This window comes from Bos javanicus, chromosome 5 (genome assembly GCF_032452875.1).
Source record: "Bos javanicus breed banteng chromosome 5, ARS-OSU_banteng_1.0, whole genome shotgun sequence".
In the NCBI taxonomy this organism is placed as follows: Eukaryota; Metazoa; Chordata; class Mammalia; order Artiodactyla; family Bovidae; genus Bos; species Bos javanicus.
The window spans coordinates 66,898,976-66,971,064 of NC_083872.1; the positions used below are offsets into that span (position 1 = coordinate 66,898,976).

The 72,089-nt window shown below is 41.4% G+C and overlaps 1 long non-coding RNA gene across 1 annotated transcript; it reads left to right on the forward strand.

Moving 5' to 3' along the window:
* Positions 1-6,376: 6,376 nt before the first annotated feature.
* On the forward strand, positions 6,377-53,872 carry LOC133247813 (uncharacterized). The gene is made up of 3 exons (XR_009736513.1): positions 6,377-6,638; positions 23,157-23,218; positions 53,597-53,872. It is a non-coding gene; the product is annotated as an uncharacterized LOC133247813 (long non-coding RNA).
* Positions 53,873-72,089: the final 18,217 nt, after the last annotated feature.

Here is a 72,089-nt window from a genome sequence, read left to right on the forward strand (position 1 = left end):
TTTAGTGAGCACTTATTTTTCTAAGCTAGGGCAGAGTTAGGTATGAAGGTAGAAGCAGACTAGGGAAAGGAGAGAGGTCTGGAACCAGACAGAGTGATACCCACAGCCTGAAAGGTATTTGTGGAAGGGAGAGTACAGGAAAATCAGTATTGCCCTCATGAGCAGGACAGCAAGAGGCACAGCAAGGGGAATTAGGAAGCAATTGTAAAGAACAAGGCTGTGGTTCTTATTCTGTCAGATTTTTAATTTTAACTCCTTTGCCCTGCCAGGAGAGCAAGTTCTTGTTACTTTTAAAAGCTCTGCATCCTTGGACTTCCCTGACAGTTCAGTGGTTAAGACTCAGTGCTTCCAATGCAGGGGGCATGGGTCCTAGTCGGGGAACTAAGATCCTGTGTGCTGTGTGGTGTGACCAAAAAAACACTCCATCCTTAGCATGCGATAACTGATAGTCATCAGAATGTGTCAATTACGAAGAGTTCAGGAATGGTACAGGTAAGAAAACTATGACCAACAAATGGAAGATTCTCTGCTTCTCCCCCCACCTGCCCTGCCCCAGTGGACTGTTCTCTGTGGCACAGATCTTATGCGCCATGCCTCCCAGAAGTGACTGAAGCCAGGTTGGTGTCTATGTGTCTGCGCCCTCTTCTCTCCCATCCCCCAGAAGGTGGGAGAAGGGAAATCACTCAAGATGGTGCTTGTCCACCTGCAATCAGAGCAACACTGAGGGATACAAGAGAATTTTTGTTTCCTTCATTTCAAGGATAACCTTGAACAAAATGATTTCACCAGTTGTAAGGAAAAACATCATCTTGTCATTGGTAAATCGGAAGTATGTTCATGAGAACAGAATTATCTCAAGTTCAGATTTTTGAAACTCAAGACCCTAGATTTTGAGGATCCTAAAAGAAATCCACGGGTATCTCTGTTTTCTCACCAGTGAAATGGAGGCAATAAAGTGTGTGCTTGATAATAAATATTGTTCAGTTGCTAAGCTGTGTCTAACTCTTTGAGACAGCAAGGACTGTAGCACAGCAGGCTTCCCTATCTGTCACCACCTCCCAGAGTTTTGCTCAAATTCATGTCCATTGAGTCGAGTCGGTGATGCCATCCAACCATCTCTTCCTCTGTGGCCCTCTTCTCCTCCTGCCCTCAATCTTTCCCAGCATCAGGGTCTTTTCCAGTGAGTTGGCTCTTCACATCAGGTGGCCAAAGGATTGGAGCTTCAGCTTCACCATCAGTCCTTCCATTGAGTACTCAGGAATGATTTCCTTTAGGATTGACTGGTTTGATCTCCTTGCTTTCCAAGGGACTTCCAGGAGTCTTCTCTAGCACCACAATTTGAAAGCATCAGTTCTTCCATACTCAGCCTTCTTTATGGTCCAACTCTCACATCCATACATGACTACTGGGAAGACCATAGCTTTGACTATATGGGCCATGATTACTCACCTCATCAAGTTTGGATATTTGGGGATCTATTCTTGGACACAGGAGTTCCAGTTGTCTCTACAGCCTCTTTCTAAGCTTGAAATAGAGCAACCCTGTGCTTTACAAATCCATTGCCTTATTGCAAGATTAATAATTTTTCCTATGCCTGGCACATAAAAAGGACTCAAACATTGTAAATCACAGGTTTATCTGTTACTGTTATTACCTCCAAGACCTGCTTCTCTTTTGTACAGTAATCCCTCACTGTCTAAACTCTCATTACTCAAATATTTACTGCCCTCCTCCACAAAACATCCATATATACATGGAAGCAAAATGGCTTAAGTCACATGTGATTGTAGGTGAGAGAACACCCACAAGTGTGTTACAGCTGCATCTCGACTGGTCGAATGTAACTGCATCTCATTATTTCACCATGTTATGTGTTTCATTGTCATGTTCACCACATTGTGATGATGTTGCCTAAGAAAATGGAAAAGCTTATAAGAAGAGTCGATGGACCTGACATGCTTCAGAAAGTTCATTCATTGGGAGAAAGATCAGATCGGAAGATAAGAAGGATATTGAAAGAGGTGACTGTGTAAAAAACATATGTGTCTCACAGTTTTGTCCTTGTCTACGGCTCACTCAGTGCTTCCCTGGTGGCTCAGATGGTAAAGAATCTGCCTGCAGTGCCGCAGACCAGGTTTGATCCCTGGGTTGGGAAGATCTGGAGAAGGGAATGGCTATCCACTCCAGTATTCTTGCTTGGAGAGGTCAATGGACAGAGCAGCCTGGCAGGCTACAGTCCATGGAATCCAAAGAGTCAGACATGACTGAGTGACTAACACCAACATGAGAAAATTAGAAAACTTATTAAAATACTGTTGGTTTATTTGTGCCAAAATCCTTAACAGATTGCAACATTGCTACATAATGATGTTTGGGGAAACTCTTTGGGGTTTAAAGAAGGATACAAATTATTGTCTTTCAAAATAAGGGATTAGAGGCTCCTATGATCTGAATGTCTGTTATGCGGTAGGTTTTGAGGAATGGGCTGAAATCAGGTAAAGGAGTAGCTTCTCCTGACCTCTTGGGAATCGGAGTCCCAACTTGTTGCTGTGGGTGAGTCTCTCCCTTGTTAACCCAGCCAAGCTGCAGACCTCGCGTTGTTTCCAGTCGCCTTCCAAGAACTATGGTCCTTGTCTCTGGTGGGTGGGCCTCTGCTCCCCACAGGCCAGCTGCCTCTTGCCTGTCTGCTGGGTTTCCTGGCATGGCCTGCTCTTGTATTCTGCTAATTCTTTTCGCTTCCTGTTCCAAATGTGTTTCCGTTGAAGCTGAGCGTGCCTAGGCAGAAGTCCCATCCGTTAGTCAAGCAAGTTCAAGTATGCATGCTTGTCCTTTCCCAGCATCCCCTTTCAATACGTCCCTTCCCTGGGTCAGGACATGCTGTGTTTGCCCTTGGACTTTGCCGATGCCCACTGCTTCACTGACTCACCGCCTGTGCCTGCTGCCATTCCTTCCAGGTGTGGTTCTGCAGGTGGAACTGAATACCCTCACAGCTCCTGCATGTGGGCCTGTTCTCCCACCTGCCCTCCTCTCAGATGCCGGCTCTGATTCCAGGTCCCTGCATGCCCAACTGTCTGGACCACCAGCTGCAGTGAACAGAGCGCGGCCTAAGCAGGTTCAAACACACACAAGACTGCCCTTTTGGGATAGTGTTCATCTGCTGCCCTTTGTTGGAACATTTTAACCTGGTTTGTCAAATATACAACCTTGGATAGAGAAACGGGCAACCAGTGGGTAGCAATATGTGATGTGACTGTAATAAGCCACATGCAGTGAACTCCAGCATGACTAACTCCAGTCGTGGACCCCAAAGCATCTGTGATCTGAGGAGATGAGAGATCTCCTGTAGCCTTCCCTTTATACTTACTAGGTGTGTGATCTCTCTGAGCCTCAGTTTTCTCTTTTGTAAAGTGAGGAAGGTAACTCCCACTTTAGAGGTTGTTATGAAGATATAAAGAACCTAAAGTAGTATCTTGATTCGATGACAGCACAGTACCACATAACCAGGCCCATGCCTCTCACTGGCCCCAAGAATTGCCGTTGCAGCCCTTCCTTCCTACAACTGCAGTGGGCCCCAGGTTTGCAGAGGTGCCCTGTGGTTCTACCTTGAAGTTGCAGAAAGGAGACACAAATTGGAGCGCAAAGATGTGTCTGAACTAGAACTTATTCATAAGTAGGGAAAAGTTACCCCTGCCACCTCATCTAGATTTCTTTCCCCAAAAAGGACCTTTTCTTTCTCTTGTCTCCCTACTGGCCTCTCCCATATCCTGGTGTTATATGGTCAGTAAGCAAACTCTTGGTTTCAGCCTTAGCTTTTCCATATCTCTCTAATTAATTCCTGTTTGGCCATCTTACCTTGCCAACTAGAAAGGATTTTTCTTGCCTTTCTACATAGGAAAGAAAAAATGAAAATGGGCTTCTAGAAGGAATACAGATATCCCCTGCTTTTCAAAAGTTCGCTTTATACCACTTCACTTTTACCTACATTAGTACCTGTTTTCACCAATGGAAAAAAATCTGAAGAGGATTTGTGGTTTTACAAAAACAAGGAGAAAGAACAGCATTTAATGTTTGTGTTATGGGAGCCTGAATAGAGGGAGTTCACACCCCCAGTAGCGAGAGTGACACAGCCAAGCTCTTTGCGGGGGAACCACACTCAGCATCTTAGCACCAGGCTGCCATAACTGCATCTGAGCTTCATCTTGATTTATTTTGCGCATCTGTTAGCAAGATGTGTCCTAAGATAACCGCTTCTTCCCTTTATGCCATCTCTGCTTATGAAAGGTTTCATAGGAACGCTTGAATAGCTGGGGAAACCTACACCAGAATCAAGGTCAGAAAATCTGATCCAGTCCAGGATCTACACTTTCACTAGTCACGTGATTCTTGAAAGGAATTTTACTTCCCTGTGTGCCATTTTCCTCAACTCCCAGATTTTGAAGATTGAAGAATTCTATGTAATTCCTAATTACTCCAAGTTATTTCACTTAATTGGCATCAGAATCTTGGGCAACCCTAAAAAAACAAACTCAGTTTACTCGTTGATAGATGAATTGAAGAAAACCTATGATGTTCTAATCTACCTTAAGTAATTCAAGTTGAATTTTCCACATGAATGCGTGGACTGAAGAGGGGGCTAAAACATGAGTAACATGCCAGATTCAAGGAGTCCTGTCTGTTCATCTCAAAAAGTTTTCCTGGCTCTTTCCTTCCCTCTCCACGCACAGCTTCTTAAAAGTGGGTAGGACCTTTAGAAGCTTTGTTCTGTCTTTCTCATGATAGCTGTTCACCGCTTGATGTTTTTAGACCTCTGAAGTCTGGAAGGTGGGGCATGGTTTTCCAAGTGCCATGGACCAAGTGAGCCTTTTCAGTGACCTCTGTGGGTGAACATTTCAACTGCCTTTGGTCCTTGCCTGAGAAAGCCCCCAAGTGATCAATGTCTCCGAAAGGGCCACACCATTCTCCCTGAGCCCGTGTCCTTCCTCTAGCCCACAGCTCACTCTGCATCTACTCTGTCTCCTGCCTCTTCCATTCCCCCAGTCTTTTTCCACTTACCACGCCATTGGTGGTCTGGGGGTGTGCGGCCCAGATGTTTTCCCCAAGCGATTAGAAGATTACTTTTTCAAGTCTCTTCACAGAGCAGATGTTCCCCTCCAGCTCCCCCTCCCTCGCCCGGCAATTGCTGAAACCTTTCTCTGTCCCAGAGAGCATATGGTGTGGCTGCTGTGTGTTTGATCAGGAGAGCCTGAACAGAACAAGAGAATCCCACACTGATGACTGTTTGGCAGGCAAGCTTCTAGGTGTGTGTGTGTGTGTGTTCCTCCTCCCTTTGTTCCTACTTAAGTTGTGAGCAGATGTTCTCTACTGGCTGAGTGGCTGTCCTTTCTCTGGTCCCTGACACCAGTGCTTCATCCTGTTCCCCTGCTTCAGGCCATTCAGTGTGCCCGACTCTAGCATCTTTCTTGGCTTGCATACATCTGTCTTTACTTCATCCAGAGCTTTGCGCTCTTAGCCTGGGAAACCTGTTAGAAAAATAAGTTTGCTCCTATGCCTAAACTTGATTTATAGGTTGCTCCCTACCCTCTTCCTCCTTGAATCTATTATTTACCCATCCTCTGCTTCCCTTTTCATCCCACCCCAAATTCTGGGCCCACTCAACTATTGCAGACCAGTCATTCTCTCTCTCACCTCTTAGCCTTTAGGTATGGCTTCCCTTCTTTCTGAAGCATCCTCCCTTTTCTTCTTTTCCTTTTTTGCCTGGCAAATTTCTGTTCATCCTTTGTGTCTTTGTTTAAGCATGATATTCTCTTCGACCTCCACCTCCCAGTCATAAATTACCATTGCGCTCCTATGTTAATACCAACCCTTATTTCTCTGTACTACGGTTGTGCTTTTACTTGTCTCTTCATTTTGTCATTAATTTATTTTTATAAATCTGAGCAAGAATGTTTCCACACTGTCAAACAAGAGTTAGATTCCAGATTCTTCTCTCTTCCTCTTCTTCTGACAGTATTCAATGAGCATGTACTCTGTATGAAACCCTCTATTAGATCTTGGAGTCATAAAAATGAGGGAGAGATTGTTCTTTCCCTCAACTAGAAAGTCCCCTACGTAGACTTCAAAAGTGATGCTATTACAGTGGTGAGATAGCCAAGACCACATGGAAAGCAGATATTTAGATGATTATCCAGCCCTGAAAACAACCCAGAAGGGATATGGAAAAGCCAGGTTAGTGTTGAAAACAAACTGAAAGTAAGAAATAGTTAAGAGCAAGGCAAACTGCTGGCTACCAGCCAAATCCAACCTGCTGCCTGTTTCGCAAACAAAGTGCTAGTGGAATATAACCAAGTCTGTTCATTTACATAAAACAATTTGCATATTGTTTACAACTTCTTTTATGCTACATTGGTAAAGTGAAGTGAAGTGAAGTCGATCAGTTGTGTCCAACTGTTTGCGACCCTGTGGACTGTAGCTGACCAGGCCCCTCCATCCATGGGATTCTCCAGGCAAGAATGCTGGAGAGGTTTGCCATTTCCTTTTCCAGGGGATCTTCCTGAGCCAGGGATTGAACCCGGGTCTCCCGCATTGCAGGCAGATGCTTTAACCTCTGAGCCACCAGGGAAGCCCCAACTATGGTAAAGGTGAGTAGTAAAACTGTAAACTACATGCCCTCAAAGCCTAAAATATTGTCTGCCCTTTTATAGGGAATGTTGTGCTGACCCCTGGCTTAGAGAGTAAATAATAAAAGTGGATAAGATGATTTTAGAAAATAAAAAAGGGTGAAATTTCTCAAAACAGATTTTAAAATGTAGTACACAGCTACCGTAATCAAAATAGTATGATACTGGTTTACTAAAAGACAAATAGCTCATTGGGAAGACAGTAAGAAGTCCAACATGAACCATGTATATAAATTTGATATGTGCTGATATTTCAGTTCTATCAAGAACATAATATATTTAATAAACAGTATTAGGAAAATTAGCTATTTCTTTGGGAAAAAAAATTCCACTAGACTTTTTAACATTCTTCACCCACCTGCCTCTCCCTCCACAATAAGAAATATATCACTGTTTTTGATTAATACTTTTTTTTTGGCTTACCATTGTATTTGGTTTCCATTTCTTCCTCCTAGATTTTATTTCTGGTTGCTGCATTAGAGTCTTTAGTAAATCTTTCTACTATGATATGTGACTAGTAAATTATCTGTTTTTATGTGTAAAAAAAAAATCTTTATTTTACCCATACTCTTGAATGATAATTGAGATAAATATAGAGTTTTACTCTCGCCAATCATTTTCCTTGTCACTTCAAAGACATTTCACTGTATTCTGACAAATTTAGTGCTGGTGAAAAAATTTTCTCTAAATCTAATTATAGAGCTCATTCATCTATAGAAAATCTATCTTTTGGTTTTAGTATTTTTTAACATGTTTTCTCTGTCTTTGATGCTGTTGTTTTCCACAGTGTGTTGGGATGAGTTTCTTATGTCTTTCTTCAATTCTAGAAAAACTTTAGCTGCTATTACCTTGATGATCACATTTTGTCCATTTCCTCAGTTCTCTCCTTATTGAGGTCTTGTTAGACATTTGTTAGAGTTTCTCACTCTTTATTTCATGTATTTTAACAGCATTGACATGGTTTCCAACTTAAGGTGATTTGCTCAGGCCTGTCTTCCAGTCTACACTGTTCAGTTGTGTCTCTTGTGTCCATGCTGTAGGTTTAAGTTCAATGACATTTTCCACTTAAAATTTTTATATCTTTCAAGAGAGTGAGAAATCAAGTCAGAGACTGAGAGAAAATATGTGCAAAAGACATACCTGTTAAAAAACTGTTGTCAAAAATATGTAAGAAGTCTTAAACCTTAACAATAAGAAAACAAACAGCTTGATTTAAAAATGGGCAAATGACTTGAACAGGTATCTCACTAAAGAAGATGTAAAGATGGCAAATAAGTATATTAAAATGTTTCACATTACGTATCATTTGGTTTTCATGTAAATTAAAACAATGAGATACCACCGCACAACTGTTGGAGTGGCCAAAATGCAGAACACTGACAACATCAAATGTTGGTAAGGAAGGGGAACAATGTGAATTCTCACTGATTGGTGGGAATGCAAAATGGTACTACAACTTTGGGATATAGTTTGGCAATTTCTTACAAAAGTAAAAATACTTTGAGCATATGATCTGACCTTACTACTTACCCAAAGGAATTGACAGGTTATGTCCACACATAATTTGTAGCAGCTTTATTCATAATTGCCAAAACTTGGAAGTAACTAAGATGTCCTTCCGTAAGTGAATGGATACATAAACTGTGGTAAAGCCATAAAATGGAATATCATTCAGTGCTAAAAAGAAATAAGTTCCCAAACTAGGAAAAGACATGGAGGAAACGTAAAGATTAGGAGCAAAGGAGATGATTAGGTGGAGCACAGAGAATTTTCAGGGCCGTGAAACTATTCTGTCTGTGCATGCGTACTCAGTCGCTCAGTTCTGTCCAACTCTCTGCGACCCCATGAACTGTAGCCCACCAGACCCCTCTGTCCATGGGATTCTCCAGGCAAGTATACTGGAGTCGGTTGCCATGCTCTCCTCCAGGGGATCTTCCCAATCCAGGGATCAAACCTGAGTCTCTTAAGTCTCCTGCATTGGCAGTGGGTTCTTTACCACTAGTGCCACCTGGGAAGCCAGAAACTATTCTGTTTGATCCTATAATGATGGATACGTGTCATTGTATATTTTGCAAAACCCATAGAATGTGCAGCATCAAGAGTAAACTCTAATATAAACTGTGGATGATAATGATGTGTCATTGTGGGGTCGTTGATTGTAACAAATGTACCACTCTGGTGCGGGATGTTGATAATGTAGGAAGCTTGTGCGTTTGTATGTGTGAGCAGAAATTTTTATTCAACATGATAAGAGGTTTCAGGGTAAGAGGTGCAGGGCTGTGCTGCTACTCAAAAATGTTCCCAAATATCCAGGTCTATTAGGTCTTCTTGCTCCATAAATTTTTGTCCTCATTTCCCAAGATGGGTGTGTGCTTCGAAGCATCATGCAAGCATTCCAGACAAGAAAATGTGTGAAAGTCAAAAGGGCCTTCTGTCAGTGAGGTTTTCTTTTTACTCAGGGGAAAAATGTCTCCCCAGGAACTTCTGCTTTAGTCTCTTTGTCCAGGAGAGTGCCACATGGCCTCCTGTCGCTGTAAGAGAAGCTGGGAGAATATTTCTTTTTCTAGCTTCCTTAGTAGAAGAAGGAAAGTAAAAGGGAGGTTAAGGAAGTCAATCTACAGTATTTTCTACAGTGGTCTTGCACATCATTAGATTTCTTTAAGTATTTTGAAATACTGATATGTAGGTTCTTTTTGAGTGGATTGATTTTTTTTTTTTATTTTAGATTTTCATCTTGGGCCTTCATTGCTGAGTGCAGGCTTTCTCTAGTTGTGGTGTGTGGGCTTCTTGTGGCACAAAGCTTTCTCTTTGTGGCGCCCAGGTTTCCCTAGTTGCAGTGTGCTGGCTTCTCTGGTTGCCACACACAGGCTTAGTTGCCCCACAGAATGCAGCTCTTAGTTCCCTGATTAGGGATTGAACTCATGTCCCCTGCATTGGAAGGCAGATTTTAAACCACTGGACCACCAAGAAGTCCCAAGTTTGGGGGGAGGGTGGTGTTTTATCTCTCTCTCTCTCTCTGTGAAATCACTCCTCCCTGTCAATGGCCTCAATCTGTTCCCCAGCCTACAACTTAAAAGAAGTGGGTCTTCGAGTGTTGGGACAGGATTCTATGTTGCGGTATTACTGCAGTCTTCACTTATCCGTCACCAAGCTTGGATGGCTGTTTAAATGTTTGTACCAAAGTTATGTCTATGCCCTCTTTCTTCCCTTGAACCTAAACATCCTATAAGCCTAGCACAGTAGACAGCAGTAGCCAGCAAGTTTCTTTGGAATAACTATTATATTATGAGCTGGAGCCTAACTTTAGTTCCTCCTTTGACACAGTGCTTTTTTCTCAATCTTAGCCTGCAGGTGCCACACTTCTGATTACTGTTATCTGTTTCTAGACCCAGAACCAGTATATCTGTTTGTTATTCGGTGTTATTGTTCCATTTCAAGTTCTCTGAAATGATTTTCTTGTTTAAAAACATTTTTTTAAATTATTTTTTTGCCATACTGCATGGCATGAGGGATCTTCTTTCCCCAACCAGGGACTGAACCCTCACCCCCTGCAGAGGAAGTGCAGACTCTTAACCAGTAGACCACTAGGGAAGTCCTGCTTTCCTTTGTTAAATATACAGTTTAACCACATCTCTTTGGTTTTTCTCTTCTTGTATTTTGACCACCATGTCAATGTGTTTGAAATAATGTGTTAATGTGTGAACTAACCAAGCCAACTGTGACTTAAGTTCTTGATCACAAAACTCTTTTGTATGGTTTTCTGTTTGTTTGTGCAATTAAATCATCATAGTACATTTATGAGATATTTAAAGATGCAGACAGTGTACTTTTATATTCCTTAAAAGGCTTAATGGTACTCAGTGCTGAACTGTAAAGATAGATGCATAGAGGTGACAATCACTGAAATTATGGGTAATAGAATATTGGGTTCTTGTTAACTCTATTGAGAATTTTAGAGAATTTCCAAAATATCTCAATAATCACCTGACCTAGTGATTTAAAGAAGCAGCTGTGGAATCAAACAGACCTGAGTATAAAGTCTTGTTCTGCTATTATTAGCCAGTATGAATGTGGAAAAGTTTCTAAAATTCTCTAAACTTCTGATTCCTTACCTAAAAGAAAATGGATCTAATAATAGTACTGACCTCATAGAATTGTGACAGAAATAAATGAGACACAAGTAAAGCTCTTAGCACAGTGCCTGGCGTGTAGCAAATCAGTTACAGAGGCTACCTGTTACTAATTTACTAGAATTAATAAATTAATAGTAATGTATTTATAACAGGTGATCTCTATAGCTGTTATTTTTCTGGCCATTCACAAAAAGTTAAATTATATTCTTTTCTAAATTTCTTTTTTCATAATGTAGATCCAGTATAGCCAAGGTCAACATGGCTAACCCAAGATAACCAGCAAGTCAACTTTTAATTATAATCTGCGCCAACAGCACATGCCTTCTTTGTACTTTTGACTATTGACTATGACTTTATTGCAGGATTTTCTGAGAACTGCTACCCACCTAAGGTCAAATTCTTATCAGTGTTGTGCAATTAATAAGTCCCATGATCATCAAATTAGAAAGGCCAGTTTTAATTTCTTTTAACTTGTCAATCATTGTAGACTCTCTTCTCCCATCTCAGCTTTGCCAGTTCTCTGGTTTCTGGCACTTTCCATTCTGTGTCATCTGAAAATGTTGGATGCCTGGTCAAGAAAAACAAGTCTTCACTGAGTAAAAAAAAAATTAATTGTACTGAAGCTGAAGATTAATGTCTTTCTTCTCCACTGTACTCCCCCTCCAAAGTGTTCAAAACCTTAGTTAGTCACTTCATGCACAAGTCATGCATTCTGATCAGAGACATGCAGTGGGCTGCAGGACTTTGACCATGATGTCATCCCATAATTCTAAGCAACTTAAAGAAGCATTATTATGTAATTTGCCTCTTAGCTATCACAATAACACTTTACTAAGAAGCAGAAATAACCATTTGTTTCTTTTTTCCCCATCATAGTAGCTATCATCAAAAAATCACAGTAGTTATGAAATAATTGGCAAGTTATTTCTGTCAAGTGTGAAAACTGAGTAGGCAATGCAAAATGAATCTTTTGGGGGAATTTTTAATTTATTTTTCAGTTAAAATATATGAAATGGTTTTGAATTGATTTTGAGAATAGAAAAATCTAGCTAGGTACCTAATAAAGGGATAAAATAATTTCACTATTTTTTTTTTTGACAGGTTTCCCTACATCTGAGTTGAATTAATCCTTTTGATTATTTTAACCAGTTACATCAGAAAACTTGTCTTTGCCATTCTGCCTTTACTCATTCCCACCCCCACCCAACTCTGTGATGACTGTCCATGTACAGACTAGGCTTTTTTAAAATGGTGCTGTCATCTGCTGCATTCGTCTGTTCAGTGGGTTTTTCATATACATATTTAACTTTTTGAACCCAATCCCAGTAGAGGGACTGGGGGTATTTCCAGCACACCAAGCAATTCACCAAACACACCAACTGGATGTCCTATAGTTCAACAGAATTCTGACACAATCTACCTGGAGATGGCATCAGGCTCCACGAGTTCAGGGCTCAGTCCCACCAGACTGTCCTCCACTTCAGGTGCCAATTGCAAGTCCAGCCTTCTGACGTACAGGCTGTAAATCTGAATTTCCCACAAGGCCCTCCTGGGGGTTGATTAATTTGCTAGAATACCTCATAGAACTCAGATAAATATTTTACTTATTGCATTACCAGTTTATCATAAAAGTCATGTGTTAAAAATGGCTATTCTTATCCCAGCCTTGGAAGTTCTAGTTTAGTACACCTGGAAGCACCCCGAGTGAATTTGAGCCTAGAGTCTTCATGCAACCCTTTGAGAAACACTGTCATGGTGTCCATCAAGAGATTAGCAAAGGATAAGCCAAGGATAATTCCCAGGGAGAGATGACTTAGTGGACTGTCAGCAGAGATGCTCGTGGCCATTGTAAGACTACTGAAGGGGAGATCCGGGTACCTCAACAAAGCAATTCACCTCTTAAAATATCAGATCCTTTCACTTCTGCTAGTAAGTTCTCCTCCTATGGGAATAGCTCCTGTCAGGATTCTGTTTTGCCTTTTATTCTGGGAAAATTTACAAGAGGAACATCAGTGGGATGAAATTATAACCACCCTGCATCCTGCTTTAGCTAGTCTTGACACTGCATCCAAGTACCATCTCCCTCCTCTATCAGCCTTTCGAACTGAATTCCTCTCACTTTGCACTTTTGCAAGTCTAAGTAACTTACCTGGAATGGTGACTCAGACCATCTTCTTTGAGTGGTCTGATCCTCTGGCCATAATGTCCCTCTCAGGCTTTGCTTTCCCCATCTGTTTAATGACAAAATTGAATGAAGGAACCATGAGAGATGCCCTAGTGGATCAACTAGATTGCCAAATCTGTTCTTCCTGGTCTCACTATATAACTGTAGTTCTTCCTCTTTCTAATCAGGATAATTATTCCTGACAGTATGTTGATTCCTGTATTTGACTGCAGTTCTCTTGGTACAAGTGTGCTGAAGTGACTAGACAGCAGCCATAACTTAAAGTTTAGTGGGATTCAAGTCACATCCCCTGGTGGGAGCCTTCTGATTCTGGTAACAGACTCCTCTAGACACAAAGAACCTAAAATTGGAGTGTTAGAAAGCACAGAATTCTGGGGAGGGATCAGTGGGAATGACAGTAAGTGGGGCTGTTCCTTCTTCCATATCCTGGTTCTGAAATCTTGTATTCTATCTATTGGAAACATAGCGCCATACAATAATTGATATTTTTGATTTAGGTTAGACACTATGATAATCACATGCACCACCTGGAGTTCTGGCCCTTGAGGGGGGTTTCTTTTATCACCGTCTTTTAGGACTACTCCTGAGTGGAGCTGTTATGCAATCACAATCATTTTGGCTTGCACCCACATATAAAGTTGACCAAACCATGAACCTAGTTTGGCATTTTTTCCCCTCCATTACTTGGTCAAAATGAAAGCATCATTGTGAGCTGAGAGAGAGGCACTGGAACAGTTGATGCTGGCCATTCCTGGGAGACTATCAAGATGAGCCATCAGCAGCCACACTTCCCGCAACTGGGGAGTCTAGAATGATAAGCCATACATAGCATTCCCTCTGCCATCATTCTCACCAAATCTGTTCCTCCTTCATGCCTCTTCTTTTGGTGACACCATCATCCATCTAAGTAAAGTGGAAGTCATTCTTGACTCTTCCATAAATTTTGCCACTCCATCCTAAACGCATTCAACCACCAATTGCTTTTTTAAAATTATTTTATTATTATTTTTATTGGAGTATAGTTGCTTTACAATGTTGTGTTAGTTTCTGCTGTACAACGAAGTGACTCGGCTCTGTGTGTACATGTACCCCTCCCCCTTGGCCCTCCCTCACATGCCCCCCCCATCTAGGTCACCACAGATCATCCGAGCTGAGTTTCCTGCACTCTACAGGAGTTCCCACTAGCTGTCTGTTTCACACATGACAGTGCACATATTTCAGTCTCAGTCTCCCAGTTCATCCCACCCTCCTGCCCCGGCCTGTGTCCACACTTCCATTCCTTCCTTCTGCATCTCTATTCCTGTCCTGCAGATGGATTCATCTGCATCATTTTTCTAGATTCCACATACATGCATTGATAAGAGTCTATCATGCAGAGTAAAGTAAGTCAGAAAGAGAAAAGCAACCACCAATTATTGATTGCTATTTCTCTAGATGTTTATACACTCTGTCCCTTCTTCTCTGCCTCTGGCTGAAGCAGTTGGAATGTACAGATCTGAACTTAAAAAAAACACTACATCCTCATTTTAAAAAGCAGATTAATGCGGGGGGGGGGCGGGGCAAGACAGGCAGTAGAAAAAATTTAGAAAATTAATGCAATGAGAGAGATAGTAGAAGCTTGAAGGTTGTTACAAGTTGGAGTATAGGGAAGTGGCTAAAATACAGCAATATTAATAAGGCAGACTTGACAACCTGGGAGTGAGTGGTAGAGGAATGCAGAATGACTAACTTCTAGGTGTCAACTTGAACAAGGTGGAGAAGGAAAATAACACTTACTGAATTCTAGGCTCTGCGCTAATTATTTGCACATGTGATCACAGGTGATAGCTAGAGACTTGTATTTCTTGTATTTCACTCATTTTAGGAATTAACTGGCTTGGCTTTGGATTTCTGCATCTAGCTGTCTATCTGGAAAAGAGATGTTTAATTTGGCTGTGAATAAGTATCAGTCTTGCAGATAGCATTCTTTAGTCAACATACATTTTGATTTTTTCATTTATTCTGTATCTGTAGAATCTAATCAGTACCTGGCACACAATAGACACACAATAATTATTTGCTGCACTGAGTTAAACCATTTTAAAAAACCAGTGTTTTAATTGAACTATTAAATATTTACTAACTGATACCATGGACCATTTGCCTCTATGAACCATACATAGGCTGTTAGGAAGCTGAATAGGCAATGTGATCAGGGTACCATTTGGTTCATATCCATCTCCACTTTCCACCATGTTTTCTGGGTTGGAATAAACTCTGAATGTCCAAAGTGGAATCTTAATAACAGCAAAACAGTCACTTAGATTGCTTGGAAATTAGCTTGGATAATTCATCATTGTAGAAGACTTGGTCAGAACAGGCGAAGAGAAATGGAATTTGGCTCCAACAGTTCCTAATAATCTTCCTTAGTTTAATAACATTGCTTAAGTAGAGCCATGGAATGCTAGAATTGGAAAGGGCCTTAGAGACCATAAAATCCAATCTCTTCCTCTTACAATGAGGACACTGAGACCTGGTAAGGCTAAGAAAAGTTATCCAAGGTTTCATAGCTACACAGTGATAGTGTGGGACTCAGAAGCCAGTGCTCTATCTAGGTCAGGAAGCATAAATTGAATGACTAATGCATTTCAGACACTTCGCTACTTTCTGTTGCTACAGAAATCAATCCCCTGACCACTAGTCTCTTATCTGATGGGAGAAAGACACACAATCAGATTTTAACACAACAGATTAAATGGTAGAATATAGATGCAATCATATCTAATTGTTATCATTTGTTGAGCACCTACTAAAATCAGGAGTTGGCCAATTATTTTCTACAGCTTTGTTCATTTAATCTCCCCATGAACTGCTTTATCTATTAATTCCTTTCCACCTCCAGGCTCTGGACTGGAAATATACACTGAGAAGATTTCTTCAAACCAAAAATTCATGTTCAGAGTCCAGGCTGTTCCCTTTGACCCCAAATCTGAAGATATGTACTGCCCAGATTGTGGGAGATCACCAGACCTTTCTCCCATAAATAAGGCCATATGGGAATAATAAACAGCTCTGGGAACCTTCAGTAGGCCAGTATTAGGGGAAAGATCTGCGATCATCCTAGTAGGTGGAGGGACAGCTCACCATGTTTATGATTTCTTTGGGGATCATATAGAAGCATTGTAAGACCAAAAGTTCACATTTAAAGCTATTAAAAGGCCTTTTAAGGTTTACAAGGCACACATTGGTTGGGGTTTCTGACACCCAAGCCATGAACACTGCTTTTACTGCTTCATGGGGATTGACTGCTGAAAACCTATGACAACAGCAGTTTACATTTTGACAGTTCCCTAAATACATCATCATTCCCATGTCCTAAAATGCTTTACAGGAAGGCTGGGCAAATTGGCTGTTAAAATCAAGGAATGTCAATGAAAACAGAATCAAAAAGCCAAGATTTACTCTGTGATTTTTACTGATCCACATGGGGAAAATGTCTTCCTTGTATCCTCAGCCATTCCACTGAACTGATGTCATCTCAAACAAGAAGGTCTCAAGAGGTTGCTGTGTAATGGTTTGCATAATTTTAGTGCTTATCTCCCTAAAACTTTTGCTACCAACACAAGAAATTTATTATATAATTAGCTAAAATGAGTAGCATCTTTAAGAATTTTTATTGTAAGTTCTCCCCTTTTTCACTTGATCATTTATTGTTTCAGTTCAGTCTCCCAGTCATGTCTGACTCTTTGTGACCCCATGAACTGCAGCATGCCAGGCTTCCCTGTCCATCATCACCATTTATTGTTTACTAAGCACTATTTTGGGGCTCCTCAGGTGGCCCTAGTGGTAAAGAACCTGCCTGCAATGCAGGAGACATAAGAGACATGAGTTTAATCCCTCAGTTGGGAATATCCAACTGAGGGATATGGAGGAGAGCATGGCAACCCACTCCAGTTAGTCTTGCCTGGAGAATCCCGTGGATTGAGGAGCCTGACAGGCTACAGTTCATAGGGCTGCACAGAGTCAGACATGACTGAAGCAACTTAACACACTCGCACACAAGCACTATTCTAGGTCCTGAAGAGAAGAAGCAAAGAAGAAATAGTCATAGTTCCTAACTGCTGCTAAGTCACTTCAGTCGTGTCCAACTCTGTTCGACCCCATAGATGGCAGCCCACCAGGGCTCCCCCGTCCCTGGGATTCTCCAGGCAAGAACACTGGAGTGGGTTGCCATTTCCTTCTCCAGTGCATGAAAGTGAAAAGTTAAAGTGAAATCGCTCAGTCGTGTCTGACTCTTAGTGACCCCATGGACTGCAGCCTATCAGGGTCCTCCATCAATGGGATTTTCCAGGCAAGAGTACTGAAGTGGGGTGCCATTGCCTTCTCCAGTTCCTAACTAGACGGTACTTAAGATTCTACTTATGAAAATGAGTGGGTATGGAAAACAAACAGTGATTCTGGTAGTAAGTAAGGTAATGAAGAAGAGAGAAAGGAGGGTAATGGAGTAAAGAGAAGTGTGTGTGTGAATGTATGTGGGGCAAGTGGTGGTGGTGGCTTAGCTGAAGTGATTAAGGAACACCTCTCAGTGATGGAGATTCTAATTCAGAGGAGGGCACAGTTCTATGAGATCTGGGGCAGAACACTTCAATTAGAAGGAATAGCAAGTGCAAAGGCCCTGAGACTAGAAGCAGGAAAGCATTCTTTGACTTTTAATTTTAAGATTGTAGGTTCTTTTTCAACAATAAATATTTTGAAGTTCTAAAGATGTATTTTTGTATAAATCTGACATCTGGAAAGAAGTCATATATAAATAGAAACAAAACCAGAGTAGCTAAGATGTATTAATGGGTTGTAGGGGAGGTGGGGCTAGAGGGCAATTAAGAAAGAAGCAGCCAAAGCTGCATCATAAGGCTATCTAAGGAATCAAGATTTCACTCTCGTTTCACTCAAAAGACATTGGTGGACTTGAGCAAAGAAGACATTGACTTGTTTTATAAAAATCATATGGTTGCTATGTGGATGCTGTGGGGTGACAAGGGCAGGTCAGGGAGGCCATTGAAAAGGCAGGTGAAGGTCCTCAAGTAAGAGATAATGGGAGGTTGGGGTTAGTAGATGCAAACTATTACATATAGAATGGACAAGCAACAAGGTCCTACTGTGTAGCTCAGGGGACTATATTCAATATCCTGGAATTAAACCATAATGAAAAAGAATATAAAAATGAACGTATATATGTGTATAACTGAGTCACTTGGCTGTACATCAGAAGTTAACACAGTGTATAAGTCAATTGCATGCATGCTCAGTCACTAAGTCCTATCTCTTTGCTACCCTGTGGACTGTAGCCCACCAGGCTCCTTTGTCCATGGGATTTCCAAGGCAAGAATACTGGAGTGGGTTGCCATTTCCTTCTCCAGGGGATCTTCCCAACCCAGGGATTGAAACTTCATCTCCTGTGTCTCCTGCATTGGTAGGCAGATTCTTTATCACAGAGCCACCTGGGAAGCCCTATAAATCAACTATACTTCAATTAAGAAATGATATCTGGAAGTTAGTCATGAGTTGTAGAACAAATCATTTGGCTTTAATAATAATTCAAATATATTGAACTATATATACACTTTAAAAGGGTGAGTTGTATGGCATGTGACTATCTCAAACTATTAATAAAAATAAAAGTTCAAATGCTAAAAGTAAGGTTAATAATAACCCTTTAATAAATAAATAATGATTACTTCCTCAGTGCAGCTGTCCCTGACACTGCCTTTCCCTCCCCCTTCCCTACCAGCAGATAAAACCAATCCCTTCCCAGTGTTCGTGAAGCACTTTGCAGGTGCCTCTCTTGGGAACTTATCAGTTGAGTCATGATTAATGATAAGTTTACTTGCATGTCTCCATGTAATTTACAAGTTATTATAACACAAAGATGTGTCTTATCTGTCTGGGTCTCCTCAACACTTAGTTGTGGACCTGATTTATAACAGGTGCTCAATAAATATCTTAAAGTAATAAATGTGTGGATAAATGAATGAATAAATGTAGTGGCACTGTGTTCAGTATTCTACAAACATGATCCCATAGCTGATTTTAATCCACATACTGTGTAGACTGTCCCAGATTATTGTGGCAAGTCTTTTATTAATTTATTGATTTAATTAATGCAGAATGAGAAGGTGGCAATATAAAGCAGTTGGATATGTATGTTTCCTAAAGATATCATTTTGTCTGAGGGATAATTTTGTAAGCTGAATTTTAAATCTCTGATTTATGGGGTAATAAAAATGCTGTATATAAAGTTATGGATCACCAAAGCAGAACATACTCATCTAACTAGCTGCTATCCCATTGCCAGCAATCATTCTGGAATCCTAAAATGCATCCCTGTGTCACATCCTTGTGAAACCCAAGGTGGACTCTCAGGTGAATGGGTAGCCCAGTGTTGGAAGTGAGACTCAAACCCAGAATTCTCAAAATCTCCAACTGTCTTCAGTCATTTTTAGAAATGGGGATGCTGGCCAAATTCATGCCTTGTTGTAATTCTGATCATTCTTGACAGTATTTAAAAAATAAAACTTTTTATAGTGTAAAACTCCCTATCTCCACTTCTCAACAATAAAAGGGAAAAAAAATCTCATGGGTTGGATTTAAGCAATTCTAGATGAGAGTGGGGTTCCCCAGACATGTGTTCTTATGCAAACCACTTCACAGTGCTGAGATTCATTGCTTCACCTGCAAGGTGAGAATAGTAATGGCTACCTTATAAATTTCAGAGAGGGTTAAAAAAATATATAGAAAATACTTTGGCTATTGCCTGGCTCTTGAGAGAGAGCTAGTGAATGTCCATCTTCCTGCCCTGCTCTCAACACTGCACATCATGGAAATCTCTCCACACACCTCCAAGCGTAAGCATTCCCTGTGTCCTCAGTTGCATCTTACTCTTGAGCCTGAGAGACAGTGTGGGTTAATGAAAAGGCAATGGACTAGAAGTGGTAACGTTTGACTTGTAGTTCTAACTCTGCTGCTAACCAGTTCTGAAACATTGAATAATTCACTTTGTAAAAGTGAAAGTCGCTCAGATGTGTCCAACTCTTTGTGACCCCATGGACTATACAGTCCATGGAATTCTCCAGGCCAGAATACTGGAGTGGGTAGCCATTCCCTTCAGGGGATCTTCCCGAACCAAAGATCAAATTGGGGTTTCCTGCATTGCAGGTGGATTCTTTACTAGCTGACCCACCAGGGAAGCCCAAGAATACAGGAGTGGGTAGCCTATCCCTTCTCCAGTGGATCTTCCCAACCCAGGAATCGAACCGGGGTCTCCTGCATTGCAGGTGGATTCTTTACCAGCTGAGCTACCAGGGAAGCCCAATTCACTATAAATTTATTTCCTCATTTGTTAAAAAAAAAAAAAGTGTATTGGTGATGGATGGAAAGTAAATTTTTGATGCTGAGCTCCTTGTAGGGTCTATGGAAGTAGAAATGCAGTATTGTATATATGAAACTTATATGATGTTATAGCTCAGTGTTACCTCAATTTAAAAATTATTTTTAAAATAAGTTTATGGGGCTGAATTAATTCTAAGGCCTCCTCCTTGATCTTAATAAGTGTGCATTTATGACTACAGTGTCTAACAGAACTAGGCAGCAAAATTTCACTGGAAGTTGTTGGCCATTCCTTTGCTGATCTTCACTGAGAAAATTCCTTAAGAAACTAAACAAAGCAAAACAGAAACAACAGAAAATTATTTTTTTGCCTTATTGATCATTAAATTTTGTGGTTCAGCTAAGTAGGTTTCCCTTTGCCTAAGTATACCTACAGGCACAGACATATTTATTAACAATTTGAAGTCACACTAAGATTGGATTAGGACTGGCTTATTATTATGCTTGGTTTCACAGTTGCTGACACTAAGTAAGCAGGATTGATGACATCTAAGGGCAGGGTGAGTCCTTGAAATCCAGTTGTGATTCATTCAGATGCCATGTCAGTGTGCTGATAATGGCAGGGAGAAAATTAAAATCAGGAATTTATTCATACTTTAGTTACCCATGGAATTTTTTTTTTCTTTCTTAATATATTGTGGCTGTAAAACTTGTGGAGAAAATAAAATCCTGCTTTTATTTTTAATTTTTCTTCTTTTTTATTGAGGAGTAGTTGATTCATAAAATCCTGCTTTAAAAAATTACTAGAATTAGAATCAGTAAGTTGAATGCAGGAAGTTATTGAAAATAAGGTCAACACATAAGAATTAATTATATTTCTGTATTTCAGATACAAACCAACTGGAAAATGAAAAAATTCAAAAGATATTATTTGGATAACATGAAATCAGCAGTCCCCAACCTTTTTGTCATCAGGAACTGGTTTTGTGGAAGACAGGTTTTCACAGACAGGGCGGAAAATGTTTCAGTGGATTGGTACCAGTCTGTGGCCCAGGGGTTGGGGACCCTTACATTAAATGACATCGGATGTCTAGAAATAAATCTAGCAAAAGATGTACAAATATTTTTAAGGGATTTTAGAGAAGACCTAACAAAGTAGAGGGATACATTCACAGGCAGATAAGTAGGTAAAAGGAACACAAAGAGAAGCTCCAGACAAAGACCCACACATACATTACCATAACATATTACAAATGTAAATACTGTATATAGTGCAGAAATTTTCAATAACTGTCACTGAACCAAATGGCTATACATATGGAACAACTAAATTTTGACTTCTCCACCTCACCCAATACATAGATATCAGTTCCAGTTAAAATATGTATCTAATTGTTAAGGATAAAGTATGAAAAAAAATGAGAAAGACTAGAGATCTCTTCAAGAAAGTTGGAGATACCAAGGGAACATTTCATGCAAAGTTGAGCACAATAAAGGACAGAAGCGGCAAGGACCTAACAGAAGCAGAAGAGATGAAGAAGAGATGGCAAGAATACACAGAAGAACTTTACAAAAAGATCTTAATGACCCAGATAACCACGATGGTGTGATCACTCATCTAGAGCCAGACATCCTGGAGTGTAAAGTTAAGTGAGCCTTAGAAAGCATTACTACAAACAAAGCTAATAGAGGTAATGAAATTCCAACTGAGCTAGAAGATAACTGTTAAAATGGTGCACTCAATACGTCAGCAAATTTGGAAAACTTAACAGTGGCCACAGGACTGGAAAAGGTCAATTTTCATTCCAGTCCTAAAGTAAGGCAATGCCAAATAATGTTCAAACTACCATACAATTGCTCTCATGTCACATTCTAGCAAGGTAATGCTCAAAATCCTTCAAGCTAGGCTTCAGCAGTATGTGAACTGAGACCTTCCAGAGGTACAAGCTGGGTCTGGAAAATTGTGTCAGAGATCCAATTGTCAACATCTGTTGAATCATAGAGAAAGCAAGGGAATTCCAGAAAAACATCTACTTTTGCCTCATTGTGCTAAAGCCTTTGACTGTGTGGATCACAACAAACTGTGGAAATGTTTAAAATAGATGGGAATACTGGATAACCTTACCTGTCTCCTGAGAAATCTGTATGCAGATCAAGAAGCTGCAGTTAGAACGTTACATCGAACAGCGGACTGGTTCAAAATTGGGAAAGGAGTATGTCAAGGCTGATGTACAATCCAAATACATACAATAATATAAGAATGGATAAGTTACTTGTGTGATAATATTATAGTATATTATTCAATAATGAAAATAAACTACTGCTCTGTGCAACAGTATGGATGAATCTTATAAACATAAGTTAAATCCCAACACTTAGGAGTACATGAAGTTTAAGAGAGACTGAACTAATCCATGTAGTTAGACTAGTGCCTGCCTTTAGGAAGAAGAGATAGGTGATGACCTTGAGGAGAAAAGAAAGGAGCTTCTAGGGTGTTGATAGCATAATACTTCCTGATCTTGGTGGTAGTTGTCTGGATGCATTTGCTCTGTAGAAGTTAATCAAAATGTCCACATGTGATTTGCCTACTTTTCTTGATCTATGTTATGTTTCCACTAAAAGTATATTTAAACTACTGGAAAAAGACCGCTTTTTTCAGGGAAGCTCACATAATAACTTACCAAAGCAATTTATGGTTGAAAAGAATCTTGGAGATTATCTAGTCCAGGGATCAGAAAACTATAGCTCTGTTTCTATACAAAACATTTGCTAAGAATGGTTTTTTTTTATATTTTACAGATTGTAAAAGAAGAAAGAAGAGGAGGAGGAGGAGGAGGAATGAAATGTGCAACAGAGACCAAGTATGGCTTTCAGAGTCTAAAATATTTACTGTCTGTCCCTTTAGGGAAAAAAGTGACTGCACCACCTCTGGTTCAACACCTTTCTGTTGTACAGATGATGAAACTGAGGTCACACAAAAAAATGACATGTCCAAAATCATCCAGCAAGTTGGTAGGAAAATCAAGACTAGAAGTTATTATTATTTTATTATTATTATTGGATTACATGGTACTTACTAATGTGCTTAATCTTTATCTTCAACCCAGACCTCTCACTAGACCTAGCTACCCAACTTCACAAGCAACTTAAACTCAACTTAGCATCTTCCTTATCTATACTTCCCCTACCACCAGCCTTCTCTTCATCCTTTATTCCTATCTTCACATCCACCTCCCTATCCAGTCACCATCCAGGAACCAATGGGGTGTTTTAAACAACTCTTTCATGTTCCATAGCCCCAATTTAATTGATCGCTAAATTTAATTAATCACTGAATTGTCAGTCCTATGTGTTAATATACCTCAAAACCACCCTCTTCTCTATTCCAACCACTACTGCCTTTGATTAGAACTTTATCTTCTCTTTTCAGAACAATTGATTAGTCTTTACATTGGTTTTCCTGTCTTATTTTCTTTCAGTTTATCCACAACCAGGATAATCTTCTTAAAGAGGAGATTTGGTAACCTATTTGTCTGTTTAAGCAATGGATTTTAATGGTGGATTAATATCAAGATCTCCCTCCTATTTTTTGATTTAAGCCAGAATTAAGCTTCAAGATCATGAAGGATCATTTCAGTATATATAATGGCACCCAGCATTGTTCCTCTTGGTGGTTAAGTTTGAAGTATTTCACTCCTATCAGTTTCTGGAAGTATGTCCTTCCATACTCATTTATTCATTCATTCTATTCAAAAACATGTACTGAGCAAGGTATTATGATCCTTTCTGACCAGGGGCCAGAAAATGATGTGCATGAAAAGACTGTCCATGCCCACTCGTTTACATATGGTCCATGACTGCTTTCACTCCATCTCAGTGTGTGAAAATCAGTTCACTTTCCATCACTTAAAGGAATTCAGTACCATAGTGATTAGCCACATGTGGCTATTTAAATTAATGAAAATGAAAGAAAACTAAGAGTTCAGTGCCTTGGTTATAATAGCCACATTTCAAGTGTTCAGTCACCATGTTGGAGGGTGAGTATCATATTGGCTTTACAGCTGTAGAAATTTCCATCATCCCAGCAAGTTCTTTTGGATGGCACTGCTGGTAACTATGGAAGAAGAGTTGTGCTCCTTAACATGACACATAACTTCTTTTAGGGTCTGATCCTGCCTTGTTCTTCAGTCATCTCCTGTCACTCCCCTCTAGAGCTCTACATTTCAGTGATAGTGAAGTGTTTATAATTTCCAGAACATAATGCTGTTTATGTCACCCTACCTTTGATCATGTAATATTGTTATCCAGTCCAAGATGTCTCTCCTCACCACATGTCAGGCCAATAAATCAGAGATGAGGTGTTGAGTCAAAGAATAGGAGTTTATTTAGAAAACCAGCAGACAGAGAAGATGGCAGACTAATGTCTCAAAATGACCATCTTGTTGGGGTCTGGATGCCAGGTTCTTTTATAGAACAGAGAGGCGGGGAAGTGAGTAAGTAAAAAGCCATTAATCTTGCACATATCTCCTGGAATAACCAGCCTTGGGAAGGGATGTGTTAATTTCTTCTTCCTGGAGCAATCCACAGGTGGACATGGTCTAGAACAAAGGCATTTTGGTTTAACATTCAGACAGTGGAGTAGAGTTCCCTGAGGCAGGCCATTATGTCTGGACAGTATTGTTTTAGTGAACAAAAGCAATGGGAAGCAAAGTTAAAGTAAAAGAAACAGACCCAATATGGAGTTAGATTTTGTTCTTCCCTGTAACAATATCCTCTGCCCAGAAAGCCGTCACCTATGATAAACCTCTATTCTTTCAAAATGGAACTCCATGTTACCTCTTCTAGGAAACCTTTCTTACACCTTACCCTTCAGTCCTCTCTCAGTAGTTTCAACACCTTAGACATATTTTTGTTGGTGCATAATATTGCACTGAAATTTGTTTTTATCTTTTTTATCCTGTGGACTATGAAAAAATCCTTAAGAGTAAGGCCCATGTCTGGTTCAGGAGTCAGTAAACTTTTTCTGTAAAGGGCTAGATACCAAATATGTTTGACTTTGAAAGTCATGTTGCATCGAGTGTGATTATTTTACTCTGAAGTTATCATGTGGAAGCAGTTACTGACCAAATGTAAATGAGTGGCCATGGTCAGCTTTATCCAAAGCACATCATTTTCTGACCTCTGGTCAGGAATGATCATAATACCTTGCCAGTACACATTTTTTTAGTAGAATGACTGAACTAGTGAATGAATGAATATGAAAGAACAAATTATTACAGTGGTGGAATGCTTAAAACTCTACACCACAAGAAACAATGCTGGGTGCTGTTATGGTAATTATTGAGATTAATTTTTCTGATCTTGAAATTTAATCCTGGTTTAAGTAAAAATGGGGGTGGTGAGACCTTGTTGTTTAATTCACTGTTAAGCACGTATATGACCCCATGACAAATTTGATTTTTCAAATCTTTGATAACTATTTAAATATTACTGGCCTTCTTTGTAACCTTATGCAATTTATTTTAAGCATTTTTAAAAGGGGACAGAGAAGTGAAAGGCCTCTGCCTGTCTCTGGGTACCGCGTTCCTGGAGCGCACAGAGGGAGGGACTGTCTAGACTGGAAGGGATGGCGGTGCAGCTGTAGTTGGGGAGTCCCAACTCAGCCAGAGGAGCCCCCTGTGGTGCCGGAGCAATTACCAAACTAAGAAGCTGCCTGCTGGAATCCTCCCCACCAAAGAATGCTTGGCGGCTGTCTGGGTGTCTGTCTGGATCCAGATCCTCCAGGGATGGGAAAACCTGCCATCCCAAACACTTTCCCCTTCGTTTGCCACAGAGTGAGCTAATGGGACCAGGGCTCTACCTGAAGGCTCTTTTTAGCTCCATTGTGTGTCTGAGCCAGCGGGTGGGTGGAGAAGAGGGAGAAGCTGTGGAGCCTCAGGGTTGTGTACATTGGCCAGAGCTAAATGTGCATTGATGAATACCAGGGTAAGAAGTTGTGGCCTGAGACTCTATGCCTGAGTGGATGCTAATTATATTTTTTCTCACACCCTGCCTCGGGCCAGAGCTCAGCCTGCCAAACCTAAGTGTGGGCTGGAGAACCTTTTTCTTGTTATTGTTTTCAAAAGCCTTTGCATGTTCAAATCCTTTATGACACAATCGAATGCACATTGGGTGAATTAAATCAACAAGGGACTGGCCAGGGATGAATCTCCAGAAATTCAGTTACCCGATCCCCTTTGACCAAGAAGGCTTAAATTGCTGCTCAGAGAAGACAGACCCCCAAGCTCTCAAGTCTACATATGCCCAACCCATCAAGTTATCCAGGCCATGCTTGTGGATTGTGTTAAGAATCAGGCTGAACTGGGTTTAAATTCAAGCTCCGCCATTTGCCAGAGATGTGACCCTTAAAACGATGACCTAATCTCTGTGAACTAGTGTCCTCATGGGTAAAATGAGTGTTATAATACTTGCCTCATTTACCAAAGACACAGGAGAGCAGAGGTGACACATGCCAGGTGTAGTGTAGGTTCTTAAATGTTTTATGTTGGGATCTTCAGTTTTTGCTAATGGAGGCCCATGGCTTTCTGTTGGGCGGGTACAATGCAGGAACCTCTCATCCTTGTCCTCAGAGCATCAGACCTGCAGTGGGGCCATCTCATAGTAAACACACAGTAGCTACTTGATCAAGATTGCTTTCAGTTCAGTTCAGTCACTCAGTCGTGTCCAACTCTTTGTAACCCCCTGGATTGCAACACACCAGGCTTCCCTGTCCATCACCAACTCCCGGAGCTTGCTCAAACTCATGTCCATTGGGTTGGTGATGCCAACCATCTCATCCTCTGTCGTCCCCTTCTCCTCTTGGACCAAGAAAGGAGCCTTGTAACCAAACAGACCCTCCTTGTATCATTTGTCCTTACTTACCACATATTATTTATTCATATTCTGCTACTGGCCATTTTTATCATGTAGGTTATCTTCCTTGCCTCTCACCTCTCCTCACCAGTTCTGGAGACATGCAGGTCTCTTTCAAGCAGAGTGGCTTTGAGTGCATGTTAATATATTCACAGTTTGGTTAATTTCTTCACCAAGGTAACTGCTTCTTATCACATTCAGTGACATCATAAGATATCTGGACTCTTGATTAGGCCAGGAGACTTCCAAGTTAAAAACATTTTTAAGGATTCTGTGAGTTTTCTTCCTTGTGCTTGAAGGAGATTGAAATACTTAGGTGAATTACTGGGTTCCAGGAGCATCTCCCAAGGTTGGGTTTAAAGGTGAAATTGTAGAAGTGTTTAACCATTTATTCAGCAAAAAAGTTACTGAAATGTAAACCCACACAGCCCGCTAGAATGCAGGCACTCCAAGGACAAGATTTGTGTGGTTCATTCATTGCTGTGTCTCCACTGCTTTGAACAGTGACCAGCTCAAGGAATTTTTGGTGAACCAATAAATGAGATCCCTGGGGTTCTTATTTATTTATGTAGCCATGGGGCTACAGATGTACAAATAACTATGAAAAAAATGGAAGCATGGAAGAAGGAAGATATTAGACAGCATGAGGGGGTCACAAAAACCTCCATAAAGAAAGTGACTCTTGAGCTGAGGCTTGAAGAAAGCTCAAGAATTTTCAAATGGATAAATGATGGAATTTCAGAGAGAGAAGCTAGTGGGAACAAAGGAGACACAGAAGTAAGATAGCATGGTATATTCCAGGAATTATAAATAGTGGTGGCTAGGGAGTGTAGGAAATAATTGGGCAAAATGTCAGAAATCAGATCATGGATAATAACTCTCTGTGACCTGCTAAAGAGTCTAGACTTCATCCTTTGGGCAATAGGTGAGCCACTACAGAGATGTGAGTAGGAAAGTGGCAGGAGAGGTTTAGAGAGGTCTCTTTGGAGGACAGATTTGAGAGGGTAAGATCGAGGCAGGAAGACATAGGTCATTGTAGTGGCTTAGTGAGTGGGAAAGGAGAGGTGTGTAAGGCAGGGCAGTGCAGTGGAATGGTGAACAGGTGGTCTTGATATATTTTTAAGAAGTAAAATTTATATAACTTGGGTATAAAAGAGAGTGAAGGGCCAAGAGTTTCTCTTAGGTTATTGATTTGAGCATCTAGATCAATGGGAAGGAAGGGGTTTGCTGATGAGAAGATGAGGAGATTAATTTCCCATGTCTGCAGAACATCTAACTGTAGATGTTCAAGAAGCACTTGAGTACTCAAGTCCATAATTGGAGAGAGCTCGGGATGGAGGTGTGACTGGGAAGAGATCAGCATGGTAGTGACATTACATGGCTCACCATGGAGAATGGGAAGCAAAAGGGCCTGTGAACAGAACCCCAGGAAACACCAAGATTTAAGTGACAGGCACAGAGAAAAGAAGGACCAGGAAAGAGGAATACCATAAACCAAGGAGAGGAGGTTTTGAGAATGTGTAAGCCCTCATCAGTGCCAAGTGAATATAGAGATCATTGGATTAGGAACCAGTTGAAGGTAACAGGTGGTAAAACAAGGGACACCAGACAGGGTCCAGTGGGTCACAAAGGAAATGAATGGTTTTAAAATGAAGGCAGCAGGTATAGACTCTTTGTTGTAGATATTCAGTTGGCAACTGTGAAAGCAGAAGATAGAATGGGACTTAGAGAAATACATAACCTTGAGAATTTTTTGTTTGCTTTTTGTTGTTTTTCATTAAAGGTGGAGCATACCTGTGGGAAGGGAAAATAATTAGGAGAGATAGAGAGTAAAGATATAGGCAAGAGAATTTTTAAAAGTTCTTTTTAATGGAAACAAGTTATAGGATTTAGTTTAAAGAGAGAGGGATTAGTCTTGGAAAGAAGGAGGATCTGAGGGCATGATGAAGGCAAGATACGTAGCCTAATGGGATTTGAAGCAACTAGATTTGTTGCCTTAGAGTAGATGGCTTTTCTGACACTATTCAGAAAAAAAAAAGAGAAAATGTCTTAGGAACCACAGATTCATGAATGTCTCTTCATCCTCTTCCTTCTTCAGCCTAGAGATGCCAGCAGAAAGCATGGGCTTTGGAACTCGACCCCTTGGGTTTACAAGATGGTTATACTATTTACTGCCCATGCAACCTTGGGGAACTTTCTTCACTTCTGTGTACCACAGGTTGTTTCATCTGAAAAGGGGATATAATAAGCAACACTAATTACTGTATAGAGTTGAAGTGAAGTGTTAGTCACTCAGTCACGTCCAACTCTTTTCGACCCCATGGACTGTAGCCCACTAGGCTCCTCTGTCCATGGGATTCTCCAGGCAAGAATATGGGAGTGAGTTGCCATGCCCTCCTCCAGGGATCTTCCTGACCCAGGGACCAAACCCAGGTCTCCTGCATTGTAGGCAAATTCTTTACTGTCTGAGCCCTGGTGGCTAACATATAGAGTTGGGTGAGGGATAAATAATATACAGGTAAAACACTCAGATCAGTGCTTGGTAATTGTGGGCACAAAATAAATGCTAGCCCTTATGATCTGGGGAACGCTAGTAGGCTCGCCAGGCATGGAAAGCAAGCACAACTCAGGGAGGAAGACACCAAGATTTATAATATAGAAAGGAAACTTCTATAAAGCAAAGTCACTGTTAAGTGAACAGAAGTCTAACTTGAATCGTAAAAACAGAAAGTTGCAGCCTCTCAATCAATTCCAATTCTTGAGTCAGTTTACAGAGATCCTTGAATGGTGGGGGTGGGAGGGACACTGGGTCCCAATGAGGAAGAACCACAGGACACCACCCAAAATTTTGCTGTTAATCTTATCCCAGTTTTTCTTAAAGGGACCTACAGCTTTTTACCACGGTAACTACACCAGGGAAAATGAAATATTCAGAGGACTTAGGGACTATTGGATACTGATTGATTCCAAGCTGACACTAATTCCAAGAGACCCAAAAGGTTACTGTGGTCCACCACTCAGAGTAGGGGCTTATGGAGGCTAGGTGGTTAATGGAATCTTAGCTCATGTCTACAGCGCTTGGGTCCCTGAACGCAGCCTGTGGTTATTTCTTCAGTTCTGGATACATAATAGTAATAGACATGCTCAGCAGCTGGCAGAATCCCAACCCCTACCCTGGTTCCCTGGCCTGTGGAGTGAGGCTGTTATCATGAGAAAGGCTAGGTGAAAGCTGCTCATACTGATTCTATCAAGGATAGTCGTGGTTTAGTTGCCAAGTCTTGTCAACTCTTGCTACACCATGGACTGTAGCCCTGCCAAGCTCTTGTGTCCGTGGGCTTTCCCAGACCAGAATACTGGAGTGGGTTGTCTTTTCCTTCTCCACTACCAAGGATAACTGTAAACCAAAAGCAGTACGGTATTCTTGGAGGGTTTCCAGAGATGAGTGCCACCAACAAGGACCAGAAAGATGCAGAGGCTGTGAGCCTCAGCACATCCCCATTTGACTTGCCCATTTTGTCTCTGCAGAAGACAGATGGATCTTGGTGAATGTGGATAATAGTGCAAGCTTAACCAGGTGCTGACTCCAGTTATAGCTACTGAATCAAATGTGTTGTCATCACTTGAGCAAGTAACACACCTCCTGGCCCCTGGTGTGTGGCTGTCGACCTGCAGGTGCCTTTGTGTCTGCCCTCTCCACAGACATGCCAGAATCCCAGAATCAGTGTGCTTTCAGCTGATAAGCCCCACAGCACACCTTCACTGTCCTACGTCAGGGCTTCAGCGGCTCCCCAGCTCTGTGTTTTATGTAGTTTGCCTTTTCCTTCCACAAGGTATCATTACCTGGATGACATTATGCTGATTGGACTTGGCAGACAAGAAGTAGCAACTACTGCAGACTTATTAGTAAGAAATGTATATGTCAGAGGATGGTAAATAAATCAAACTAAAATTCAGGGGCTTTCTATCTCTGTGAAACTCCTAGGGATCCGGTTGTATGAAGCATGTCAAGGTGAAAGATAAGTTGCCATGTGGCCCCTCCCACAACCAAGAAAGACGCACAATGCCTAGAAGGCCTTTTTAGATTTTGGAGGCAACGTATTCCTCCAGCCCCATGGTTGAGTGAATTGAAAAGTTGCTTGTTTTGAGTGGGGCCCAAACAAGAGAAGGCTCAGCAATGGGTCCAGGTGGTTAGAAAGCTACTCTATCATTCAGACCATTTGAACCAACAGATCCAGTGGTGCTTGAAGTGTCAGTGCCAGACAGGGATGCTGTTTAGAGCCCTCTTCCTAGGTAGCACTAGTGGTAAAGAACTCACCTGCCAATGTGGGAGATGTAAGAGACACAGGTTCGATCCCTGAGTTCGAAAGATCCCCTGGAGGAGGGCATGGCAACCCACTCCAGTATCTTTGCCTGGAGAATCCCATGGACAAGAGGAGCCTGGCAGGCTACAGTCCATGGGGTTGCAAAGAGTTGAACACAACTTAAGTGTCTTAGACACACACATGCACGCAGGCCTCTACAAGTGCATCACAACACAACGTGGCTATTCTCTGTGGTCAGATAACTGCTTTCCTTCTGGGGAACAGCTCTTGACCTCCTACCTTAGTAGAGACTGAACAGTCAACCATGGCTCACCAAGTTACCATATGACATGAGCTGCCCACCATGAACTAAGTGTTATCTGACCCACTGAGGTATAGAGCTGAGTATGCTTGAAAGCACTTTATCATCAGATGGAAGTGGTACCTACATGATCAAGTCCAAGCGGTCCCTGATGGCACAACTAAGTTACATGAGGAAGTGGCATATGTTCCCGCAGTCCCCACTCCTGCTGTCCTGTCTCGTAGGAGTTCCCTACCATCAGCTGACAAGACTCAGGCCTGGTCCACAGAAGGTTCTGCACGGTATGCAGTTACCACCCCAAAGTGGACAGCTGCAGCACTCCAGTCCCTTCCTGAAATCTCTCTGAAGGACAATGGTAAAGAGGAATCTTACTGGTGGAGGAACTCTGAGCAGCGCACCTGGTTGGTCCCTCTGCTTGGAAGGAGAAATGGCCAGGCAGACAATTAAATACTGACATATAGGCTGTGGCCAGTGGTTTGACTGGATGGTAAAGGACTGGAAAGAATTCAATGGGGAAATTACTGATGAGGAAATTTGGGGATGAGGTCTGTGGAGAGACCTCTCTGAATGGGCAAAACACAAAACCTGAAGAAATTTGTTTCCTAGCCTAGGGTGAATGCTCACCAAAGGATGACCTCAGCAGAGGAGGATTTTAATCATCAGGTGGATAGAAATACTCATTCAATGGCTACTAGTCTGTTTTCCCAAATAGCCTGTCATCGCCCAATAAGCTCATGAACAAAGGGGCTCTGGTGGCACAGATGGAGGGTATGTGAGGGCTCAGCAACATGGATTCACCAAGGCCAGCCTGGCCACAGCTGCTACTGAGTGCCCATCTGCCAACACTGAGTCCTGGCTATGGCGCCATTCACCAGGGTGATCAGCCAGCTGTCTGGTCAGCTGCAGGTTGATTACATTGGACCTTTTCTGTTATGGAAGGGGCAGCATTTTGTACTTACTGGAATAGACATTTACTCTGGATACAAATTTGCCTTCCCTGTGTGCAGTGCTTCTCGTAAAACTACCATCTGTGGACTTACAGAATGCCTCCCCACCATCATGCTGTCCCACACAGCAGGGCTTCTGATCAAGGATCTCACTTCACAGCCAAAGAAGTGCAGCAGTGGGCCCCTGCTTACTGGTGTTACCATGTTCCCCGCTAGTCTGGAACAACTGGCTTGAATGTTGAAATGGTCTTTTGAAGACTCAGTTATGGTGTCGGCTGTGTGGCAATATGTGGCAGGGCCAGGGAAAGGCTATACATGCTGTGAATCAGCAGCCAATATATGCGCTGTTTGTCTGAGATCCAGGATCCACAGGTGGAATAAGTGGTGGGAATGGCAGTGGCAGCACCCCTAGTGATCCACTAGCTACATTTTTGCTTCCTATTCCTACATCCTTATGCTCTGCTGGTCTAGAGGTCTTAACTCCAAAAAGAGGAAGGCTTTCACTAAGAGATGCAACAAAGATTCACTGAACTGGAAGTTAAGACTGCTGCCCAATGCCTCCGAATCAACAGGCAAAGAAGAGAGTTGCTCAGCTGATTTGGGAAATAATCCTGACCACCAAGAGGACATTGGACTAGTATTCCACAATGCAGGTAAGGAAGAGTATGCTTGGAATTTCAGAGATCCCTCAGGCCATCTCTTAGTATTACCGTGCCCTATGAATAGGTCAGTGGAAAACCAGGACAACTCAATCCAAGTAGGACTAGTAATGGCTCAGACCCTCTAGCAATAAGTTTAGATCATCCCACCAGCTGAAATTGGTGCTGAAAGTAAAGGGAATATGATATGGGTACGGGATAAAGGTAGTTATAAATACCAGTTACAACCACATGACCAGTTAAAAAACTAAGGGCTGAAATTGTCATGCGTATTTACTCTTTATTTTGTTATAGTTATGTGTGAGTGAATTTGTTTTCTTCGCTCTCTTATCTCCTTATCATTAGTATAAGATGCATAGACTTTATATCATAGTGTTTTAAGTGTTGTTAACCTAAGTGATAGTATTTTAGTTATGAGCTATCAAGGGGAAGAATAAACATGACCCAAGGATTTTGATCTCCTCTTCGAGGGAGGGGATTAGTGCATTTTAGGTTGAATGCAGGATAGTTACATTGGGTGGAATTATGATTTTGTTACTGATTTCATTTGGAGATTGTATGGTTTAAGGAGATGCATGTGGATGCCGAGTTGACAAAGGGTGCAGCTGTGATGATTTCACTTGATCGGGCCACAGGATGCCCAGATATTCAGTCAAACATCCTTCTAGGTATTTCTTTGAGGGTGTTTTTGAATAGGACTAACATTTAAATTGGTAGACCGAGTAAAGCAGATTGCCCTCTCCAATGTGGGTGAAATTTGCAAATTATCTTTTATCTGAATTTGCTTTGCTTTTTCCTGTCTTGGATCTTACCTTGGGTAAGCTGTGTCTCTCTCTGTCATGTATCAGTGACTTCAGGCTAGCATTCATGGGAATGTAACCAATACATAAAACATTCAGGAGACTTCCCTGTCAGCATAAGATTGTCCAAATGCATGCAGGGGTCCCCCCAATAGGCACACTGTCCTCACAACACCCATTCAGCTGTTGGCTGGCGACAATGTTCAGATTCCTCTCTTGACCTATTCCCAGATGGTTCTAACCAGTCCTTTTCATTTCATTTGTATATTTGTATAATGCAATGAAGCATATCCTTGCTGGGACTGCAGAGCAAATTGGTGGCATGCCTTCTGAGAGTTCCAAGGTTGTCATGGGCATGATACTGTGCTATGCTATGCTATATGCTAAGTCACATCAGTCATGTCTGACTCTGTGCGACCCCATAGACGGCAGCCCAACAGGCTCCCCTGTCCCTGGGATTCTCCAGGCAAGAACACTGGAGTGGGTTGCCATTTCCTTTTCCAATGCATGTAAGTGAAAAGTGAAAGTGAAGTCGCTCAGTCGTGTCCGACTCTTAGTGACCCCATGGACTGCAGCCCTCCAGGCTCCTCCATCCATGGGATTTTCCAGGCAAGAGTACTGGAGTGGGATGCCATTTCATTCTCCGGATAGCAATACCCTGCTGTAACTAAAAGTCAGTTCTAAACTCCCCAGGGAGTTCCAGAGGATGCATGTTCTTCATTCTTTTGGATACATAGCAGACACCCAGAGTGTCCTGAGGTGCCCTAATAACAAAATCTCATTCTCTTCACATACCAGGGGGAGAAGAGGACCAGGTTGGTTCTGTATCTTTAGTGATTCGATGAAATCACTAAAGAGAGCTCTGATTGAAAGTCATCTTTTTCATAACACTGAAAAGATGTAATATTAGCTTAATCATTCCCAAATGAATCCTGAAAAATATTTGAAAACAGTACATTTATACAAAATCATTTCAGTGTTACTAGAAAGTTTCAGCCATTTGCTATAAACTTGTACTTTTAAGTGGCGACCATGTGGTCTGCCTTCAGAACATCCAGTTCTTTCTTTTTTATAGAATTAAAACCCCTGACACGTGTTTTAAGACCTTAAGAAAACCTTTAGTGCTTAGCAAAATGCAAAACCTGGCATGGCCATAAAGAAGATATATTTGATTTTACCCCTTGAAGGCATTAAAAAAAAAAAAAAGACACAAGATACTGTCTGTAAGAAAACTAAAATGGCAGCTGGAACTTCTTCCCAGAAGTCTCTGGGAAAAGACATCTAAGGTCACTCCTTATTCTCCCCCAGGGTACCAAGAAAGCAGCTTACCCACCCTCCCCCTCCCCCCTCAACTAAAGCTAAGAGCCGTGGGGAGAGATCGAATTCCCAACAGAGCCTGTCTTGATTGAGGAAGTTAACACTTCAAGAAAAGGAATTCTGTCTTCTTGCAGGGCTCTTGAAAAGGATCCTTGCCAAACGCAACCCCAAATTAGAAAAACTCCTTTTCCTAAGACTTAGGAATTAGTCACCAACTTGTATTAGCATTCGGACCTGTGAAGAATTGCATCAAATCATGCAGCCTAAGAGGCCTACTTTCAAAAATACAACCAATTTCAAAATGAGAGTCTACACGGGAAATCAAGAAGGTTCAGGTGCCAGGGAGAGATGGTGACATTCACATTGGATGTACCACACTGGAATCTAGCACCTGTGAGATGATGAACAAGAGATGCTAAGAGGGTAATTCTCTTTTGGGAACATGAGGGAGATAGATTTTCAGTTCCAGGATTAAACTCAGGGTTTAATCCTACATTGAAGGGCATCATTGATGTGTCATTAGCAACATATTCCTACCAGTCTGGCCTTAGCTTCTCTGGATTTAGGGAAGTGTTTGAGGAAAAAAAAAATGGTTGTTGGGGTGGGAAATAGTTGTAGAATGATTTAAACAACCTCCCTTCACATAACCTCTGTTGTGTGTTGGTTTTTGTGTGTCCAGTAGACTGCTTTGCACAAAAGAAACACTCTATACATACTCAATGAGAAGACTCTTGAGAGTCCCTTGGACTGCAAGGAGATCCAACCAGACTATCCTAAAGGAAATCAGTCCTGAATATTCATTGGAAAGACTGGTGCTGAAGCTGAAACTCTAGTACTTTGGCCACCTGGTGCGAAAAACTGACTCACTGGAAAAGACTCTGATGCTGGGAAAGATTGATGATGGAAGGAGAAGGGGACAACAGAGGATGAGATGGTAGATGGCATCACTGACTCGATGGACATGAGTTTGAGTAAGCTCCAGGAGTTGGTGATGGACAGGGAAGCCTGGCATGCTGCAGTCCATGGGATGGCAAAAAGTCGGACACGACTGAGTGACTGAACTGAACTGAATTTTGTATTTATATAGGCTCATGCATTGGCCAAAAGTATTTTAGTGCAATTTGATTCCTTTCAAAGAAATTAAAAATGAGCAAATGTGAGAGGAAGATTGATCTAATTTGGACACATGATATCATTTTAAAAGTATCCATGCCTTTCTTAATTACTAGTCAATTTAGTGATCCAAGGGACAAAGGAGCTGTATACCGTGAAATGAAGCAAAGGCGATTCAGGCTGTAACAGGATGTTGAAATTGAAGTTATGACCAGGTCCCAACATTCAGTCAATGGAAAAATTCCAAAAGGAGATACCACCAATTGAATGTTTACAAAGGAAATGATCCTGAAGAATGGTCAATGAATTTTTTACCTCTCAGCCAGATCAAGACTATGAAAAGGGAGGAGTGGCAGGTGATCTATTATTTCTTTGCCTCTAGAGAGAGACTGGGAGGAAAGCATTGTGTAGCTGGGAGCAGAGTCTGACCCTTTCCCAGGGAACCTGTAAGATGATGAAGGTTGTCCATCATTTTCATGCTGGGTAAGGAAAGAACTCCCTAATGGGATTAGCCTGTACTCCCAGGGCATGTTGGCGGAAAGGAGGCAAGAGGATTTTCTAAGGACCAAACATTCAGTAACCAAGAGAAAGAGATGGGTTGTTTCTGATCCTAGAGGTACAGGGGGATCCCAGCAGCAAGAATCTGGAGGTGGGCACTTTGGTGAGGGAGGAGTTAAGAGCAACCACTCAGTGAAAGTCACTCAGTTGGGTCTGACTCTTTGTGACCCCATATACTATAGAAGAGCAACCACTCAAAAGAGATGTATATTGTGTCCACATCTGCCAGAATCAAAGGAATTGCAGGGAGAGGAACCCAGTGCAAAACATCTTGTGAACCTATTGAAATACCTCCATAGAGACAGAATCTGCCAGGCCCAGAGAACAGGAAGCCACCCAATGCAGTTCCATTAAGGCTTTTCTTCACCACTCCTTTCTAACCTTCGAGGGGGCAAAAACGGATGGCCAGCTAGGAAGTGGGTGGAGAAGAAATGCATACGGTAGAAAAATATAGAAGAAATCAACCAACCTTCCCCTATCTGATTGCAGTTTTCCAAATATACTCAATATATATTTCTGAACTATATGCACACTAAAGAAAGAGGAAGCAGCCCTATGTCACTTTAGGGTGTGTTAATGATACCTTAGACTCATTAAACTTTCTAATCTGAGACTATGTTCTCAATTTAAAGTAGTGGTACAACTGCTCATTACCTAAGTGTGTACAGAAAGTTCATGGGGCGTAACCACAGGCAGATTTTGGTTTGGGGGAGATGCTCATTAAGAAAAATATAAAATTGTGCTTATAGGAAAAGAAATCACAACAAATCACAGATTTTTAAAAGTGGACAAATAACACATATAGCACAAAGAAAAATTTTTGTTAGCTGCCTGGCACATTGATATAATATTTTTTCTAACTGAGTTTTGATTGAATATTTTTTGATAGTTTCTTCATATGACAATGGTAAATATTATTTATTTTCTGAAAAGAGAATGGAAAAAAATGTACTGATAAGCTTTATTTATAGTAGCAATACAGGTTTGTATTTAACAAGAAAGAGGTGTAATGATAAATATTATTTCCTTTGTTTTCCCATTTATAAAAAAAAGAAAAATAATAAATGCATGTGACATTTATAATTATATAAACTGCATTTCCAAGTTTGTTGTGAGTAAGGATCTCTGAGAACTGAATCTTTTGCTTACAGCCTTATGTGTGTGTGATGATTAGAAAAGTTTTCAACAGACTAGTTTCTGGTTCTGTATGGTCATACCTAGTTAGCTCTGTCCTACCCAGGTACTGTATGACATATTCCTATCTAGATAATGTCTGGTTTGAGTCATTGTTGGAACACCAGTTAGTCAGCCTGGCAAGCAGTAGAAGCAAAATTCAGACACTGTCCTGCCTTCATGGAGCTTTCAGCCTGCTAGGCAGAGACAGAAGAATCAATTGACCACATGAAAAAGATGGGAGATGTGTTTCAGAGGCAGGGAGAATTGCTCTCTAAGAATGCACAAGGAAGGAATTATTCTTTGATAATCATTATGTAATGCATGGTGGATTAAGTGTGAAACAAGAGACCCAGGTCACACGGGCAGTCACAGAAAACCTGTCCAACTCTATCTTAAAGCCCTCGATTGAATAATGGAGGCCCTCCCCTCTTCCTGAATCTCATTTCTCTCTCTGAACTTTGTATTGGTCTTTTCTCCTTAGTGTCTCATTGTCAGGCACTACTGGGATTTACTCTGTTCAGCCAATAATGTTGTAAGCAGGGGGAACACAAGAAAGACAGAGCCCCATCTGGCTTGGGTCTTAGAAGACTCCGTTGAACTCAAGCTACTTCTTGGCATCTCAGAGCCCTCTTGCTGGGCTTCTTTACAAATTGAACAAGCTTTCACAATCACCTTCTAATTCTGTGCCCTTATCCCATCGCTAAAACAACTTCCACCCCATAATACATCATGGGGGATGGGCATCATCAAGAGAGGCAGGATGAATGAATCAACAAAGGAACATTTGCCTTAAATTGTGGTGTGTTCCCACCACCCCCCCCCCCCGCCGGAGAATGTAGCTTGCTCTTGTGAGCCCTTGGTACACTTGACATTCTGTAATTCCAGGTAACCAGTATTTACAAACCTACTTCTCTGTGTGCAGCACATCAGCTGCTTCATAAGTATCTGAGGTGCTTGTTTAAAATAGATAACCGAGCTTCACTCAGGAACAACTTCTCAGTGAATCTGGGGACTGGGACCTGGGAATATGATGCTTGTTTAAAATACAGATACCAAGCTTACTCTGAAACAACTTCTCAGTGAATCTGAGGACGGGGACCTGGGAATATGAATTTTTACTTAGTCTTTCAGGTGAATGTTTTGTAGATTAAAGTTTTAGAATAGCTACCCTAGGATAGTGCATAGATGACCTTCCCAACGTCCAGCATCAAGAAGGCACTGGATACCCAGACCATATGACACCAACATGACAACTATAGACAAGGGAGAAATCTCAGCCCCATAAAATAATCCATGGAGGAAACTATAAAATATTCTAAATTAAAAAGGCAGCAGCATGAATAAAATGGCACAGGTACAAGTTGATTCTTTACAGTGTTTTTGAAATAACAAGTGTCCACATACAAGGTTAGGATGAAGCAAACTATAGCAGTCATGAAAAGAAATACTGTGCAGTTTTATAAAAGAATAGAAAAGTAGATACTGTTTAGATTTGTTATTAAGTTAAAAAGGCAAAATCCCAAGTATATATATGGCATATATATGATATTCAGTCTTTCACATGAGAAAAGAGGGAAAGTAAAATATATGTTCATGTTTGCTTGTGTTCCCATAAAGAGGATAGAGAAGAAATCAACAAAATTGCCAAGGCACATTGTTTGCAGTAACAGCCTTATCTGCTCACACTTCTCTTTATCTACTCTCCATGAGTTGTGCCTTCCACACTGTCTCTGGACGTGGCCATATAGTTTCCTTTGGCCAATATGAAGCAAGCAGAATTTGGGAGCTGCCTTCTCTAGCTGCTCGTGCAGTACCGAGTGCTATGTGAAAAAGCCTGGGCTAGCATGATGGATGGTGAAAGACATATGACCCAGCTGCCTACCTCATATCCCAACCCCTAAACTAGCTAGCAACATGTCAACTGCAGAGTGGCATAGAATGAGAGACTTACTGTAGGGTTTAAATGTTGTAAAACTGGAAGTCATTAGTCAAAGACCACAAAGAAGAGCTAATAAACACTATCGAATCCTGCTGCTTTTCTATCTGATGCTATTCCTGAAAGTCATCCAAGGTCAGCAGCGTAGATTATTCAAAAGAAAAAGTGAACCCAAAGCAAGAGAGATGGAGGCCAACCTGGAAGCCGTGTCTGTCTTCCATTCCATCTACTCCCTTTGCTGTGGAGCCATGCGTGTGCCTGGCCCAGGCCTCAGGGAGGCAGAAGGAGGGGATCCATGGAAGCTGTAGGAGCTGTGGGTCTTGCTGCTGCCTCATAGCAGAAGGCTGAGCCTGTGGATCTGTGACAAAGCACGTGGGCTAATTGGTCCCTCAGGCTCTGTACCAGTGTTCCAAGCATAATGACTCCCACTTCACTTCCACCCCCAAATATCTTGCAAATATCCTGTGTTGTCACTGGGACGACCCAGAGGGATGGTATGGGGAGGGAGGAGGGAGGAGGGTTCAGGATGGGGAACACATGTATACCTGTGGCGGATTCATTTTGATATTTGGCAAAACTAATACAATTATGTAAAGTTTAAAAATAAAATAAAATTAGAAAAAAAATAAAATTAAAAAAAAAAGAATTATACAGGGAAGGGAATTCTAAGACATGTAGTTGCAATTCACCTAAGCGAATACAGTATGACCACACTAGCCTAGATCACCACTTTCCACCATGACCCCAGAAGCACGGAGGGTACTCAGGTCCACCAAGGTCACCAAGCCCCCAAAAAACTGTTTAGTTCACAACAGAATCACAAGCTAAATTGTTGCTTTAAGCCAATAAGTTTGTTGCACAGAAAAGCTGATATAATCGGATATCTAAAAATGATGAGATGAGTGGATAACTGTAGTTAGAGACAGGGTAGGAGCTAGACCTCTCAATGTATGCCTTATTCTATAAGACATCATTTAGGTTTTTGAACCATGTAAATGTACGTGAGAAAAAAGTTAATTTTAAAACCATCTGAAGGGGCTGTAGGATGCCAGTGGGTACCTGTTGCAAAGACACTATTTAAAGGGGTGTAGGTGTAATTCAGAGAAACAGAAGAGGTGTGTATGAGTCAGTTGAGGCCCGCCAGTCATGTACATCTCAGATACAGCGCAACCATCCACCCAGCTCCCTGTCAGCAGTCTTCTCAGAATCAACCTGTAATCTCTTTTTCGTCCTGTACTCCAACCTGTGATCAAGGCTTTGGTTCCATCTCTGAGTGTCTCTGAAATATGCTGTCTTCTTTTTGTCTCCACCACCATCACTGCTGTTGTTCAGTCACTGAGTCATGTCTGATTCTTTGAGACCCTATGAACTGCAGCGCATCAGTCTTCCCTGTTCTTCACTGTCTCCCTGAATTTGCTCATTTCCTACTCACACTGACTCATGTCTATCGAGTCACTGATGCCATCCAGCCATCTTATCCTCTGTTGCCCCCTTCTCCTCTTGCCCTCAGTTCTTCCCAGCATCATGGTCTTTTCACATCAGTTGGCCAAAGTATTGGAACTTCAGCTTTAGCATCAGTCCTTCCAATGAATATTCAGGACTGACTTCCTTTAGGATTGACTGGTTTGATCTCCTTGCTGTCCAAGGAACTCTCAAGAGTCTTCTCCAACACCACAGTTTGAAAGCATCAATTATTTGGCACTCAGCCTTCTTTATGGTCCAACTCCCAAATCTGTACATGACTACTGGAAAAACCATAGTTTTGACTACACAGACTTTTGTCGGCAAAGTGATGTCTCTGCTTTTTAATACACTGTCTAGGTTTGTCATAGCTTTTCTTCCAAGGAGCAGGTGTCTTTTAATTTTGTGGCTGCAGTCACCATCTGCAGTGATTTTGGAGCCCAAGAAAATAAAATCTGTCACTGTTTCCACTTTTTCCCCATCTATATGCCATGAAGTGATGGGACCGAATGTCATGATCTTTGTTTTCTGAATGTTGAGTTTTAAGCCAGCTTTTTCACTCTCCTTTTTCACCTTTGTAAAGAGGCTCTTCAGTTCCTTGTCACTTTCTGCCATTACTGTGGGCCAGACTATTCCAACAGCTCATATCCCTGCTTCCATATTGCCTGTCTGCAGTCCATTCTCTGTATTAATAGGAGGAATAGCCTTAAAATAGAAACTGAATCATGTATTGGGTATTTAGCAGTGAGGATGGCAGTGTCCTAAGCTCTTTCACATCCAACTGGAGAGGGGAGGAGACAATATATCAACAAACAAATCACACAGTTTCAGATGGTGATATGTGCTGTACAGAATATAGAAAAGCGAAGTCACTCAGTCGTGTCTGACTCTTTGCAACCCCATGGACTGTAGCCTGCCAGGCTCCTTCATCTGTGGAATTTTCCAGACAAGGATTCTAGAGTGGGTTGCCATTTCCTTCTCCGGGGGATCTTCTCACCCCAGGGATCAAACCCAGGTCTCCTGCACTGCAGGCAGACTCTTTACTGTATTAGCCACCAGGGAAGCCCACAGAATATAAGACAAGGTGATACAATAGAGAGTAACTGGAAGGGTATCTGAGTGGTCAGATAAGGTTTCTCTAGATTGGACTGTGGACTAAGTGAGAGAGGATTCCCAAGCAGGGGGAGAGCAAGTTCAAAGGCCCTGGGGTACACAGCCAAGGGACTGAAAGGCCAGCACTGCTGGAGCAAAGTCCTCAATGAAACCAGGAAGATGACACCTGCCCCCAAATTATTATACTGTTATGTTGCAAAGATGGGCGAGGTGCATTTGGGAAAGAAAAGCCCAATAAAAATACCATGGGTGTGCTGTTTCATTTTTGTTGCACCATCCTAATGTAATTCAGTGACAGAGACCAGATGAAGCCCCATGACATCCTACTGACTTGGCTGTGGACCCCAATCACTACACCATGGTACCCTTGGAGAATCTAGGCCTGAACTTTCCTGGTGAGTACTGGATAGACTTTGCATGGATGCAGTTCCTGATATCCTGTAAGCACTCAGGATTATCTTTTGAATACATGAATAAGTGGTGTCCCAGAGTGTGGCCTATAGTAGTGATTCTCAGCCCTGGCAGGCTCATTGGAATCATCTGGGGCTTTCCTGGTGGCTTAGCAGTAAAGAAACTGCCTGTCAGTGCAGGAAACACAGGTTTGATCCCTGGTCCAGGAAGATCCCACATACCTAGGGGCAATTGGACCCATGCTCGACAGCTATTATTCAGCCTGTGCTCTAGAGCTGGGGAACCACAACTACTGAGCCCTTGGGCCACCACCACTGAAGCCCTTATGTCCTAGAGCCCATGGAGCAGCAAGGGAAGCCACCGCAATGAGAAGCCCAAGCACCATGACTAGAGAGTAGCCATTATGCCACACTACTAGAGAAAAGCCTATGCAGCAACAAAGACCTGGCACAGCCAAAAGAAATACACAAAATGATTTAAAAAAACAAAGAAAAATCATCTGGAAGGCTTTTTGAAAAACAAGGCATTTTGAAAAATGCCCAAGGCCACCCTCCAGAGATGCTCATTTAACCATGTATCAGATCTGGGGTGGGGTCCAGGCTTTTGTAGATTTAAAAGATACCCAGGTGATTCTAGTGTGTTCAGGACTGGGGACCCTGGACTTTCCAGTCCTTTCTGATGCAATTGCAGTTCTCCAGGAGGAAGATTATGGTGATGAGCACCATAGTGATTACAGAGGAGGTGGTGAGATGTGGTTGAACTTGAGCTAGACAGGATATACAGCTGAGGCCAGCCTAGTGAGAATGTGCCTGAGATCATAGGCTTTATCAACTTACTTAAACAACACACATTTTCTAATTACAACATAGCATAGCTCTCTCTCTGGGCTTTCCTGATGGCTCAGATGGTAAAGCGTCTACCTGCAATGCAGGAGACCTGGGTTTGATCCCTGGGTTGGGAAGATCCCCTGGAGAAGGAAATGGCAACCCACTCCAGTACTTTTGCCTGGAAAATCCCATGGCCAGAGGAGCCTCGTAGGCTACAGTCCATGGGGTCACAAAGAGTTGGACATGACTGAGTGACTTCACTTTACTTTCACTTATAGCTCACTTCTTAGATGCCTCATCAGTCCATGATATTATAAAAGACTCTATAGAAATCAGTGCATGAGTTTTCACTAGCTCCTCTCTGAACTTAGCATTTTATTTAAATGAAAGATCTGCTCAAAGATAGATGTTTCTGGACATAGGCCTCTTCTCATTGTTTTCCTGTCTTCCTCTGTTCCTTCTGCTTCAGTTCTCTTCCTTTCTCCATTTCTTTTCCTCTATAATCTTACCACTTTCTCTTCCCCCAGTGCTTTCTAAAATGCTTCCTCAAATATTTGAAAGTTTTTTGTGTGTTTTGTTTTGTTTTACTCCAAAACTTGGACACTTCTCTGCATAGCATTGTGGGCAATCTATGGATAAGAAAAAAAAAAACCTGTTCATCCAAACATTCCATCTCCTCCTCATGCAAAGAGGCCACACAGATTACGCTTGGCCACAAATCCCAGATGATACTCTTGTCTTCTCAGACCAGAGAAATGGGGAGAAAATTGGAGTTCAGGCATTTGACCCTTCTCCAGACCTTGGAAGCTGCAAACTCCCTGTGAAAACAATAGACTATCAAGGTATTCTGGGCATTTGGGGAAGATAGGTCATATGAAATTTTGAGTTTTGAGAGCCTCTAAACAAATCCCCTCTTCTGTCAATTAAACAATTGATTTATGAGGAGTGAAGTTGCCACGTGGTTTGGATACACCCTGCTCTGGGGATGAAAAGAGAAGGAAATGTGATTTTTTTTGGAAGACCTTTTAAACTGTTGGCTGTCTAGCACGGAGAATGAAATCTGGGTGCAGAAAGGATGGGGAGGGGATGGCGCTGATGCAGAGTGAAAGGATGGATTGGCCAGGATGCAGTGTCTGGCCCTAAGTAAAGCATTACATTGCTTGCAGCTGTGGGATGGTTTGGAGGTCCCATTTTCCTAGATTCCTTCAGGGTCTCCTTTCTTTCTGATGAGGTTGTAAGGAGCCACGGGGGCCTTCTTGGCATGGGGGTAAGGTAAGGAGCCTTCTTGGCACGGGGGCGTGCGTTTTGTGTTTCTGGGTGTAGATGTGAAACTCAGCAGACCTGACACTCTTCTGTGAAGGGAGGGTGAAGGGAAAAGGCCAGGTGGGACATGGCATGGCTATTACAATGACCACACAGCACACTCTGTCCTCCCCTGATTCAGCACTTCACATTTCTCCAGTGAAAAATTAGTGGGAGATGCTCACTGTGTCTGGCTTTCCTCATGATTTAAATGCTCTATGCTTCACCCAGGACACCTGTGTTTGTTGAGCAATAATAGAGGAGGCTTTTGAGAGGTTTGTAGAAGACCAGGCAGTGAAAGGGATGAGTAATGTAATGGAGGTTCCCCGTGGGGTTGAAAAGAGCATGTGGGAAGATGTCTCTGGGAGGAGGGGATAGAGAAGGATGGGCAGTAGAAAGAGCTAGCCTCTTTATTCACCCATTCAGTGATACTATGTCTATTTATTGAGCACCCTTGTGGCAAGGTGCTTTCCTTGCCTAGTGAGTACAGCACAGTGAATTCGGGAGACCTTGCCTTCCCCATTTTGCTCATCATATTCCTACTTATCTTCCTTGGAGATTTCCTGACTCCTAGGTGGGCATATTGCCCCCTCCTTTGTGCTCCAGTGGCCCTTCATGCAGACATCCCTCTGGTGTGTGCTAAGTTGCTTCAGTCATGTCCAGCTCTTTGCTACCCCATGGACTGTAGCCCACCAGGCTCCTCTGTCCATGGGATTCTCCAGGCAAGAATACTGGAGTGGGTTGCCATGTCCTTCTCCAGGGGATCTTCCTGACCCAGGGCTTGAACCCACATCTCTTGTGTCTCTTGCATCATCTTCTTTACCATTAGCACCACTCGGGAAGCCCCATCCCTCTGGTACCCACCATATTTGAAAGTGAAAGTGTTAGTTGCTCAGTCATGTCTGACTCTTTGCAACTCCATGGACTGTAGCCCACCAGTGTCCTCTATCTATTGGATACTCCAGGCAAGAATACTGGAGTGGGTTGCCATGCCCTTCTCCAGGGGATTTTCCTGACCCAGGGCTCTAACTCGTGTCTCTTGTGTCTCCTGCATCAGCAGGGGTGCTCTTCACCACTAGCACCACCTGGGAAGTCCCATCCCTCTGGTCCCCACCACATTTATTATACTCTCATGTTCTGTTCACACATCTGTCTGCCTCATGAGATTCTGAGTTCTTCAGACAAGAATCAAGAATGCAAGAATCATGCATGTCTCCTGCTGTAGAAGTTGCTCAATAAATAACTTGATTAGTGGATTTGACAAACAGTGTTTAATTTGGAAAGGTAGATGGGTCTTCACATATTTATAAATATGATGATGATGATTTAATTCTCCACTCTGTTCCAGGCACTGAGGAGGCAGGTTTGAAAATGATATGTTTAGATGCATAGATTTTCTATTTTGTTCTCCAGTCAATCCGTGATGTCAGAACTATCCCATGGAGTATTGGCGGGTGGGTGAAAATCAGTGGTCATTATTTAGACATGGTCGATGCACTTTTTTTTTTTTATTTAGTGTGATCCTTCCCTGATTCATTTTTCTCTCTTTCAAAGAGAGAGCCAAACCATGCCCTCAGCATGTGCCCCATCTGGGAAGTACTCAACTGCGATGACAATGATAATAACAACTGGTATTTGGTCTTTCCATGTGTCAAGATTTATTCTAAGAGCTTTGCATATTTCATTTCATTTATTCCTCATGCAATCCCATGAGGCTGATAATACTATTATTCTAAAATGAAGAGACTGAGACACAAAGAGTTTAAGCCACTTATTCAAGGTCACACAGCCTAGGGGTTGGGTAGAAGCAGGATTCCTGCCAGGACAGTCTGCCTCCAGAGATTCTGCTCTCAACTTCCCTGCAAACTGTGTCCCCTATTTGGCTGTTGACCCTACGGGGAGTTTTTGCACAAGGAGGAATCCAAACACATCACCTCTTGTGTTGAAGATCTGTTGTTAAAGACATTTCTTGAATTGACTTTCCCTCACCTACTCTAAATACTTGGCATCACCCCATCTCAAAAGTCATCTTTGATCTCTTCCAGACTTAGCCAGATGTTGCTTTTGTATTTTCACAAAACCCTTTGCTCTTATTTTTCATGTGGCATCAACTGTGATGGTCTAATTTCTCGTCTGTTTCCCCCTAGAGTCTGTGAGTTCCTTAAAGACAGAAACGTATCTGTCAGTGCCTAGAGCCTATTGCTCAACAAATATTTGTGTAATTAATTAAGAAAAAACTGCAGTTTACTTACAACTTCTCAAGAACCTTACTAAAAAGAATGCTGATTTCTAGCTGTATTTTTTCATTCATTATTTTATCCAATCATTTATTCATTTTTCAATAGGTGTTTATTGAGGCAGAGTCTTTCTAGGGGTTGAAGTGATAAGATATACATGATTCCTGTCCATAAAGGGCTACTACAGGAGGTCTGGACATTAATCAGAATTGTCTAATTACAAAATTAGGATATTTCTGTGGGAGATAGGCACAGAATGCTATGTGAAAATATACAAGTAAACATAGAGGTCCCTGAGAATCAAAGAAAACCCATAATCCTACCAAAGGATCAAGTGGGTCATCCTTTGACTCTCTGGGTTGTGCCCCTGAGTCAGAAGCCACCACTGATGATTGCAGGACAGTTAAGTTCAGTTCAGTCACTCAGTCGTGTCCGACTCTTTGCAACCCCATGAATCTCAGCACGCCAGGCCTCCCTGTCCCATCACCAACTCCCAGAATTTACCCAAACTCATGTCCATCAAGTTGGTGATGCCATCCAGCCATCTCATCCTCTGTCGTCCCCTTCTCCTGCCCCCGATCCCTCCCAGCATCAGGGTCTTTTCCAATGAGTCAACTCTTCGCATGAGGTAGCCAAAGTATTGGAGTTTCAGGTTATTAGCATCATGCCTTCCAATGAACACTCAGGACTGATCTCCTTTAGAATGGACTAGTTGGATCTCCTTGCAGGCCAAGGGACTCTCAAGAGTCTTCTCCAACACCACAGTTAAAAAGCATCAATTCTTTGGCACTCAGCTTTCTACACAGTCCAATTCTCACATCCATACATGACCAATGAAAAAACTATAGCCTTGACTAGATGGACCTTTGTTGGCAAAATAATGCCTCTGCTTTTGAATATGCTGTTTAGGTTTGTCATAACTTTCCGTCCAAGGAGTAAGTGTCTTTTAATTTCATGGCTGAAATCATCATCTGCAGTGATTTTGCAGTGATTTTGACCAAAAAAATAAAGTCAGCCACTGTTTCCACTGTTTCCCCATCTGTTTGCCATGAAGTGATGGGACCAGATGCCATGATCTTTGTTTTCTGAATGTTGAGCTTTAAGCCAACTTTTTGACTCTCCTCTTTCACTTTCATCAAGAGGCTTTTTAGTTCCTCTTTACTTTCTGCCATAAGGGTGGTGTTATCTGCATCTCTGAAGTTATTGATATTTCTCCCAGCAATCTTGATTCCAGCTTGTGCTTCTTCCAGCCCAGCTTTTCTCATGATGTACTCTGCATATAAGTTAAATAAGCAGGGTGACAATATACAGCCTTGACATACTCCTTTTCCTATTTGGAACCAATCTGTTGTTCCATGTCCAGTTCTAACTGTTTCTTCCTGACCTGCATATAGGTTTCTCAAGAGGCAGGTCAGGTGGTCTGGTATTCCCATCTCTTTCAGAATTTTCCACAGTTTATTGTGATCCACACAGTCAAAGGCTTTGGCATAGTCAATAAAGCAGAAATAGATGTTTTTTCTGGAACTCTCTTGCTTTTTCCATGATCCAGCAGATGTTGGCAATTTGATCTCTGCTTCCTCTGCTTTTTCTAAAACCAGCTTGAACATCTGGAAATTCACAATTCACTTATTGCTGAAGCCTGGTTTGGAGAATTTTGAGCATTACTTTACTAGCGTGTGAGATGAGTGCAATTGTGTGGTAGTTTGAGCATTCTTTGGCATTGTCTTTCTTTAGGATTGGAATGAAAACTGACCTTTTCCAGTCCTGTGACCACTGCTGAGTTTTCCAAATTTGCTGGCATATTGAGTACAGCACTTTCACAGCATCATCTTTCAGGATTTGAAATAGCTCAACTGGAATTCCATCATCTCCACTAGCTTTGTTGGTAGTGATACTTTCTAAGGCCCACTTGACTTCACATTCCAGGATGTCTGGCTCTAGGTGAGTGATCACACCATTGTGATTATCTTGGTCATGAAGCTCTTTTTTGTACAGTTCTTCTGTGTATTCTTGTCATCTCTTCTTAATATCTTCTGCTTCCGTTAGGTCCATACCATTTCTGTCTTTTATCGAGCCCATCTTTGCATGAAATGTTCCCTTGGTATCTCTAATTTTCTTGAAGAGATAGCAGGACAATTAAATGCAAATTTGAAAAGTCTGGACAAGTCAGTGATTCCTACAAAAAGTCTTAGAATGGTTGAGTTAAAGAAAAACTATAACAATCATGGAAGCCAACTTCCTGTACACTGGAAAACCTCATTTTAAGATTCCAGGTAAACTGATTGTGCAAGAAAAATGTGAACCGGTCCCAGTTCATGGGGATTTATTCAATGTCCTAACATTATTTCTGGTAATAAATAGAGACCTGTGTCTACCTAGAAATTTTATGAGGCATTTAGGGACTTATTTTGATGTTCTCAGGTACTGATACTTTCACACAGAATTCTGAGTAAATCATCCTGAACCAAATTTGAATTTTGTCAGGGATTTATTACAAATTTGTCTTGGTGCTACCCTCTGGTGGGTAAAACCAGATAGCAAGGATCAACCTCCTAATCCCAGGGAACATTCTGATAGAGTGAGTTTTTGTTTTATTTAGAGGAGGGCTCATAAGATATTATTAAAACAACTTGAACATCTGGTTTGGGGATAAAGTCATTTTCTTGTGTGACTGCCAAGCCACAGAGCCAGGCTTACCAAGAAAGCCTCCTTCTCTCTCAGCCTTCCGAAAAGCTTAATACCCAACTATAATAATGTGCCCCCTCCAACACAAACGAAGAGTACAGGGGAGCAGAATGAGGTCTTCAAGACACAGGGAAACTTCACCTGTGGTTGGAAAATCTGAGCAATAAGGAGCAGCTAGGATCCATTTTAAATCTTTTCTCAAGCTGATGGCCTCCTATTCAAACTCTCAGTGAAAGCATTCAAGAAAGAAGCAATATCCAAATGAAGTGTTCACTGAATCCCAGGGAAATTCCTCTTCCCATCATTGCTGTACTCTCCTCTATCAAGTTAAGAGCTGACATTCAGTCTCAGAGAAAATAAAAACCAGTGTTAGCAAGTACCCTTAGACAACACGTGAAATAGGACTGTTCTCTCTATATGAGTCCAGTGCTATTGCGGTCCTCTCCTTTGGTTGTGCTATCGCTCTAGACAGGCCCTTAGTATACAGACCCATATTCATTCATTCAAAAAATGCTACTGAGTACTTGTCAGGTAACAGGCTTTGTACTGGGCATGGGACTTTATGATCTGATGGTACTTGTATTTTAGGCAGCCTAGATGCAATTAAAAGTTTCACAGAAGGATTATTAGCTGTGAAAGAGCAGGAAAAGAGACAAATGAGGCACTAGGGATGTAACTGCCTGCCCTCGCATGGAAGATCTTGTAGTCATTTACGCTACCCTTTCCCACATTTCAGGCAATCAACACAGCTAGAACAGATTGGTAAACAAAGTGAAGTCTACTTGCTGTCCCCAAACTTGAGTTTTCAGACAAGGGCAATGCAGCTCCCAAATAAGACATAATTATGTTCTGTCTTTCTATTCACAGTATCAAACAGTTGGAAAACAGCCCAGAGATTTGTTTTGCTCAAGCCCCTTGTTTTGCAGTGACACCCAGTGGGGCAGTAACCTGCCTCAGCCTCGCAGCTCACCAGTGACAAAGCCCTGGCTGGAGACCCAAGTCTCATGACTCCAATTCCAGGACCTTTGCCTGTTGTCTTCAATGGAGATTGTTAACATTCTTATCTTATCCTACTCGACCGTCTCTCCATTCACTCATTGTGCTTTCATAACTCAAAGAACCTAGAAGAGGGAGGAAAGTAAAGCCGAAGGTTAGCAGTTAGCTACATTTTGTGGTTGGCAAAATGAAGTCATGAGCAGTAGGTTGTAGAAGCTTAGAAAGGAAAAGCATATCAGAACCCAGGAACTGAACAGAGATTGGGTTCTTTCTTTCTTAACTGTGTGAGAATATCCAGGTGTGGAGAAGTCATCCTTCTTTTGAGTCCTTTAGGTTGTCTTTTCATGGTGGGAATCTGGGAAAGAAGGGAGGGGGTGGTAAAGGAGAAGTGGGGCAGGGACTAGATTCTTCCTCTTGTATTTGCTACCTGCTGTTGCTTGACCACCTACCTAATGCAAATGCTGAGGATAATTTAGTATATGCCAAACCTATGACACTTTTTTTTTTTTTTTTTTGCATCTGATAGCAGTTTGCCAGAGGCAGTCAACTATAAACAGGCTTTTAGGCTGACAATCCAAGGCTCCTCACAGAATTGACTCAGCGGATATTTTGTCCAAGGTACATAGAGCAAGTTTGCTAAGTCTAGGTCATTCTGATAAATTCTTGAAAACAGGGACCCCAGACTGCAAGGGGAGAACATCAAAGATCTCCTGGGGCTGTAACTAAGAGCTGGCAACTGGCCTATGTCCTCACTTTACTCCAGCCTTGGAGCCTGTAGCAAAGGAAGCTTACCAGGCAGAAGTTCTCTTCTGTCTTCTTTTTTTATAATTTAATTTTTATTGAGATAACACTGGTTCAAAACATTATATAAGTTTCTTGTTGTGCACTGTTCTATTGGGTTGACCTAAAAGTTCATTCAGATTTTTCTATAAGATATTATGGAAAACCCTGAATGAACAACCCAATATTTTTATTTCTGTGTACACTACAGCATGCTGCTGCTGCTAAGGAGCTTCAGTCTGACTCTGTGCGACCCCATAGACGGCAGCCCACCAGGCTCCCCCGTCCCTGGGATTCTCTAGGCAAGAACACTGGAGTGGGTTGCCATTTCCTTCTCCAATGCATGAAAGTGAAAAGTCAAAGCGAAGTCGCTCAGTCATGTCCGACTCTTAGCGACCCCATGGACTTCAGCCTACCAGGCTCCTCCATCCAAGGGATTTTCCAGGCAAGAGTACTGGAGTGGGGTGCCATTGCCTTCTCTGACACTATAGCATGCTTACCACTAAAAATTTAGTTTCCATCCATCACCATGCAATTAGTCCCTTTACTCATTTTGCCCTCTCTCTGGTCGCTCCCCCTCTGGTAACTACTACTGTTTTCTGTTCTCTGTCTACATGTTTGCTTTCATTTGGTTTGTTCATTTATTTTTTGTTTGCTTGTTTTTTATATTCTACATATAAGTGAAATCATGATATTTGTCTTTCCCTAGCTGAGAAAGACAAATATAATAATAGAAAGACAAATAATAATATCTATTATTTATCATAATACCCTCAAAGTTCATCCATATTGTTGCAATGGTCAGATTTCATCTTTTACGATGTCTGAGTAGGATTCCTTTGTAATATATATATACACCATATATTCTTTATCCATTCCTCTGTTGATGGGCCCATATCTTGGTTATTGTAAATAATGCTGTAAGGATGGTTCAACATCTGCAGATCAATCAATGTGATATACCACATTAACCAAAAAAATAATAAAATCCATATGATCATCTCAGTAGATGCAGAAAAGTATTTGACAAGATTCCATACCCATTTATGATAAAAACCCTTAACAGAGTATGTATAGAAGGAAAGTACCTCGCCATAGTAAAGGCTACAAATGATAAACCCAGGGCTTCCCAGGTGGCAGTAGTGGTAAAGAACCTGCCTGCCAATGAGGAGACGCAGAGACATGAGTTCAATCCCTGGGTCAGAAAGATTCCCCTGGAGGAGGGCATGGCAACCCACTCCAGTACTCTTGCCAGGAAAATCCCATGGACAGAGGAGCCTGGCAGGCTAAACTCCACAGGGTCGTAAAGGGTCAGACACGACCCAAGCAACTTAGCACACAATGCATGATAAACACATAGCTAACTTCATACTCTTCTTCTTTAAGGCCATCTGCTTAGCTGTGACTCCCCTGAAGAATCAGAGCTTCTTGACTTGAAAAAAATCTCAGAAGATTATCTAGTCCACCCCTTACTCCAAGGAGGTAAGTTAATAATGTCATTAATAAGACTATATCGTAGGTTTTCATGTGGAGGGAAGAAGAATTAAAGAACTGAGTGGGCAGAGAGTCCCAGAGCACCCATTGGGAATACAAGGTGTTCCTGGCTCAGGCAGGAAAATAATAGGATATAATGGATTAGCAGCCATCACCCTTTTACGTGCACCAGGATCACCTGGAGGCCTTTTAAAATAGATCACTGGACCCCTCACTCTAGAGACTCTGACTCTAGTAGGTTTAGGACTAAAGATTTTATCATTCATAAGAGGTTCCGATTCTACTGATACTGCTGGTCCAGAAACCACACTGCAGGAACTGGTAATAGGTAAAAAGAGGGAAAAGCCATGGCCACTGCCCCTTGCCTTTTGGAGGCCCTAGAGAGGGAGTTCATGAGTAGGAATTGTCCATAGTTAGATAGACTAATGTTATTCTTTAGAGTCGTGTTATTCTTTTCCGTCTATTAAATGTCATACTTGAACTTTGTAAGAAAGGGAGTCCTGAGCCAATTGATATAGGCTACAAAAATCATTCCCTTAAGTAATTTTACTTAAGTTGTTTACTTAAGGGGAGAATTCACTTAAAAATGAAAAGATATAAAGCTAGCGCTACATGCAGGTGGTATGGCTGAGGTACAGGAATAATGAGGGACTTCCTTGGAGCTGGTGATCTGGTGAATTGAGGTGAGCGTGGGGAAAGAAAGAGGGAGAGGGAGACCAGGTCTCCTGTGTGCTGCTACTCCTTCAGTGTCACCCTAAGTATGTGGTAGGTTGCAAATTGTAAGTTGTTTTGTTTCCAGTTATGCTAACTTTTATTCATATTTAGGAGACACTGCCCTGTGGGAGAAGGAGCCCCAGACCAGGAAGTTGGCAGGGCCCAATATGGTTGGTTTGTGATGCAGGCAAACCATCTTAGCCCTCTGCATCTTAGCTTCTTCATCTGTAAATGGAAATAACAATGTTTGCCCTGTAATCCTGCTGAACTTCTTGAGGGTCCAATGAGAGCAGGTGTAAAGGCTCTTTTCAAGAATATAAAGTGTTGTAGAAACGGGAGAAATTATTATTCATTCATTCAACCAAATTGCATTGGGTGTCAACCATGTGTTAACCCCCAGGGGGTACCATGAGGAACAAAATAAAACAAGGTCCTTGCCTCTTTGTGGGGAAAAGAGGAAATAGAAGCTTTCTTTTCAGTCAGTTGTTTCTTCACTCCTTCACTCCCTCCCCTCCCATTTTGCCACTACTGAGAAGACTTTTCATGGGAACAGCAGAGATTAATAAATGCAACTTGAGAAGTTCCCTGGGAGAGAGTCTTCTGGTGCCCTTGCATGTCCTCTCCAGAACACTGCATATTTTCATCTCTAAGCTGGTGGAGATCAGCCCTGGGATTTCTTTGGAAGGAATGATGCTAAAGCTGAAACTCCAGTACTTTGGCCGCCTCATGCGAAGAGTTGACTCATTGTAAAAGACTCTGATGCTGGGAGGGATTGGGGCAGGAGGAGAAGGGGACGACAGAGGATGAGATGGCTGGATGGCATCACTGACTCAATGGACGTAAGTCTGAGTGAACTCCGGGAGTTGGTGATGGACAGGGAGGCCTGGTGTGCTGTGATTCATGGGGTCGCAAAGAGTCGGACACGACTGAGCGACTGAACTGAACTGACTGAACTGAAGCTGGTAAATGTGGGAGACCTGGGTTCAATCCCTGGGTTTGATCCCTGGGTTCTAGCCCTGGGTTGAGAAGATCCCCTATAGAAGGGAACGACTACCCACTCCAGTATTCTGGCCTGGAGCATTTTATGGACTGTATGATCCATGGAGCCACAGAGTCGGACATGACTGAACAACTTTCACGTATCATATATATGAAATATATATATATATACACATATATATACACACACACACACACACACACACACACACACAAAATGACAAAGGAAAGAGGGCAGAGGGCCAGCAAGGTGGGTGGAAAAGACCCTCCAGTTGAGTCACTGGGTCCCAAGCCTATAATCAATTTGTGGTTTGGGGGTAAAGTATTTAAAACCTCTGTGGACCCATTTTTATCTGTGATATGGTGATAGCTCAGGACCAAGATTCAACAGTCCTTGTTGTCTAAACATTGAAATAATTCTGTTCCAGTTGATGAAAGTTCCACACTCCAGCAACTAGGAGGTAATGCCTAGCATGGTGAGTGCCTCTCATCCTGGGCTCCAGTGCAGCTTCCATTTCATTCTGTTTGGTTGGTAGCTGTGCCAAAAAAGTAAAAGTAGTGAAAGTGTTAGTTGCTCCATCATGTCTGTCTCTTTTGCAAACCCGTGGATTGTAGCCCGCCAGGCTCCTCATTCCATGGAATTCATCAGGCAGGAATACTGGACTGGATAGCCATTCCCTTCTCCAAGGGATATTCCCAAGCCAAGGATCAATGCCAAATCAATCATTAAATATATGTGACCATCACTTGACTATCCCTTGTCTATTCAGGTTTTGTGATGATCACATAATGGTCCAGTAAATGAATGCCTTGGTTGCTACTATAAGTGGATGCTCAGTAGTTTGATTTCCTTCTGGGCAGGTTTCTTCATGATGAAGGATGGGTGGAGGTGGTCAGAAAGGAAAGGAAGGCAAGAAGTTGGTAGGGAAGGAGCAGAGAGTGAGACTGTGGTAAGTGGGTGGGGAGGCACACTTCTCTCTGGACCTGGGATGCGCTTAGCCAGTGCCCTTCCCCACCCCCGGGGTGAAGTCCAAAGAGAAAGCAAGAGTCTTGTCAAAGGGCTTGGCATCCCTTGAATGGAGCACAGAGTGTTATTGTTATGTAGTAACAACTCAGGCCCACATTGCTAATTTATTCCATTCTAATCTCCCCTTCAGTGGGGAGACAAAAGTCGGATGGCTCTCCCTTGCACAGCCCTGCAACCTGCCACTGGGAGAATAGTTTCCTTGTTTCCATGGGCTCCTCTCACATTTGCTCTTTCTTGGCAAACCTGCTCAAAGGTATCAGAATCTGCAGGCACACCCCACAAAATGATATGTTTGGAATTTAATCAAGCGCCCCACAAAATGGGACTATTTACCTTGCCCCTGGAAGCGCTCACTTTAAAAATATTTAAAAGTGATCAAAATACAAATAATGAGGGCTCTGCCCTTCACAATAGGCTTTTTAGGATTTATGTATTTTGATACACATACCTCACTCTTCCCAAGAAGCGAGGTCAGGCATTTCTCTGGTTCTGACATGTTAGCGGAGAGAGAGGTAGAAAGATGGCCGGGGTCCAGTCCTATTTTTTTTTTTAGTGATACTTCTTTGCCTTGCTCCTTGGCGTCTCTTTTCTTTCATGAGGGACCTGGAAAAGCCTTTCACTGCAGTGTCGGGTGGCATGGTCCGAATGCTTGGAATTACCAAGCTACAAGTGCCAACCCTGCAAGTGGCTTTGAAGTCTGGTAGGGAGCAGTTTCAGGCCTAAAAGTGAGGGCCCACAGGAACCCAGAGAGAAAAAAAATCTTTGCCACTTAGCAGTCATTTCGTTCCTTTATGTTTTCCTCCCATTGCAGCCCCCGACCCGCACCCAAGGGGTTGCGTAATGCTTCTCTGTGATTCTCAAGCCCTCACTCCCACCCTCCCAGCTGACTGTCAACCGCTTCATTGAGAAGATTCATCTTCCTCACTCACTATTCCTCTCCTCCTTTAAGATTTGTTCTCTTGTCTCTGTTTTTATCTACTCTCCTCCTTTCCTTCAGCTGACAAAACCTTTGCCCTCCTTGCTAAGTGGAAGGCAACCCCTGGGCTCATGATCACCCAATGGTCTCCTCTCTTGGGTAATTAATTTATCCTGTCTTGGGCAGCCTCATGCTTTCCAAAAGCTCCTTTCCTCATTTTTAAAAAGGACCCTCACTCCCTCTCAGCATGTAAAATCAACACATATACCTCTTAACCTGGAAACTGGCACCACAGTCCTCTTGTTTCCTTCCTCATTAGAGTTGTTGAACTGATAGTCTCCACTGGTTGGCTCCTCTTTCTCAATCCCCCAAACCATACATCCTTTCAAACTGACTTCTGCCCAAATGACATCATTTGAATCTGTCTTAATAATGCTGCCATACTGACTTCACTTTCGAATCAATTCCTCAAACAAACTTTTTCTTTCAAAAAAAAAATTATTTGTCTGGCTGTGCTAGATCTTAGCTGCGACATGCAGAATCTATGATGTTTATTGTAGTACTCGGAATGTTTTAGTTTGTGGCATGTGGGATCTAGTTCCCTGACCAGGGATTGAACCCAGGCTCCCTGCTTTGGGAGTGTAGAGTCTTAGCTACTGGACCACCAGGTAAGTCTCAAACCAGCTTTTTCTTCTGTCAAATCTTACCTTCACCTTTACCCACTCCAGGGTTTAAAATGACCCTGTTGACATCCTCTTCTTCTTGAAATGACTCCTGTACATTGTAATAGCAGTAGTTCTCCTCCTGCAACAAAGAATAGTCTTTCTCAGGTTTTCTAAGTGACTCCTCCTCAGCTGAGGAAAAGAAAAAGAAAAACATTCTCAAAGAGTCTTTCCCTCGGCTGTCTTTTTCTCCTCCCCTTCCCCCACCTCTTCTTCTCTCTCTCAGTAGTGTTATCCACTGCCGTGGCCTCAGTGACCACTCCTTACCTCTATAGAGCTTCCCTCCAGGACTCTCTTGCCTCCTGGATTCCAGACCTTTAATTCCAACAATCTGCTGGACTTCTCTCTTTGTCTGTACTGCTGGCATTGTAGCATAAATGAGTTTTCAAAACCAAAATCACATTTCCTTTTTGAAACCTAGTCAGCCTTCTGACTTCTTTATTCTTATAAGTGCTACAAATATTACATTAGCAAACTGAAACTATGTGACTGTCTCACTCCATTTATTTAACTCACTTTTTATATTTGTTCTCTGAGTTTTCTCTTGCCTCTGCCCCCTGCTTTTCCTTCCACATGTTTTCACCTCAGTTTACATTACATGATCTCTTCTTGCTTGGATTCCTGCAATACCCTGTTAGGCGGTTGTCTCCTTGATTTTGTGTTCTTGTTTTGTTTTTGTGATTTTGTGTTCTTGTTTTGTTTCTGTCTTGTGCTCCTCAGCCAAATCAATCTTCTTGAAGCCCACTTCTGAGGACTCTTTCACCCTTTCACCTCTCTTCTCAATTAAATTTGCAGTCTTCAAAATGCCATACAGGTCTTTCCACAAGTTGATCCTAAAGATATTTCCAGGCTTAACAGTAGTGTCCTATGCGCGCGTGCATGCTTAGTCACTCATTGACTAGTCACCGACTGTTTGACTCTGTGTGACCCCTCAGACTCTAGCCCACTAAGGCTCCTCTGCCCATGGGATTTTCCAGCCAAGAATACCAGAGTGGGTTACCATTTCCTTCTCCAGGGGATCTTCCTTACCCAGGGATTGAACCTGCATCCCGCATCTTCTGTATTGGCAGGCAGATTCTTTACCACTAGTACCATTTGCAAAGCCCCTACAGTCCTATAATTAACCTATTTCCTAGTCAAACGAGATGGAAGTATTTCCTAGTTATGCCCAGAGTGATTTCTAATCTCTGTCCCTTTGTTTATATTCTTTCTTTTGCCCAACACCCTCAAGAGCATGTTCACTCAAATGCAGTAAGGGCTGTTTCTTCCCTGCTGCTGCTAAGTCACTTCAGTCGTGTCCGACTCTGTGCGACCCCAGAGACAGCAGCCCACCAGGCTCCCCCATCCCTGGGATTCTCCAGGCAAGAACACTGGAGTGGGTTGTTGTTTCTTTCTCCATGTCTCTTCCCTATATTCCTACAAAGCTTAGTCTGGGCTTTGTTGTGTTCCTGTCCACTGTCAGCTTAATATTGCCTATTTTGAGAGCTTGACATCCCTGCTTCTCACTTCTCCAGTTCCCAAGAACTTTAGGGGGAAAGAATATATCATAGACCTTTTTAGAATCTTGCATAGCACCTGAGCCAATATCTTCTACATAGTTGTCTCTGATACACATTTTGGAATGTTGAAGTTTTTTTAAAAAAAAAAATCACTGTAATTTTATAAAACTTTAAAATCAATTTCTTCTGTTTTGGAAAGTTTTTTCTTCTATTTATTTTTTATTTTAATTAATGACCAGAAATGCTAGAAACTAGTCACACATAAACATTCTCACCACAAACTCATTTATACTCAAAAATACCACTCTCACCAACATTTTTAGAGTGATCATGAATTCCTATTTAAATAAGTTAATGGAAAAAGAAAGTATAAAAGTACAATTGTAATATACCCAGAAGCTTTTAGGGCCAGGATGTTATGGAACTGATACTTCTTATTTAAAAAAAAAAAAAAATGCCCAAAGCTTTGTATGGAGAAGGAAATGGTAACCCACTCCAATATTCTTGCCTGGGAAATCCCATGACCAAAGGAGCCTGGCCAGCTACAGTCCATGGGGTCACAAAGAGTTGGACATGACTTAGCAACTAAAAACAACAAAGCTTTGTAATAATGAGACTTCCAAGGTGACAAGCACAAAGTCCCCTAGACTCTCTCCCAACACCCAGTTCTCTTCCCCTACATTCTGCCTGTAAGAGGATTTAAGGAAAGACAAATAAATGAAGTTTCTGTACCTCACTATGGAACCATCAGGAGATCCCTTACTGGTCTTTGTTTTTTCATGACCTTATACAACCAGAAGCAAACAAATAAAATTCAGTCAACTACCTGGATATTAGTTCTCTAAATTTAAAAAAATAGAATATTTGGAAAATATCCTGAATAACTAACAAAAAAGAGTTGGCTGTTGAGTGTAGGAACTGTGTGTCAGTCCCTTGTTTGTTTCTCCCACAAGATTAAATCCTGTTCTTAGCACATAGTGCCTGACCAATCAATTCTTGTTGATTGATTATAGATGGCTGAGGCGATGGCACTCCACTCCAGTACTCTTGCCTAGAAAATCCCATGGATGGAGGAGCCTGGTAGGCTGCAGTCCATGGGGTCGCAAAGAGTTGGACACAACTGAGCGACTTCACTTTCACTTTTCATTTTCTTGCATTGGAGAAGGAAATGGCAACCACTCCAGTATTCTTGCCTGGAGAATCCCAGGGATGGGGGAGCCTGGTGGGCTGCGGTCTATGGGGTCACACAGAGTCGGACATGACTGAAGCGACTTAGCAGCAGTAGCAGATTTACTCTAGGGGACTCTTTTGGAACTTTCCTTGATCCCTCAACTCAGGTAAAAGTTGATGACCTGTATATCTGTATCCAGTTCACACATTGGCTGAGAACGACAAAAAATTTTGTCAAATGGCTGTTGACAAAATTATATCTTTATTAAATGGAGAAAAATGTGGTTGGCTGGTAGGATTCAAATCTTTTAAAACCATGCCTTAAACCACGTATTTGTGTGTGTGTGTGTGTGTGTGTGTGTGTTGTTTCTAGATGCATTTGTGTGTAGTTCTTTTCCCCTGACCGCACAGTGGAAACAATAGTTTGATCTCACTCTTCAGCAGGTAGACTCCTCTAGCCATCTTGGACCACTTCTGTGCCACAGGCAAAGTTTTCTTCTTCCCAAGCTCTATTTTGAAGCAAGTTCAAGGAAATTCAAAACAGCAGGGTTGGGTGAAAAAAATAAGAAGTCTTTTGTTCAGCATGTACAGTTTGAATCGTGTCAGGAAATATTGCTACTTCCATTTCATTACACTTTACTTTGGAGGAACCACTTTTTTTTTTTTTTTTTAACAAAGTCAGGAGAACTCTAAGTCAGGAGGCTGTCCACAACTGAGTCTCATGGACAGATGGCCGGCTCAAACACATAACAAAGGTTCTGTTGTGATGTTGCCAGTTCTATTTCATGAAATCTTTTTTGGTATAAACTGGAGAAAGCACTTTGTTCAGTTAAAGATTTTTTTTCCTGCCAGTTGTCTTTGCCAAGGTCAATGTTTCTGTTACATGGGGGAAGTATACACTCCCTCTGGCGGCTGATTTAACACATTTTTCTTTACCAAAAGACCCATGGATCTCAGTAGCTAGAATGTCTTGGTGTAATGTACATTCATTTAACAAATATTTATTGAGATTATGCATCAGGCACTGTACTAAGTGGTGTAGGAAAACCCAAGTCTTGCTCTGGGTCTGCCCATGTTAACTCACTGTTGGACCTGTTCATGAGACAGACACCTAACCTCTCTCTGCTTCATTTTCTCAGTGCCATATATCAACACACTGCTTATCTCAAAGCATAGTATTGAAGATCCAAAGAGATAAAATAATGGTGAGTGATCATACATTGTAAATTAGAGGTCACACCATGCTGAAAATAATTTAGTGCCTTCCTGTTGCCCTAAAAATAAAACCCAACCTTCTTTCATGGATTCAAAGACCCAGAATAATCTGGTCTCTGTCTTTTATCCCACACCATTCTTCCTCTGGAGAATATCACACAACCATCCTGGCCAACCAACATTTCCCTGAAAGCACAATTTCCCCCTCAAGGCCTTCATATGTATTTCCTCCTCTACCTGATAAGCTGTTTCTTCTACTCTTTACCTGCCGAAACTCTTATTTATTCTCATTTTAAAAGCCACTTTTTCAGAAATTCCTTTGCTAATCACCAGCTCTAAAAGTGATTCCCTTTATTATTTTCTTTCATAGAATCCTATTTTCCTTCATAACATTTATCCTACATAGAAATGTATTTATTTGTTTTTTAAAAAGTTACTATCTTCCCTATTAGAATAAAAGCTCCAAGAGAGCATGTGCAATGCCTGTATAATACTGGAGTGGGGTGCCATTGCCTTCTCTGTCATTATGTATACCTCACATCATTTGGAATTTGGAGAATGAATGAATGAATGAATGAAACTTGTGAAGTACCGTAGAAATATAAATTTGTTATTATATAAAAATGAAATAATATGTAAAATTTAAGAAAAAAGGATTGTATATTTAATAAGTATTATTGGGATATGATTTTTTAAAATTATTTTAATTGTGTACTCAGTTATGTTTAATGCCATATATTTCATGATTGCCTAAGCAAATAGGATTCTAGAAATTCTAAACCCTTGTGATAAAACTGGGTCCAGAGATATGAAGTGATATGTATGAAGTCACACAGGGGCAGACACAGGACTAGAATGTGTGTCTCTGGTTCTTGATCCAGAGTTCTTTTCACTACATTGTGCTTATTCATGTATATCATTATTATTATAAAACCTCATTTCTTAAAGCTTAATAGATTTATTAAACTCTTGTATTATTTCTAGACCGTACTGTGCTTAGTTGCTCAGTCATGTCTAACTCTTTGTGACCCCATGGTCTGTAACCCACCAGGCTCCTCTGTCCTTGGGGATTCTCTAGGCAAGAATACTGGAGTGGGTTACCATGCCCTCCTCCAGAGGATCTCCCCAAGCCAGGGATGGAACCCAGGTCTCCCTCATTGCAGGCAGATTCTTTACTGTCTGAGCCAGCAGGAAAGTCCTAGGCTAGAGCAACTATAACCAAATTGTTTAATATTTATCAAACATATTAACATATTATCTTTCATCCTGAACTCCTAGGACTAAAACAGACATAGCTCTTAGCTCAATCCCTCCCTCCTTTTTTTTTTTTTTTTTTTTTTGTATGTTTCCATTACTGAGGGCATTTTGTCATCCTTTGTGCTCAGAGGGTCTTTTGCATCTGAAACTCATATTCTTCAGTTCTGGAGAATTTTCTTGAATTATTTCTTTTATTATTTCTCCCCCTGCCCCATTCCCCATGTTTTCTTTTTCTATAACTGTATTTTCCCTTAAAAAAGAGACACTGATGTATAGAACAGTCTTATGGACTCAATGGGAGAGGGAGAGGGTGGGAAGATTTGGGAGAATGGCATTGAAACATGTAAAATATCATGTATGAAACGAGATGCCAGTCCAGGTTCGATGCACGATACTGGATGCTTGGGGCTAGTGCACTGGGACGACCCAGAGGATGGTATGGGGAGGGAGGAGGGAGGAGGGTTCAGGATGAGGAACACATGTATACCTGTGGTGGATTCATTTTGATATTTGGCAAAACTAATACAATTGTGTAAAGTTAAAAAAAAAAACACAAAAACCTTCTATTGAGTTTTTCATCTGCTATCATAACTTTAATTAGCAATAGCTCTTCAGTGTTTTTTGACTCTTTTTTTTAAAAACAAGCTGATCCTATTTCAAAGGTACAACATCCTTTCTTAAATTTCTGAGAAAAGAAATGGCAGAATTTTTGAAATTATTCTTTTCTTTGCATCCTTTTTTGGTCTTTTTGTCCCTTTTCTCCCATTTGTGTGATTTAGTCATTGTCTTTGTGTTGAGGCTTTCCTCAAATATTTGGTGATTCTTGGCTGCCCATTCTCATTTAAGAGAGGATAAGGTTGCCAGATGAGATACAGAATAGTTTAATTTGAACTTTTGATAAACAATGAATACATTTTCAGTATATGTTAAATATCACATTTTTTATTTGCTAAATCTGGCCATCTTAAGAGAGAAGCACAGAGCAGCTGAGGAAAGATCTGTGTACATGGATAAGGCTTGTTGACTCCTATGTGTCACTAAGCTGATCTAAATGGATCAGCTGGATACCTGGCCATCAGGATCTTTAAATCTTAATGTTGGGCTGGGTCAGAGTTCCCAGACCAGAGTCATTCAACCTTTAGCCTAGGGGATTATGGCATGGCTGTCAGTTCCAGGAACTAAGCTGAGACAAGAGGCTGAGATTCTCATCATTCAGAATGTGTGCTTGTAATGAATCCCTTGTTGTCAGTTGGATATTCCTAGTTTCAGTCATGCCCGTCATTCTTTGGTTTGGAATCTTACTGATAACAGCCTTACTGGAGAGTCAGTCTTCAGTCTTCTGCCAGAGGGTGAAGGGACCACTTCTCAAACGCAGTTAGCAAGTCCTATATCAGCTTCGGCTGCACGCCCACTTTCAGAGGTATTTCTTGCTGCTGCTTTCTGAGACTTTCTAGTATTTTGCAGTGCAAATCAGGTTGCTTCTGGGCTTCCCCACTGTCAACTTAAATTTCAGCTTCATGGGTCTGCTAAGCCTGTTGCCCCTCAACCATCTGCTTTCTATCTTCCAAAATGTTGTTGTTGTTGTTGTTTTCCTTCTTATTCTTTTTGTCCTTATGGGTTAATGTCTTTAAAATCAATCCTTTTATTGTCTTTTTTAGTGAGTTTGGGAGATGGAGTGTAATGTAAAGCATATGTTAAATCTGCCACCTCTACCTAGAAGCACAGCTATGAATTTTCAAAGTGACTACAGGAGAGTCATTTAGTTGCTCTTTTCTCAATGTTCTTTTTGTAAAATGAGAAGACTAAGAGAGGTGATTGTTGATGGGCCCCACACAAAATTTTATGATTGTATAATCTCCCACATTATCATTCTTAACTGAGACTGTCAGGTTACAGCTTCCTAAACCTTCAAAATAAATTCTGTGTTCAGTCTTTTAAGGAATAGACAAAGACATTGTCTACATTTTCAATTATATTGAGCCTCCCAACTCTGCCACTTGCTATGATGGGAATTTCTCTGAAGCCTGGACTTCTGTGAAATTTATTTCCCCTCAAATGTAGACAATAATAGAAACTTCTTCATAAAGCTGCTGAGATGAGCAAATGAGTTAATCCATAGGAAAGTGCTTCACATATGGAAAACTGCTACACAAATATTAGTTGATGTTTTGGGGGAGGATAGTGCATCTTCTTAACATAATAGTTCTTGGCCTTTAAAGCCTTCTGATTGGGAAATCATAGTATTTATCTTTAGTTGCCTGGACTTAATAGGTGATGCTACTAGTCCTTGAATGTTGCCAGTGAGTTGGTTCCTATAGAGCACTGAGTCCTCCAAGACATTAATAATACTATTAATACAGGCCATTCTTAATGGAAAACTATTAATATGTTAGGTAATCCACAAAGTACTTTATATAAAGTCAGTCCTCTGTATTCACAGTGCAAAACTACAGTTCAGGAGGGTGGAATGTAAGGGACTTAGGATCCAGTGGATTTTGTTGTCCATGGATACCTGGTATCCTGGAACACTGGATACCAAAGGACAACTGTATCTGCAGCATCTCTAATCTTTATAGCAGTCCTGCAAGATAAAGTCCTATTGAACTCGTTTTGCAGATAAGGAAAAATGATGCTCACAGAAGTTGTCATCTGATCAAGTTCACTTAGTAAATAGTGGAGTTGGGATTCAAACCAGGTCTGTCTGGCACCAAAGTCCATGGGCACTCAAAAGAATGCTCTTAACTCTTCAGAAGCCACTAATAAATCTTATAACATTGTGAATGAACTTTGAATAAGAGCTGTAATTTGGTTTCTTCTAGTCTCATTTCTGGCATGGTCTGCTTTCTCATCTCTATTGGTCTATTGGTCCTGCTTTCTCATCTCTCCCCTTTTGTATTCAGTGACTGTCTACTCAGCCTGCAGGATTCCATCAAGGTCCAGCTTCTTCATGAAGTTTTTCTTTACTTCTCCAAGCAAAACCAACTGCTCCTTTCTCTGTGTTCTCTGACCACTATAATTTGTATCAAACAAAACTGCCTCTTCTTAACCATTTTTGACTGACAAAAATGACTTCAAATGACTTCACATTGTTTGACCAAATATCTCTTTATCCCATTGCATTGTAGTTGGGGACAGGCTCTGTCTGTCCTCTCCCCACCCCGCCCCCAGATTATAAGGTCCATGACAGTTAATTATAATAAGAACTGTCCTTCTGAGCACTTACAATGGGGCAAAACTGATCTACACACTTTACATGAAAAAGCTCATTTAATCCTCAGAGCAACTCCATAAGAGTTGCATATATATGCATTATATGTAAAAATATTATATATTATAATATATAATATAATAGTATAAATAATATTATAATACTAGGTAATATATAAAAACAGTATTATCTATACTATGATACAATATATTGCATAATTGGAAAAGACCCTGATGCTGGGAAAGATTGAAGGCAAAAGAAGAAGGGGGTGGCAGAGGATGAAATAGTTGGATAGCATCACTGACTCAATGGTCACGAATTTGAGCAAACTCCAGGAGATAGTGAAGGACAGGGGAGCCTGGCATGCTGCAGCCCAGGACACGACTTAGCTACTGAACAACAACAAGAGCAAATATTATATATAAGCTAACGTGCTCCCAGATGTTATGGTTGTAGGCACGAACAAAACTAAAGCTCAGCTCTTGCCCTTGTGGAGATCAGGGCACTGCGAGGCCCTCTGGCAAACAGCACAGAAGCGATAATGAGGAGTGATTGCTGGACTGCAGTGATGAACCTTAGGGGAGGTATGAATGACTGACCTGCTGAGCACCTGGTGGAAAGGAGGAGGTGACAGAGGAGACAGTCAAGTCCTGGGGGAGGAAAGGGGTATTATCCAAGTGAATAGGTATTCAAGGTCAGTGCACATGTGTTCCAGGCTGACAAATCTGCTTATGCAAAGGTCCTGAGTGGGGATGGAGTGGAGGGGGAGGAGCAAAGCAGCTGGTGAGCTTTCAGAGCAGAGCAGAGTGGGGCAGAACTGGAGGCTATGGGACCAGTGGGTTGGATATGAACCCCAGCTCTATCATATATTACCATAGTGATGTTGGGCAGATTTCTTAACCTCCTTGCACCTCAATTTCCTTTCCTGTAAAATGGGTGTGGTAACAGTACCCACTTGGTAGGGTGGGAAGAAAGATTACCCAGGTTAATACTTGCAAAGCACTTAAAATAGTGCCTGGTTTTCAGAAAATGCTGAAAAATAATTGTTAAGTAATTAATTTTCCTATGTGTAGAGTTAATGAAAGAAGTTTTGCTTCAGAAAAGTGAGAAGGTTATGATTAGAGCCGTAACTGGGTTCTTATAATCATAAAATAATTAGAATAATAGCCATTACATATTTATCGTGTGATTAATATTCATCCCATGGCATGCTGACTTCAAAACAACCTTGGGAGAAAGGTACTGATGTCATATTATTCATGAGTTCACTGAGGCACAGAGAGGTGAAATAACATTCTCACACTCTGAACAAGTTGGAGAGACAGGTTTTTAAACCAGGCATTTGCCTCTGGAGTCCTTGAGCTGAGCCCCAATGCTGTAATGTTTTTCTGGCATTACACAAGATTAATAAAAGTAAAATGTGTTAGGTCGGTAGATTATTCTTGTTTTAATGGGGTTGGCTATTTCAAAACAAAAACAACACAAAGGAATGAATATATACTTACATGACATATTCTTGTTGGTTTCCATCTTTTTAAGCTTTTTTCAGTGCACTGATAATGCCTCAATCCCCTTGAGAAAACTAAGACCATGCATAGAGCTCAAAGTGGCCCCTTTGAGATGCCCAAGAATTAATGATAAACCAACTTAAAAAAGCAAGACAATAAAAAGGGATAATCGATGGAGTTTTCTCCCTTCTTCATCTTTCATCTTCTCCTTTAAAAATTTTAACCTAAGCCAAAGATTTCATCTAAGGTCTTGATTAAAGTCTTCAAAAAAATATTTTTAAAAGGGAAAAAAAAGCAGAAAACCTGAAGTCACTGGTGGAATTATACATAATTTTAGAAAACAAAGCGGTAGGGTGTGTTCAAAAGTAAAGATTTTGGAAGCTTATACTAGTGAACCTATATGAGACTTTCCAGAACTTCCAGTGGTAAAAAAAGAAGTTAAGGGCAAGGACCTACCTTGAAACCTGTGACCTTTGGTAACTTATTTAACTTCCCTGTGCATCAGATTCCCTTATCTCATGAGTGGGGATGATAGTAATACTTGCCACAAAGGTGATGACATGAAGAGTAAGTGAGTTAATTCATGACAAATGGTTTGTACAATGGCTGGCAGACAGTCTGTGCACAGAGTTACTTTCCTGAGGTCATCCAACAAGTGAATGTCCAAAAACAGAATTCTCACCCTCAATCCTGTTTTCCAGGCAAGCATTTGTGTTTTTTTTTAAACAATGGATTATTATGAACGCTCTCAGCATAACTAATATTGAGTCCCAGAGTGTGTGTTTGCTTCTAGGAACTGGGTTCATATTCATTTCCTCCTATTCCCTTTTCTTCTGGTATTGTAATATTAACTCCTTAGGTAAGAAAGCCCTTTGATAAAGTTCTGAGCAATAATAATAGCCTTAGGTCAAAGCTGGGCAGCTGAATTTATGGTAAGTATCATTTTAAAAGTTATCATGATTTACAGGGAAAAAAAGCAACACCTGATGTTAAAGCTCAAACGTTTGTTTTAGCTAAAAAATCCAGACAAAATGACCAAAATATTAAAAAAAACTTCAGAAATTCTTGTAAATGGAGCTATTAAAGTGACAGTGATGCTGGCATCTCAGAGTGATATAATTACTAGTCTTTAAATTTAGCATCTTTTTGTTTTTCAAATTAAACCATTATAGAAAAACACAGACTCAAATTATCCAGAGCTTGTAGAGTTAGAAACAAGAGAAAAACTTGTCTCTTGCTCATTTTGTGTTATGGAGGACAAAGTTAATTTGTGAAATTTCGTCATGGGTTGGGGAGATGTGGCCATTCCTCCCATCTTTCTCTTCTGAGGGGCTGACTGAGGGGCTTAGGAGAGATTCACAGTGGAGGGAATAAGGATTAGGGGGCTAACTGTATTATGAGAAAAAGCATGTAATTCGAAGAGGTCATCAGGAAATCATTTCCCAAGGAGGGCCCTTGTCTTTGAAATCCTTTCTCACTCCTGGTCTAACAAAGCCCCAGTTCATTGAACCTCAAAGGATGATCTTAAGCAGCTGGTTTTGGCTGGCCCGCTTTGATGGCTGGGGTGTTTGAACTGCAGTGGGGGTTAAAATGGTCTATTTCAGTTTAATTATTTGTGTATCTGCTCAGGATTCCTCTCAAGGAAAAATGGGCTTCATCCTGTGGGAAATGAACCTTTGTGACTACTGTAAAGTCTTAAACAAAATGAAATAACTATTTCAGGAGCTCAAGTTGATGTTTTGGTGAATTTATTCATCCTATAACTTGATGCTTCTGTGGTCCATTTGGTTTGAGGGAGAAGAACCTACACTTTCACATCTCTGTGATTTTTATCTTCTGCAATCGAGAAGACTCCTTCACACCTTCACACTTTACTAAATCCTGCTCTTTCTCCAGAATTCCCTTCTGTAAGCTTTCCAAATCATTTAACTTAAAAGTTCAAAATTCAAATAGGATTTGAACATCCTTTGGTGTCCTGGGGAAGGAGCAGAGGGACCAGTGCCCTCTGGACTTGGCTTCCTTTAAGAGAATATTATTAAGAGAATATCACAGGAAGGAGTTTTCTAATTTTAGCCTTGTCTTTGAGGAGAAGGGTTAATTTTCTTCTATAGTTTATGCCTTCCTCTCTGGGCTGAAGAGTTGTTGAATTAGATCTCACTAGATTCTTCCACTGGTGTCTAAGTTCCAGGAAGCCAAGCACTGGCCTAGTTATATTAAGAGGGCCTAAGACAGTGTCTGGCACAGAGTGGGTTCTTATTCATTTAAATGAGTAAGTGACTGACCCAGTATAACAGTCAGGGTAGGCTAGGTTGTGCTGCAATAACAAGAAACCTTCAAATCTTAGTGGTTTATTTCATGTATATTGCAGGTCAGCTGGGGGCTCTGCTCCACACTATACCTCCTCTCTGTGGAACCAAGGCTGAGAAAGCAGTTTTCATCTTGAATGGTAGAAACAAGAGAGTTCTAGGTTTCTAAATCACAATGGCATATTCTGGCCTGAAAGTAATATGTGATCCTTTCACTTACAGCACAATGGGCAGATTTAGACATATGGCACTTCCCAAACCACATGGGGGTAATGTTTACAGTCTTAACTGCATGCTCCAAAAGCATTGGTAGCAGTAATGACTACTACATTGAGAGTGGCAAGATTTAACTGAAGTGTTTGGGGGAGGGATATTATCCCTTATTAGAATTTTGGTGACACCGTGAAGCAGTCCCATTTCTCAGAATGAGTTTTAAAGTCGTAAGTCTATCACTTTAAACACAGGCAGTATTACCCAAGGATGTGAAAATTGGTCCTGCACTTTCGTTGCAGGCCACGTTCATTAAAGTGGTCCTTTCTTTCACTGTATCTACTGTGCTCTGCAATGTCCTCAGACCTGTTGGTATAAAAGGCCTATAATCAGGACATTACTAATATTAGTTGTTGTGTTGTTCAGTCACTCAGTCGTGTCCAGCTATTTGCAATCCTGTGGATTGCAGCACACCAGGCTTTCCTGTCCATCACCATCTCCCAGAGCTTACTGAAACTCATGTCCATCACCATCTTCCAGAGCCTGCTCAAACTGATGCCATCCAACCATCTCATCCTCTGTCAGCCCCTTCTTCTTCTGCCTTCAATCTTTCCTATCATCAGGGTCTTTTCCAATGAGTCGGTTCTTCTCATCAGGTGGCCAGAGTGTTGGAGTTTCAGCTTCAGCATCAATCCTTCCAGTGAATATTCAGGACTGATTTCCTTTAGGATTGACTAGATTAGGATTGATCTCCTTGTGGTTCAAAGAACCCTCAAGAGTCTTCTCCAACACCACAGTTCAAAAGCATCAATTCTTTGGCACTCAGCTTTCTTTATGGTCCAACTCTCACATCCATACATGATTACTGGAAAAACCGTAGCTTTGACTAGATGGACCTTTGTTGGAAAAGCAACGTCTCTGCTTTTTAATATGCTGTCTAGGTTGGTCAGAGCTTTTCTTCCAAGGAGCAAGTGTCTTTTAATTTCATGGCTGCAGTCACCATCTGCAGTGATTTTGGAGCCCAAGAAAATAGTCTCTCACTGTTTCCATTGTTTCCCTATCTATTTACTGTGAAGTGACGGGACCGGGTACCATAACCTTCGTTTTCTGAATGTGGAGTTTTAAGCCAACTTTTCACTCTCCTCTTTCATTTTCATCAAAAGGCTCTTTAGTTCCCCTTTGCTTTCTGCGATAGGGTGGTGTCATCTGCATATCTGAAGTTATTGATATTTCTCCCCTGCAGTCTTGATTCCAGCTGGTGCTTCATCCAACCTGGCATTTCGCATGGTGAAAGTTAAATAAACAGGTTGACAATATACAGCCTTGATGTACTCCTTTTCCAATTTGGAACCAGTCCATTGTTACATGTCCAGTTCTAACTCTTGCTTTTTGACCTACATATAGGTCTATACAGTCCACTGAAGTGGAGCATTTCAGATAATTCAATTAATAAATGCTATTTTCCTCAATTATCCAAATATTTTAGGTGACTATGCTCAAAAAATGTGGGCCGTAATCATCTGGAACTCCACAAATTCCACAAAGAGCTCCACAAATTCTCCACATTATTTTGCATAAACACAAGGTGTATATATTTATTGGTAAGAGTTATTGACCATGAAAACCCGCATTGG